This window comes from Emys orbicularis, chromosome 5, assembly GCF_028017835.1.
Source record: "Emys orbicularis isolate rEmyOrb1 chromosome 5, rEmyOrb1.hap1, whole genome shotgun sequence".
Classification (NCBI taxonomy): Eukaryota; Metazoa; Chordata; order Testudines; family Emydidae; genus Emys; species Emys orbicularis.
In genome coordinates, this window is record NC_088687.1 from 102104825 (window position 1) to 102176913 (window position 72089).

The 72089-nt window shown below is 41.7% G+C and overlaps 1 protein-coding gene across 7 annotated transcripts; it reads right to left on the reverse strand.

Annotated features, from left to right (window-relative positions):
• Positions 1 to 12569: 12569 nt before the first annotated feature.
• Positions 12570 to 43047, reverse strand: KLF3 (KLF transcription factor 3). Of its 7 annotated transcripts, none has more exons than XM_065404933.1 (9): positions 42919 to 43047; positions 38037 to 38090; positions 32348 to 32406; positions 32110 to 32242; positions 28837 to 28932; positions 20167 to 20662; positions 19276 to 19426; positions 15183 to 15343; positions 12570 to 13080 (listed from the first exon to the last, which is right to left on the reverse strand). In XM_065404933.1, the coding sequence occupies exons 5-9, from the start codon at positions 28891 to 28893 to the stop codon at positions 12899 to 12901; spliced, it is 1047 nt and encodes a 348-aa protein (XP_065261005.1). In that variant the 5' UTR covers positions 28894 to 28932; positions 32110 to 32242; positions 32348 to 32406; positions 38037 to 38090; positions 42919 to 43047; the 3' UTR covers positions 12570 to 12898. The 7 variants fall into 7 exon arrangements, with proteins under 7 accessions (XP_065261005.1, XP_065261004.1, XP_065261009.1 ...); XM_065404932.1 differs by lacking the exon at positions 42919 to 43047 and adding an exon at positions 38709 to 38864; XM_065404937.1 differs by lacking the exons at positions 32110 to 32242; positions 42919 to 43047 and adding an exon at positions 38709 to 38865.
• Positions 43048 to 72089: the final 29042 nt, after the last annotated feature.

Here is a 72089-nt window from a genome sequence, read left to right on the forward strand (position 1 = left end):
CAAAACCCTGGAGCCGGCCCTGCTTCAGAGAACTATCCACGATGACTCCAAGATCTTTTTCCTGATTTGTTGTATCTAAATTAGCTATTAGATATATTAATAGTTATTAATAACATAGGCCAGCCATCTGCCTCTACCTATATTGGACTTTTACGAGTACTAAATTATACAGCAAAGAAAACTATTAATATGTCAAAAAATACATATTCTTCTGTACCTTAAAACACATTTACCTTTTCCCAAAGACCTAAAACAAAGTGAAAACATTTAAACAAATGATTATCATTAATTTTATTGAAAATATTGAGGTTACATTTACCAGCACTTATTCTGTCCTATTTACAAGATGTGAAAAGAAGAAGTAAAACATCATAACTTAGATTTCCTGACCTATGCAAAGCAGTGAAATCAACAAGCCATTTCTTCCTGTTAGCTAATTTCTGGTATTCTGATTGGTTGAAACTCTCAAACTTAGTTTTGTTGTGAATCATGATTTTTTATTTTTTTCTAATTTGCAGGTAGCTGGGAAAGAGATAATTTGATTCCTGAAGTTCTCTAAATATGATTATTAACCAGTAACATTCTCCTGTACTTTTCCTTTCCTCCCACAAAAGTCCAACTCACAGGCAAAGTGTTAATTTCATTGTTTACATATCATACTCTGCTCTACTGTCATTTATAATACAGTGCAGAGTCCCTCTCAAGGAGCAAACTTTTTTTTAATTTGTTTTTGGAAATGTTTCTTGTAACTTCTTTGTTGTAAATGTAATTTGTTTTTCTGAAATTGAATAGGACAGTGTGCGTCAGGCCAGGGGATACACAAAACGTGGATTCCTCTTGGCTTTGGCTAAATGCCACAAGAATTTTCTTTTCCTCATAGGTTAAGTGAGAAAATATGCTATGGCCAAGAGCTTTAAAAAATAGATGCCTAAAGTTAGGCTCCTAGGGAGAGACTTTTAAAGGCACAAAGGGAGATTTAGGCACCCAGCTCTCATTGACTTTTCAATAGAAGTTGGATGTCTAAATGCCCTTCATACCATTGAAATTCTCTCCTTAAGTCATAAGAGGCCTGATTTTTTTCAAGTGTTGAGCACCAAGCAGCTCCTACTAAGTCATAGGCAGTGGCACGCCATGACATTTTTAGTCAGCCATACAATTCTACACTTGCATGCAAAATGGTATCCTCCATGCTGTGACCTTGCTCATACAGTGTGTGCGAGGTCACACTGTGTGGCAGATACTATTTTGTTCTACAAAATGGTGTCCTCTATGTCATATGGAGTCTGGATGGAATTGCCCTGCTGTCTCAGCTGGTCATGGGGCATGCAATGCATACACAGGCAGCACACCACTGGTCGTAGATATTAAGTGGTACATGATATTTTAGTGGTGCCTCACCTTTGTGCTTTCCCCTCCATGGGGGTGAATTTCAACACCAGAGAACAGGGTAAGTGTATTTTATAAACAAAAAATAAATATTTAACAAAGATTAGGAGTACAATCTTGAAAACATTAGGAGATCTGGATGTACAAAGACTGCATGATCAGACTCTCTGGGGAACGCTAGATGTACTAGCTGATTAATTTTTTAAATGTCTGATGAAATTTTTTAATTGTAATTAATTCACTTATTTCTTAATAAGTTTGTCGTTTTCCATGTTCATCTGTATTCATATGGAGTAAGGGCGACATCCAGTGGCCAGCTGTTTAATCGTTGTTGAGTATTTCCTGTGTTTCTCTTAAAGGATAGCTTACATTAGAATAGATAAAGCACACTCTTCCTTTGAATAAAATGTCACAATAGAAAGGTAATGAATTGCTTATCCAGTTCAACACATTCAGGAACATCTCCTATGTGCAGGTTCATGTACAGCAAACAACATAACATGCTGCTTAGAGCATGGGACTCCAGATGCAAAGATTTGAGTGCTATATCTACCAGTGATTCGGGGCTTGCCTTTTGGAAAGTCAATTACCGCTTGGTGCCTCAGTTTCCCATTTTGTAAAACGCACATATCTACTCATTTTTGCTACATGCTGTGAGATCTGCCAATGCACAGCATTGTATAAGCACTAAATAATATCATGTATGCCCCTAACAGGTGGTTCCATTGGAACCATTAGGAACTGGTGCTAAACAGATGCTTTTATTCTCATTTATTTCAATTGTTGTTTGTAGGGACTTATTTTAGTGCATTTGTTTCTTCTGTATAGTTACCCAATACCATATTACTTTTGACAATTTTTGAAAATAAAGTAAGTGCTCATGATTTTGATTTGCTGGGCCTGTCTCCTCTCCCAGTTACTTCAGGGGGTTTTCTGAGTATTTTGTGTGTGTATGTGTATGAAGGGAGAACACACAGAAGCTCAGAACAGACAAAGGGGGTAGAGGGGACAGGCAGAGGCAAAAAGCAAGAAAGCTGAGCAGTAGATTGTGAGCACAGTTTGACCCTGGAAAAAACTAGAGAGGCAGCTTTTGGGTCTGGTGTTGGCTAAAGAGGGTTGGTGCTGTAAGTTAAGAATCTGCTCCTTTTTGTTCTTGGTTCCTCCTATGTTTGGAGGAGCAGGACTGTGATGCAATCTTGATTGTTTACACTGAATATAGGAAGAAAACACCAGACTCCATCAATTTCTACTTCCAAATGGAAGAGGGCTTCACAATTTGACTAACCATTCAGCTTGAAAAGGGGAACATCTGAACATCTGAATATGACTAAGAAAATCCCTGATCCTGCAATGAACTTACCTGACATCACTTTCTCACTGCTCTTTTTCTCCACTGCCTGGTAGCTCATACTGGGTCAGAAATGTGAGCAACAACCTTCCTAATTGCAGCTGGTCTGTAGCTTGAAGCTGATACTGTAATGAATTGTCTAGCAGAGTTTCTCAACCTATTTACCATTATGGGCCACATATGCAGCTCTCTATGTGTTATGTGGGCCACATCCACAAAATATATATACTACCTGTATGGCCCTGAGGATGTAACATGGGCCACATCTTGGTGCTGATTGGGCTGCAAGTGGCCTGTGGGCCGTAAGTTGAGAACCACTGGTTGTGTAGGCAGATCATGGCTCAGTTGTGTATCTTAAGCCCAATACTTATAAAGGCTAAAGGAGATTCTCCTTTAGCTCAAAAAATAGGTACCTGTGCATCTGAGTTCTCTCCCTTCTGTTACAGTGAATGGCCCTGTTGTACAGCACAGTGATGATGGCTAAGTCCTAGCTTGCCACAGATTTGTTACAATAACTTAGATTTTTACTAACTTAAACTCTCAGTGGGCCTTGCTGTCAGGGCAGGATTCAGGCCCCACTGTGTTTGTTAAAATCAGGTCTAGTTACTGGTTTGACATTCACGTATTTTGGTTTTCCCAACCAGGAGATAGTTGAAAGTATTTTGTAAAGGATTTTAATAAGTAAGTAACTTGTGTACAACGTCAATCATTAGTTGCCTCTGTTAATATTGATTCAGAACACGAAAGAGTCTGTTTCTGTTTTCAGAGTGCCGTGCATGAAAGGCTTTGTATGAGTTTCTGGTCCTTGCTCTGGCTTCTTCACACTGCTCCAGTGACGCAAAACTGCCAGAAAGCCAGTTTAACCAGCTACCTCATGATACCCCCAGTGTAGGGGCATCCCAAAGTGAGATTGGGACAACACAGCAAATCTTACACCACTCCCCTCACCCCACCCTATAGGATCAGGCTGCCCAGAACATCCTGTGTTGAATGTGCATCAGCTGGAACATAATAAGCAGGGTTAATGAGGCCACAAGGAGGAAACATTTCCTAGTCCTTTGTCTTTAAGAAAGCTGCTCTGAAGCAGCCTCTTGCTGTGGTAACTATGTATTTCTTTCTGTAAAGAACAGTAAATGGACAGATGACATGCATAACTGAGCAACATGTAGGCTACAGTAAAATCCACACCCACTTCTTAAAATTACTTGAATCTCTGGATTTAATGGTCAAATGCTTATTCCACCCTCCTTGTGGCCTTATATAACCCTTACGTGTAGCACAATTGCATTCTTCAGCAGGGCCGGTGCTACCATTAAGGCAAACTAGGCGGTTGCCTAGGGTGCCAAGATTTGGGGGTGCCAAAAAGCGGTGCCCCCAATTATTTTTTTTACAGCGTTCCTGGGCTGGGCTGCCGGCAGCGCGCTGACACGTGTGGCTCAGACTCCCTCTCCCAGCGCAGCGGCTGCTCCACTTCTCCCGCCTCCCAGGCTTGCGGCGCCAATCAGCTGTTGGCGCTGCAAGCCTAGGAGGGGAGGAGAATTAGAGCGGGGGCAGCGTGCTTGGGGAGGAGGTGGAGCAGAGGTGAGCTGGGGTGGGGAGCTGCCACACGGCTCCCCGGGGGGGGAGCTGCCATGGGGGGGGGGCGCCTCAGGGCGGGGGGGGGGGGGGCGGGGAGCTGCCGCAGGGCTGGGGGGGGGGGGGGCAAGGTGGAAGTTTTGCCTAGGGTGCGAAACTTCCTTGCACCGGCCCTGTTCTTCAGAATTAAAAGGCTTTGGTAAATAGTGTAGCACTGAAATCTGTATGACTTTGTTTCTTCAGTTTCTGTAATGCTGATGCTTTAGAGTTAGCAGAAAACTTCTGCAGGGTCTACATCAGTGGTGGGCAACCTGTGGCCCACGGGCCGCACACAGCCTGTCAGGGTAATCTGCTGGCGTGCCGCCAGCCAGTTTGTTTACATTTGCACGTCCGCCTGCAGTTCCCAGTGACTGCGGTTTGCCGTTCCCGGCCAATGGGAGCTGTGGGAAGCAGCGCGGGCCACAGGGACATGCTGGCTGCCGCTTCCCGCAGCTCCTATTGGCCGGGAACGGTGAACTGCGGCCACTGGGAACTGCAGGTGGCCGTGCAAATGTAAACAAACTGGCTGGCTGCCCGTCAGCCGCAGTTGGGCCGCAGGTTGCCCCCCACTGGTCTATATGCTTCTGTGCTGACCGCTGTGCACAGCAATTATTGACAATCCAGATCTGCAGATTATACAGTAAGTCTACATAAAGCAGTGGTTCTCAATGTATTTTGCAGCCCACAATTTGTTACCTGGGATGCAGGTTGAGAACCAGAGTGCCCCCCCCTGCCCCAACCTCCCCAAAGACCCCTATGCTCAGCGCCCCAGCCCCTGCCCAGCGACTTCTCCACAGAGTGGGTCCAGGAGCAGACCCTGCTGCGGAGCTGGGCGGCAGGGCAGCCCCAGACCCCACCGTGCAGCAAGGCAGAGCAGCTCTGGCGGCCCCGGACCCTGCTGCGTGGGGCAGGGCAGCTCGGCAACCCGACTCTGCCGTCTGGGGCAGGGCACCTCAGCAGCCCTGGACCCCCCACGTGGGGCAGGGCAGGACAGCCCCAGACCTCACTGCACAGGCAGAGCAGCTCCGGACCCCACTGCACGGGGCAGGGCAACCCTGGTGGCCCCAGACCCTGCTGCACCAGGTAGTAGGGCAGCTTGGCCCCTGGGCCCCGCCGGGATGGGCGGCAGGGCAGCCGGGACCCCAGACCCTGCCGTGCCGGTGTAGCAGCCAGGTAGCCCAGACCCCACCATATGGGCCCTTGCGCCTTTAGCACACAGCTGGGCTTCATCTGTGTGCTAATTGGGCCGCATGCGGCCTGTGGGTTGCGAACCACTGACATAAAGGGTCTTAGTGCAGAAAACGCCATGGGGAGTCAAGAGAGGGCCTAAGAAACTCAGGCCTTGTCTACACTACACAGTTTTGTTGGCAAAAGGTAGTGTTTGTTGACAAAACAGAGGTGTACACACTAGAAAACTACTTTTGGTGACAAAACTCTCCTCTTTTGCTGACAAAATAAAAAACACCTTGATGAGTCACATAGAGCTTTTTGCAGCAAAGTTAGAGCAACAAAGTGTCAGTGTAGACACTGCATTTCTTACATCACATAACTGGCCTCCAGGAGGTATCCCACATTGACCGCTCTGCTCACTGTTTTGAACTCAGCTGCCCTGCATCCAGCTATACAGGTATGTGCCCCCCCGCCCCTTTCAAAGCCCCTCAAAGTTTGGAAACTGCTCAGCATGGAGAGCTCACATAGCTCCTGCCAGCTGAGCATGCCGGTTCCAGCAGCAAACACACTCCTGCCTGGACTACAGGGGAGGGGATGGATCTTCTTGGGCTGTGGGGAGAGGAGGCTGTGAGAGACCTCTGAGGGAATCACAGAATCATTAATGTGGAATCCTGCTCTCCCACAGCAGAAGCAGGAAGGCAGGGCAGGCTACTGCTGGAGGAGGGCAAGAGACTCATGCTCTGCTATGCAGAGGCAGGGGCTGATGTGTGTGTGTGGGGTGCCCCTCCCCCTTCCTCAGGACTGGTTGCATTAGGGTGACCAGATGTCCTGATTTTATAGGGACAGTCCTGATTTTTGGGTCTTTCACTTATATAGGCTCTTATTACCCCCCACCCCGTCCCGATTTTTCACACTTGCTGTCTGGTCACCCTAGGTTTCATCCAGCTTCTGTGTGAACTTAAAAAGACGGCATGCCTGACGTACTCACTCTCCACCAACACACACACTTCCCCCTCCCCCACTTCAGTTGAAAAGCAGCTGGCAATCTAATAGGATGCCCATGGAATGATGGGATTGAGAAACCTGCATCATGTGATGCTGTACCTGCCCCATGAGGCATTGCAAGCCCTTCCCAAAGCACCCTGTGGCCAGTTGCACAGTGGGATAGCTACCCATGCTGCTCTCTGTGTCACTGCAAGAGCTGCTATTGTGACTGAGCTCTGCCAACACAAAGAACACAGTGTGGATATGCAACAGCAGTTTAATTAAAGTGGTGGCTGTGTGTCGGCATACGTTGCGTTGACAAAACTCTGTAGTATAGACCAGGCCTCAGTGAAGTAGCCTGTACTTTGCAGGCTGCCCTCAGAGGAAAAGAGGTTGGGGGTTTTCAAGGGAAACAGGTGTGGGCTTTCAAAACCATGGACCCCATTGATCTGTGGGGGAACTCTGCCTCTAGCCCCACAGAATTCAAAGCACTTGTGTTGCTCCTCAGCTCCCCCATGCTACTCCCTTGCAGAAAGACTTCTTCAGAATCTATACCATTATTGGCTGCTTTCCCCCCCTCCATGGCTGAGTAGTAGCAGTTGGAGAAAAGCTGCTGGTTTAATTAGGGTCAGCATCATTGCTTTGAGGCTAGCTAAAGAATTTGGAAGGGAGTGTATTGCAAAGTATATTAGGGGATGGGTTTACTTCCTTTCCCTCCCTAAACTCTGATATCAAACATATTCAATTTACCTTTCAATGCAATTACTAGTTGCTTTATTATACTCCTGCATATAGATCTGCTGATTGTAGGCTCCTTTGGACAGGGACTATATTTTTGTTGTGTGTTTATACGTCTAGCACAATGAGCCTGGGGCTTCTAGGTGCTACTATAATACAAATAAAATATACAGTATTGTAAGAAATCTGTTGCCACCTCTGCTGCTCCATTTGTCATTATGTTGCAAACTGTAGCCACTCAGAACTTCACAGAAATGGGTAGGGATCCTACGCTTCCAGAGCACACATTCCCATCAGTTGAGTCAACAGCAAGATTTTTGGGGAGAAAAACAAATATAGGCCAGACCATGAAATGAGAGCAGGATTAGAATGGGAAAGGAACTAAAGGAAGAAAAGCTGCTTGCTTTTGCCATTTGACATTGGGGCCACAAAAAAAAAAAAAAAACAAACAAAAAAATGGGCGGCTATAAAGACCGAATTGGCTTGAATATTATAACTATGCCATATGAGAAAGGGATATCTGCTTTATGAGCTGTGCAAAATCTTTCATCAAAACTCGGTTGTGAAACTAGAATTTGTTAATTGTTTTTACCAATTTATTTGAGCTTGGATTTCTCACAAACAGTTCAGAGCAATTATTGAGTCAGTGATTCAATGTTTGGAATTCATACGTACCAACGTCATACAGTCTTGTTTCTGTTCCGTGATTGGATGGCCTATATCTTATAATAAACAACATCTGCCTCAAACATTATTTATTCATTCATTAAACTAATCTTGACTGTGAACCTGAAATTCACTTTTTGAAAAACATTAGTATAAAAAAGTTTGGTTGCTAGGGAATAGCAAATAATAAAGAGGGGATGGAATCAAAATCCAGTGACCTGTTTGCACTAAGTTTTTTGTTTTGCTTTACCCTCTTCATTCAGATGTATCCATGAGATATGTGGTGCATGGACTGTAGTGAATCTAACCATAATCTATATGATTGATAGATCAGCATACTCTTTAATGGATATAGAAAATGCATGAAAATATGTATGGTGCTTTAGATATTCCAGCAATCTGACTTCTGAAGGGTTTTTTAGGATTCAGAAATGGGAAATTGTGCTTCTGGATTTTTTTGTTTTGCATTTCAACAAGTGCTAATTTTACATATTTCTAAAGCTTCTTTTCTGAACATCCTGGTTCATATGTAAGTATATTCTGTTGTATGGTATATAACTTCATGATCACATTTAATATTCTGATAGTTTTATTAACAAGTATAATACATATTGTATACTGTATATAGTATGAGGACTGTACAGTACAAATTTATGTTCACAGTTTGACATGACAAAATGTCATTACTGAATTCCCATTGGACTACCAAAGTAGAAACAGTGAAAGTACATTAAACATTCACATCTTTAGTAAGAAAGATTACCAAAATGTTTCAGTATTTGCAAGTTATAGTAATGCATGCTAGAAACCTTTAATTACCCACTCAGTCTTATTAGCTTATAAAATATATTACATTTTATTAAAAAATTTCTGTATAGTTTATACAAGTATTAAAGTAAATGTAATATCCCTGCTATATTTGCAGGTAATGTTTTAAGAAATGCTAAGCAGAAAGATTATTTTGACCCTCTAACATTTAAGGTACATAAATAGCAGAAAAGTGCTAATATCTGTAAAACAATGAAAATTTTTGTAACCCTCTTAATACATGTAAAATGTTTTTTGTTTTAAGAAAGGATTTGCATTCATTTACAGTTTGCTAACCTTGACAGAGACAAAACACAGACAACATATTCAGACAAGTTTGTGGCATTAGACAGATCACTACAGAACTACAGTGTATATTTAAATAAAACCACATTACCTGTCATACCTGTTTAACTCCGAAGGATTGTCTCGGAAATATGTAATCCATTATAATGTCGAATGGTACATACAGGTACAATATTAGTATAATGGTATTCCAAGTTACATACTATACAGTGCAATATTGCTAGTGCACAGGTTTTTCTTTTAAATACACAAAGCAAATCCCGCAGCAGAGTTGTGTGCGTGTCTTTAGACCCAGTCCTGCTTCCATTCAGGTCAACAAGAGGAGGAGTGAGCTCTTTAGATTGGAGCTAATGTTTGTTTAGTATTTCCTTAGTTAATTTTTTTTTTGATGCACTCCCCAAACCAAAGTTAGAGTTAATGCCCCATTTAAAATGCAGATTCACATTTTAAACTAAAAAGATAAAATTTATTTTGTAATTGCTTTTCTGACTTCCCAGAAGATATGACACCACATATATAAAGTGAAAAATCCTATTACAAGGCATTTACATGAAACTATCTTATTTGGTTACAAATAATTAAGATTCTATTTAATGTTTAAATTTAAACCTGCTGTCAGTGTCCTATATCATAAAACATATGGCCAAGGGCATTTTATAATTATATTGTATCTTAACAGTATTTCTCCCTACAACTCATTATAAATATCTTTAAACAGAGGCAAACAGGTTAACAGCTGATTTAATAGCCTACATCTCAGGGATTTAATGCTCTGCTGGAGTAACTTCATTAACTTCAGTGGAGTTATGCCAGAAGAGCATGTAGCCCCAGATTATAGTGAGCAAAAGATGCAAACACTTAACAAAACTGTTTTATGAAAGACCAAAAAAAATAAAAATAAAAAAAAAATTAGCAGCATGGGAAATTTAATGTCACAAAAAATACCAAATTTGATGCGAATACATTAGTTAAAAATAGAAATGGAATTAGAACGTCTGACACCTGCCTTTCTTTATAGGATCCTATCTGCTTGTTTCCAGGTTATAACTGAGCTGTTTTCATCCACAGCATGCCAAACATCTATCCTCCTGTGATATATTTCAAAGTTCAAATTCAGGAATTGATCCTGTGCAGCTCATTGTGTGGAGCCCCTATTAAAGTCAATGAGTTCTTCATGTATGGAATAGCTAGCTGTAAATAACTAGAGTTTAATTTTGATATCAATTTTGATTCTGTGATGTTACTGGAACTTAAAAAAAAAAATTGGTGCTAGTCTATGCTAGTTCTCTTTCCAGGAAGTTTTTTCATGTTAGTGACAGAGCCATGTATCAACAGAAGGCTGAGAAAATTTACCTGGTAATTACATTTCTATCCAGTTACACAACTATAAATCTGGCATAGCTTCAACTGATTCCAGGGAAGTTACTCCAGACTTATAGTGGTGTAGGAGAGCAGAATGTGGCTCAGATCCCTTACACAAAACTTCCAAGTGCTGGGAGATATGGTATGAAAATTCTCATTCCTCACTGTATGTTTTGACTGTGTAACACCACAGCATTGCAAAAGGGTAAGAGATTCCTTAGACCAGGGGCTCTCAACTTCTTTCTTTCTGAGTCCCCACCAACATGCTATAAAAACTCCACAGCCCACCTGTGGCACACCTGGTTTTCTGCATATAAAAGCCAGGGCCTGCGTTAGGGGGTAGCAAGCAGGGCAATTGCCTGGGACCCCCGTGAAGCTGGCTTTGGCTTCAGCCCCAGGTGGTGGGGATTAAGGTGTCGGGCTTCAGCCCCATGCAGTGGGGCTTCAGCTTTCTGACCTGGGCCCCAGCAAGTCTAATGCCCTGCTTGGGGGAATCCCTGAAACCTGCTCATGGACCCCCAGGGGGCCCCAGGCCCCTGGTTGAGAACCGCTGCCTTAGATAAATGGATGTCCAGTTCCATACGTTAGTATATGAATGTTAATTTTAGAGCAGGGAAAATACTTAATATTTTATGTCAGAAGCACCCTTTGCACTTTTCTGTACAATAAGTGAAAATATCCCCAATTACTCTGACACTTGGCATTAAAGTTCAGACAGCTGTAAGGTATAAATTTATTCTTTACCCTCCCAAATGTCTATACATTGGCTTATATTTATACTACTAGAGACGCTCCCCTTCCTGCCAGTTTTGCTGACAGATGGGAGCAGCTGTGGATGTCAGGTAGATGTAACCACACTGCCAAGAGAGTAAACTGGCACAGCAACTCTTGGATATGCAGGATTTTCCAGGTGTCCAGTGTTTAAGGTTATGAACACTTCCTGCGTCACAGGGTCTCAAATTCCTTTCCATAGAGGGCAGCATGCAGATATTTTCCTTTCCAGTGGGTTTTTCCATGAGGTGAAAATTTGACTATGACATTTTCATATTGCATGAACTATACCTGATTGCATAATGAACTGAACAAAAAACGTTGTGGGACATAACAGTCTAGACAAATACATCTTGTTTCCTTGTGGTGTCACAAAAGCAGCCAACTAATAAATGCAGGAACCTCTCTTTTAATGCAGTTAACACCTCCAAAGTTCTGGAACAGATTTAGCACCAAACTTGAGGTTGTTTTACTTGGGTATTTATTTTATTTTGTTAACTGAAACTGGGAGTTGAACCTTTCTGACTCAATTTGTTAATACAACAAGCACATCCATGGGATCTCTTGGTCCACCTAGCATCAAGAAACCAACAGAGCCACAAATCAAATCACAGAGCCATTAAATGGCTTATCAAACCTACTCTCTTCATTTGAGACATTTACACAACTCAATTTCTCACAGGAAGTGCTTCCTATTGGATGCCATTTAGCCTTTTGCCATCAAAAAAATCTTGTGAACTAAAATTTAAATACTGTAGTGTATCAAATTGGCACTCGCTTCCACCAATGGTACAGTTTTGAGCATTTTGATATGACAACTGCTGCTTTTGAGGTATGATGAAGTTTTTAAAGAACAGGAAACACAGGGGAGTGATTATCGAGGGATACATCTTTACCCCTGAAATGAGGTATGATAGGTCTCTGTGAAAATCATTTCATGTCATGTCATAGGAGTACCATGTGTTCCACCTATACGGCTGCACACAAAACAGAGATAGTGTCACACAGGAATCACACACTTAAGGAATCTACCGAGGCATCATGCAATAAACACAAGCTCATGTACTACAGTATAATACAAAAGATAGGTGATGTTGGTTTAGAGGCACAATCATGTGTATACACCAATTTCTGCTGATGCTTCTTCAAATATTATTATTCATTTAGTCCAAATCAGCTATCACTTAATCTTTCATGATGTAAAGAGAGTACTTTGCTTAGTTAGTTATTACAGTGTCATTCACTGTCTTGGCAGAGGGGATTTCTACAGTGAGAAGGTGTCTTTCTAAAAGTGTTGCTTTAAACATGCTGCTGTAACCAGCAATGTTGGAAAGTCCATTCATTGCACTGTTGAGCATAAAAGGAGAGTGTATCCTTTGCAGGGCTCGTAAATAAAGTCTCTGGCAAGGACTGGATATTCAATAACATTTACTAGTTGATCAATTTATGCTGGCTGATTATATGGCAAAACCAACAAAGTTGCTAGTTTACAAATTCCCTTATTCACAAAGGAATACATTACACATACTGTCTGCAGGAAGGGTTTGCTTAGCATCCCTAGAAAAAAAAATGTTCACATTCTTTAGGTCTGACCCGTGGCAAGGACATAGCAGGGTTAGATAACATCTATTACTGACCATATGGAAGCTTTTAATTGTGTAAGCGCAGAGATTCAGACCAGCTGAATCCAAATTAAAATGCACATGTAAAAAAGAAAGTGATGGGCAGCTGAGGGACAAGAGACATTCAGACTAGCATATGGCGTTTCCTGTGGAGAGCAAGATGGTCCGAGCGTGAGAAACTACGGTCACAGTCCGGGCACTGGAAGGGTTTGATTCCGGTATGTTTACGGAAATGTCGTGTTAGTTCATCAGAACGAGCAAACTTCCACGTGCATCCCTCCCAGGTGCACTTGTATGGCTTTTCACCTGGGAAAGGGAACAGAGAACGAGGGATTTAAAGTGGGAAAAAAGGATGTGGCTTCTCCAGGGTGTTTCTGAATGTTAACACACAAATATGTGAACTGCTTTATACCATATGATTCATCCTCTCTCTCCCATTCAGACTCCAACTAATTCTTTTCCACTCATCCAAACTGACCTACCTAGCTAGCATAGTTTGTGAAGTTCTTGGTTTGCTTATGAATTTTTAAATGTGCATGAAGTGACTAGGTCAAGAAGGTTTTTGTGTTACATTTTGTTTGTATTACTCTGTCAACCCATCCCTCCCTTTCTTACCCCTGCCATTGGTTTGTTACACGTGCACTTGTTGTGTCTGGTCTTAATCTTCAGTCTCTGATCCTGCAAAGACTTAGACTTCAATAAAGTTAAGCACAAGCTTATGATACTATTCATGTGCTTAAAGCAAACCTTGAGTTTAAGCATTTGCAGGATTGAGTCCTTATGTTGTAGGGTCTTTGGGGTGATGATTGTCTCTTACTACACGTTTGTACAGCATCTAACACCACAGGGTCCCAATCTGGTCGCAGTCTCTACAAGTTACTGTAATGTAAATAATGATGTTGTCATAAAAGGTATAGTTAAAGGTGGATCTGCTTAACTAATTTCCTTTCTATGTGCCTCATTCTCATTTACACTAAGCTCCATTATGTTGCTGGGGTGTAAATGGCCATAGTGTAAATGGGAATCAGGCCCTGTATCTTCTCTGAACGTGTCTTATTGTCACAAACTTCCAGTGTATGTCCAAACATGTCCGGGCATACCTGGAACACGGTGATTAAGAATAGGTATGGGGACATCTTTATTTGAAAGGAGCTCTTAGAAAAGAGCATTCAGAAGGAATCTGACCAGTGTTTAAGAGTGGCTGGATGCACTGCCCAAATCTTAAGATGCTTTACATTTGGCACCCAGTTGAGGCCTGTGTAAATGAGTGCTACTCCTATGGAAGTCTCAAAGCCAAATGTAGCAGTGATGTAGGTTGTGAGGTAGTGCAACTTGCATTGACTTGGCATTTGGTGCGTATGCAAATGAGTACCTTACATGCCATGTGGGCAGAAGTGGGTATAGTGGAAAAAAAGCAACTAACACAAGCATATAAGAGATACTAGGAGGAGCCTGCTTTGACTTACAACTTCCTGTTAGCTGCTTTTCCTGCTCCATCCCCCTTCTACTCCATGGCCTGTAAGGGCATATCTATGCTTGGAGTGAGGGGTGTTATTCCCAGCTCAAGGAGACATATACACTAGTTCTGACTGACCTAGAGTGCTAAAAATAGATTGTTGCCAGAGCAGCACAGCGGGCAGGATGGGATGCCTAGAGTATGTACCCATCTGAGACCACGGGCATGGGTGGCTAGCCCATCCCACTGCTCATGTGGTTGTGGCTGCACTCTGTTTGCAGTGTGCTAGTTCAATCAGAGCTAGTGTGAGTATTTCTCCTTGAGCTTTCACACCCCTAGCTCCAATTGTAGACATACCCTATGTTACACACATTTTAACATAAGAATATAAGAACGGCCATACCGGGTCAGACCAAAGGTCCATCTAGCCTAGTATCCTGTCTTCCAACAGTGGTCAATGCCAGGTGCCCCAGAGGGAATGAACAGAACAGGTAATCATCAAGTGATCCATTCCCTGTCACTCATTTTGCAAACCCAAATGAATGTCAAACCTGTCTAACCTGCATGACTTCACCATTTATACCTGACATGTAACCTACCATTACCACTGAATTTTAATCTTGGGTTTCTGTAGCCAACCTGGACTAAAGGGAAGATTTTATCACTACATGATGGGACTTCCTGGGACATGTGACTAGGACTCAGTGAGTTGGCAGAAGGAGATACATTTAGATCGCTTTACCTGTCCTTTCTTTAGAATGTTGTCTTGGTGGTCTTTACTTTAAACAGAACAATTTGGATAAATTTATGCTAGCCCATATATTTCCTTTTGTTTGAAAAAGCCTGAAGCACCTGTTATATATCTAGAACTGGTCTTCTGCAGAAACTAGAAGTCTGGCCTAGACTGATCCAGACCAATATGGATGAAAGGAAAGTGTATCAAGACTCATACCTGTATGCGTTCTTCTGTGAGCTTTTAGGTGGGAGCTTTTAGTATAGACCTTGTTGCAACCTTCGTAATCACACCTGTGTATTCTGCGTTTCCTTTGTGTGTCTGGAGATTCCACAGGTAAAGGTCTCTTTCCCGGCTGAACTATAACTGAAGGGTGATTCCTATGAAGTGAAGTTATAGGTTATGACTGATGAAAAGTATTTGACAAAGTAAACCTCATTGCAATGATCCACAATAGAGCCCCTTTATTCACTACCACTCTGTCTCTTGGCAATGTGAACTACATTATGTGCATGTAAAAGAATTTAAGAAGACTTAGCAAATTTCATAGATTTTAGCAGTAATATTTTGATTCTTTCCTCTTTTGAGTTTATTCACTTTGTGGCATGAGCAAAACCAAAGATATTCTTCTCAGCATGCTTGGATTTTAATTTATTTTTACTTATAAAGGAATGAAAGTCAGACTCTTGTTTCTCAGGCAAGTACGCACAGGATTTCCAAACTCTCTCACTGAGTTTCCAGTTAACTTTCATTGCTTTTATTTACATTTTTTATTCTTCCTTAGAAGGCAGCTAATTTGTTTTTAATTTAAAACAGCTTTTCCATATTATTAAAGACATCATATCTTTAGTCTTAAAGCAGAACTCAGAGTCTTTATTGTTCCAGCCACTCCTTTAGAGAGTAATTAAGAATTTCCTGTTTGGTGCTGGCAGAAGGGTGCGGCCTCCCTTTACGACTGACGTCAATTCCTAAAAGTAGAGTTTAGACTGCATGTCACACCCACAGGATGTCTGAAATTGGCACGCCACCTTCATAAACATGATTTTTTCGCCTTTAACCCCACAGGTACTATTCAGGTAAGACATATATATTTTGCATGTACAATTTTTTATATATATATAAACAATTATGTGTATATGTGAATAAACACACCTTTCTAAGGATATTATCAGCTGCATATAAAAATCACTGGGATCAGCCACGAACCTGCCTTCTATGCCAATGTTAGAGGAAGGAAAAGAGCAAAATATATTTTTTTAAACAGATAGGCCTTTTAAATCACACAGCTTCACTGGACACATTTTCCAACTCATTAATGAATACATATTACACATTCTTAAATATTTTCTAGCTTTTAAGTGAAACTTAATGTGCCACTTCCCACAGCTCACATTGGCCAGGAACAGTGAACCACGGCCATTGGGAGTACGGGCGGCCATGTCTGCGGACAGTCAACGTAAACAAACTGCCTCGCAGCCCGCCAGCGGATTACCCTGATGGGCCGCATGCAGCCCACAGGTTGCCCACCACTGCTCTGAGTCCTGTATATACTTGGTGACTTCTCTGTGAGCCTAAGGTGCCATGAGTAACTCAAAAAAGCATGCCCAGCGATGGAAAGATTTGTTGTTCAACATCATATTAAATGTATTTAAAATATTATGATGGGGTCACCAGATGATGCTGTTACACAGTCCTACATGTTCCTAGAATGTGAGCAAGTTTTTAGTCTTAGAAAAAATGTTCTATTATTGTTAGTTTTGTTATTCAGTAGTCCTTTGACAGATGTTGTGGCAGACAGAAGAGAGTAAATTCTCTGCTTTATTCTCTGGATTTGGAGGCAATTCTTGAGACAACAGCTTCTTGAGAAGTAGGCATTGGTGTGCAAGCTGACACTGGTGAAAAAGGAGGTTGCCTGCATGCAGTTTGTGATGGCCTTTGTTCCAGACTGGTATAGGTTTGTAAATAAAGCAAGTTACACTTAGGCTAGGTCCACACTACCCGCCTGATTCGGCGGGTATCGATCGATCTTCTGGGATCGATTTATCGCGTCTCATCTGGACGCGATAAATCGATCCCAGAAGCGCTCCCCCGTCGACTGCGGAACTCCTGCTTGCCGAGAGGAGGAAGCGCTGTCGACGGGGGAGCTTGCCTGCGCCGCGTGGACCCGCAGTAAGTAAACTTAGTTTGATCTAGGAAACGTCGACTTCAGCTACGCTATTCTCGTAGCTGAAGTTGCGTTTCCTAGATCGATCCCCCGCCCCAGTGTGGACCAAGCCTTAGAGTACATGCAGACTCTCTCTCTTATTCCTCTTCCATTGGGAAGCCAAGCTGCAAGACTACAGAATTCTGCAAGTGATTTCCAGAGGGGGACACTGGTTTAAGAAATGAGACAATGGTGTCGGAAGAAGGGCCAACATTATTAAGTAACTGCTGAAATAAAAGATCATCTGTAATTCCACAAGGTCTTGTCTCTGCTTACACAAGCATATCTGAATTTATTTGAGCCTTGCACATGTGGGTGTTTTTCCTCAAACAACTAAGAATGTCTTCCAAAAATCATGTTATGACAGTTTATTTAAGCACGGCCTTGTCCCCACACCCACAGCCCACGTGATGATGGTAGCATGAGTCAAACTTTGATTTCATACAAACAAGAAAACACAAAATTAAGGCTTCATATTACGTTTCAACCATGTCTGTGTATGGCAATAGTCTGAGAACAATACATGAACTTTGATTTAAAGGGAGAACTCTGATATTTCTTTAATTCCCATACAAAAGACGTTGACGTGGGTTAAGATAGCTAGATTGTACAACCCACCAATGCTCATTGTAAGACGTCAATGGCTTTTATGTATTTTACATACAGCCCCCCCTCCAATATTCCAATAGCAAATTCAAGCACTCAAGAGTTAGAAAATGCCAGATTTATGGTTGCTTGTGCCACCTTCATTCAGTCCCCTTATATGTACATCCCATGCACTGAATAAGGCAAGGGTCCTGTGGAAAAATAGTATGTTATTATATAAATATAATAATGCATGTTTAGAAGGGGACCAAATTAAGGTTGCATGGGAAACTCAAAATCTGACTTTCCTAACTTTCAAGTGCTTGATTTTGCAACTAAAAGAATGTTAGTTTAATGCAATATTTTGTATATGATATCCTAGGTTTTTTTGAAAGGACAAAGTTAAAAACTATTCTGTACAAATGACCTCCCTATCATGCATCAATAGTAGGATCTGAACCATGAGCCTTCAGCGCTACAGCAGGACTAAAAACACTACATGGCAGTAGGAGAAGGCTGATATGCCAGAGTGGAGGAAGGGCTGCTGGTGCCCAATGCTGGGTCCAGGGGGTGATCAAGGGGAGTCCAGCCCAGCTCATTCTCTCTGGTTCACCCTAGGCTACTAGATCCAGGGGTTTATTGCTTGGCTCTCTCTCCCCCCACCCTTGGGAGGTGGGGGACTCCTGTCCCATATTATGCTTCTGATGGAGATGCTTCATGTGCCAGGCTGTCGAGGATGGAGGGATTATTGGAGGGAAGCCCAGCCCAGCTCTCCCCCAACTACTGCTATAACTGTTCTGGCATTCCCAGCATAGAGTCTGCTGCTTTGGCAGAAGCATGGACCAGGCTCACTAGAATGTTCAGTGGCTGTGGCGGCTGCCAGAATTTTCCTGAGGAAATGGTGATTTTTTTAACACTACAACTGAGGTAGATCTGAATGGAGTTACATGGGACAAAAAAGGCATTTCTGTAACCCGAGGGGTTTCTCCCTAGCAAATATCAAAGGCCTGCTACCACCAGGAGGTGTTGCTCCTTCTCTAAGAAAAGGTCACAAAAATTCACCCCATCCCCAGAGTAATATTTTTCCAGGTTACCAGAGTTTAATACCTGTTTAAATATGGGCCCAGTTCTGCGAGACTATTACAGGAAGAACTACTATTGACTGCACTAGAAGCTCCATTTGTAATGGTTTGCAGGACTGGGCCCCATATTACTTTAGGAACACATTATACAAATATAGAAGATCTATGTAGTTCACATGTAGATAGAATGCATACTAACCATTACACTGCTGAAACAAAGTTGAGGCTGAAGGGTAGAGGAGGAAAAAACTAAGCACAAAACCCAATTCATTTACAATCTGCAACCCTTATTTATGATTTTTTACCACATGTTTCAAAGTACAGTAGCTTTCCCCTCAAAGAACCTATATTTTGTAGCTTCCGTATATGGAACCCAATGTACAGCAAGGCAGTATGTTTCATTGTTCAACTGAAGAGAGATACTTTAGGACTAATTACTTACTCTTGCAACATTATTTGCTGAGGAGACAAGGAAGTCATCATTGGAGGAGACATTTGTTCAGGATAGAACTCGGTCCTTGGTGATTCAATTCCCGGTTCTACTTTGATTGTTTTCTTTAATGTGGGCTTCTCATAAGATTCAATTACAGGCACTAGAGGGGGAAAAAATCAAATATATAAAGAGTTATGTGAGTTAAAGGAAATTCAAAATCTGTACAAAACCTCCCAAACTAACAACATGATATCTTGCATCAAGACTCGTATTAGAATACAAGACTTTTCAATTTTCAGTCTACCTCGTGAGGAATTAGAATGCAACACAAGGCTATTCTTATGTATACCAGTTCAAATCTAGATTACTTCTATTTATATCAATAGATTTATATGGGTATCAATGAGAGCAGAATTTGATCCAGTAAGACTAGGGGAAAATATTCACACAGTAAACTCTAGGCATTGTGTGTTTTAGAAGAAGACAAAAGAATATTTGTCTCCCTTTTTCATTTCCCTTCAAAATATTTTGACTTATCCTAAAAAAACTCATGGATACACAGTTATTTTTCTAGATCTGACTAATAAAAAAGGAGTAGTTGCCCTAATTGTTTTGCTGGAAGAAAATATGTCATGCCCCCTCTTTCTCCCCAGCAACTGAGCAAAACAAAAAAACCAAACCACACCACACCAAAGCAAACTAAAAAGACAAAACAACTTCTCCCCCTATAGCCAGCTGAATGGAGTGGAGGAACACCTCCCCTCCCCCCAAAAACAACCCCGAACCACTGAATGGCACAGCAGTACAGCAAGCCCCCGGAAGTTGGCGCCCAGGGCAACTGCGCTGCATAAAAGAGCACCGGTCCCGCATAAAGGAGAAACATAGCACAACAGCACCCACCTTGCATGCTACTTGGATTTTCCAACTCTTCTGGAAGAACAGTAGACACCATTATAGGTTGCTGGAGATGTGGAGCATACATAAAAGGAACAGGTTGGACCACAAGTGGCTGTATAATTGGAAGTATCCCAGGGCTCCTAAGTCCAGGGCGTGAAAGAGCAGCCATTACTGGAGGGATTGTTAATGGCATGGAAAAAGGTTGAACTCCTGGGGGAGGTGGTGGAGTGAATTTTTTCATAGGTGGGCTGGGTGAGGACAAAGTTAATCCAGGTGAGGCTCTTCTATGTACAGTCTGAAATTTCAGAGGAGAAGGAGAACTTCCAGCTGAATGTGGTGAGCTTCGTTTATTCACTGTAAGGTCAACTGGCTCCATTTGGATTCCATTAGATAGTCCTTCTGGGGTTTGATAGAATTTATTGTGCAACATATTTGGGGTAGGATAAATGACACTGTATTTGTTTGGCTTCATTTGGTCCATGTAATTGGACTGGTATGACTGTGAGAGGGGAAAAAAAAAAAGGATGAGAATTGATACAGAAGCCATAACATAGGGAAAAAAATAAAAATCTAGCGCTAAGTTACTAATGGCTGATCAAGTGAAGGAAAATAAAAAAGATGAAGACATGGCATTTTCATGTACTCCTTTCTCTGAGAGAATGTACAAGATTTCTCACAAGGGAAATGATTCAATTTCTGATTCACTAATCATTTGGGAAGCAGTACACAATACATGATGAAACAGGGAATAAAACCAGACACCTCAAGACTTATTCAAAGTGCTTTACAAACATTTATTAAGCTTCATATCCATCCTGCATGGTAGGTACATTACGTACTATCCCCATTTAGAGATGGATAAACTCAGGCACTATGGAGACTAAGCAAGACAGTGGTGAAGCTGGAAATAGAACCTCAGGCATCCTAAATCCCCCGTGATTGTTCTAATAACTGGAAAACACTGCGCCTCAATCTTCACTAAAACAGAAATCTATTCTACACATAAAGCCCCCCAAACCAAAACGTATGCAACTGAGCTCCACAAACAGTATCAGAGACAGTAAATGTGAAAAAGCAAAGAGGGAAATGAGTACATTCTAAACCATTTTTTCAGTGTTTTTTCTTGGAGAGGGGTTGGGGAGAATGCAGCTAACTTGCTGTTTTAAACTTGGAAAACAGCTATCCAGAAGAGGGGGCAAAGGGTCTGATTATCTGAGGTGCTGAGTGAGTATTTCCTGTAAATCAAGGGGAGCGAGTTGATGATTCTCTTTCAAGATTAGGCCCATAACTGACCCTTTCATACCTAAGCAATAACATTTTCCAGTAAAACACTGAGAATCACCATAGCATTGCATAATTTGTATCACCTCTGAGATACTCTACTGAACAGTTTCTCGTATTAAAAATGTGTAAAACCATGTTATTTTTAATGAAGATAACTAGTTATATGAACTGATGAGATGTGCCAAAATATGAACTATACAAAGTCTACTAATTCTACTAATTTTTGATATCGGCAGTTTTATTAACTGAATTTCCACTAGTGGTTCTTGGACAAGTCAATCCTCGCTCTGTAGCTATGTTGTTTCCTGACAGTAATAAAACACAGTTTAGATTTTTGGAAGCACATTGGACCGGAAAGGGGGTGTGGGGAAAATTTTTAAAAATGATAAGGATAGAGATAATTTATGAGCATAAAGCTAATGAATTCTAGTATACAATCACTCCCATGATATTTTTAAATGCATTTTGTTAGGACTAAAAATTCTAGCTAGATCTTGCCTTGCTCTTACATCTGTATTCCCCTCCTCCTCCCAGGTATATTTTAACTGCTATTCATTTGAAGCTTAGCCAAAAATGTTGTTGTAAAGTGTTTTGGAGTTATTGCCTTTGTTTTGATTATTGCAAGAAACAATTCTATGACACTTTAGAAAATGGGAAGCTCTTCTGTAGAATTCCTACAGCAACAAAGCGGAGTAATTTATTCTGTACTCCATGCATACATCTAACTAGCATTAATTTAAAAAAAAAGTTACACACACATAGGGAAATTAAAAGAGAACTGCCAGCTATGTGGTTGGTAATAACATTTTTCATTTCTAGAATTTACTTAAAATTATATAATGGATTAAACATAAGAATCTTTGTAGCAATTATATTCAGTTGATTTTAAGGGATTATTTTTCATATAAAACAGAACTTATGCTTATACCTATAGTAAATTAATAATTTACCTATCATAGCAGTATTTGTTCTTGATAATAAAGTTCACAGGAATTCATGTTTTAGATCTTTTAACTATTTTAGCACGTGTGCATCTCAGAGCAAGATATACCCAGAACTCACAAGCACTCTTGGATAAGGAAATAATTATATTTATTAGAATTCTGAGTGATCAAGGCCACAGACTACTGATGGAGTTTAATATTTAACACTATTTAGCATCTACTGAATCTGATTAAGGCATGGATGTAGGTAGAAATTCAAACACTTAATATATAAGCTGTATTAAGTGCCTGTGTTAAAACTTATGTTATTGGCCTACAGTACAAAGTCCACTTGACTTGATTATGTAGAAACATTTAGTGGTACAGCTAGGCAACAGTGGAACCCTGGAAGAATTATCACAACATCACTATGTGTACATTAATTTTTTGAACTGCGTTCCAGCATCAGTGAACAATAGTAGAATTCCTAGAACATTTTTCATCCAAGTAAAGTAATCTTATATTCAGACAATATAAGGTCCTGAACCTACAGACATTTGCGTATCTGCCTGCCTTCATGCACAAGAGTAGGTCCACTGTGTCACAGTCTGCGAAAGTTTCTGCAGAACCGGGGCCTAACCAGTCTTTCTGTTTTTAAAACCATGCTATATTGAGAAGGCCTAAGAGGACTGTAACAGAGTAACGGAAAGGCAAAATGAAGAAAGACTATCCAATTAAAATCTTAGTTTAGAGGAGAGAATTTTTTCAGTAAAGTAGGAATCTGCAGAAGAATGAAACACCTTTGGGCTATAACCTAGTTCACGAAAGAAAGAAAAATGTTTTAAAGACTCCAAGTCAAATGAAACTCACATTGGAAAAATGCCAATCTATTAAAACAGTAGTGCAGAAAAATATTGTAATGTTTCTGAGCTGTTTGGGGAACTTCTTAGTATTAGTTTAGAAAAGTTAGAGATTAAATTCAAAGTAACAAAGACTTCAAAAATTAGGATGCTGACAATTATATTTTTAAAACAGTTGATTTTTGGGTGATTCAAACCTGCTCCCGACCTCTTGAATTGCTTTGAATGAAAGGTTTTCATTGTTGTAACTAAACTGGCACAGATTTGACTTAAGTCAGCTATTCTTTTGTGCCAGTCTGGAGAGGTTGTTTCATTTTTCTAAGCTTTCCTTCACTCTGAGATTTTGCTTGCCATGTTCCTATTTGAACTGCAGATAATGTTAGCGATAGGAAAAAAGTAGGAGACAAAGTTTTTCTTTACAAAACTAAGTAGGAAAAAATTCTGTAATTTTAAAAAGCAAAAGAAGAAATGCTAGGTAAAGAAAACCTTAAAAGTCAATAGAGGTATAAAGAAAACAGAAAAAAATATAACAAACTTCTCACTTCAGATTATACATATAAAAATCATCCAAAACATAGTCAACCATTTTCTACATTATATTGGCACATAAAAAACTGAAACAAAAGTGCAGGCTATGACATTATAGATCAATGTAAAGTAAGAGTATTCTGTCAATCAAACAGACACAAATAGTATATACAATACAACCTACTTATACTGCAACTCATATAGTGCTCAAGTGACGCTGCACTTCAAGTGAAGGGAAAGTCACTTTCAGCTGAATCTCACTCCTCTTATAGTGAAGCTTCATTTGTCTTCTAGAAGAGTGAAACTTCATTATGAATTAATTTTAATTCCTCTGGAATGCAACAATTACCATTGTCAGATTGATAAGAATTGATACTTTTCAAAAAGACTGTGACTGCCTCCTACTTCTCCAAGCTTGCCATCACGTAGGGGGAGCAGTAAAGAAGAATCTCTTACTACAAGATCTCCCAACAGTAACCAAGAGAAGTGGTTTGTGATCTTGCTCCCCACTAGGAGTGACTACTTGGCCTTCCAGAGCCTCCAGTCACAGCAGCCAGTGGCCCTGAAGCCTGCAGTTTCGGGGAGTGAAGAGAGGTCTCCCATTAGAGATCTTTTCCTACTGATAGATCCCATTCTGCTATGTAGGAACTCCGCTAACAGTGATGGTTTGTGTGAAAGATCTACCTAAAGATGGCTCCAAATCAGCAAACAACTTAATCACGTGAGCCTTCCACTGAAGCCAATGGCAATACTCATATGCTCGAAGTTAAGCATGAGATTAAGATCTGTACTGAACTGAAGGCTGTTAAAGAATCCCACCGTTGTCCTGTGACTGCAGAGGTGGTAATAGGCCACTATACCTTGATTGGTCCCTTACACTATCTGCTAACTACTTATGCTAAACAATGTGTTCTACCTTGCATTTAGCTGTGATGCTGGGAGTACCTTTCTTAGACCTGAAGAAGAGCTCTGTGTGGCTGAAATCCTGTCTCTTTCACCAACAGAAGTTGGTCCAACAAAATACATCACCTCACCCACCTTGTCTCTCTAATATCCTGGGACCGACATGGCTACAACAATACTGCATACCTATCAAACACACACCCCTTAACTTTACAGTGACAATATACAAATATTTTCTGTTTTGTAATGCTAAAAATAGAGGATCTCCTGCCACTATGCAAGAAACATTTTACAAGTAAGAGAGTAATGCAAAATACCTTAGAATATAATTAACCCCAATTTAGAGTCAATTGTAGATTGCCGAAATACTACAGGATACTATATCACCGCAGAAGATTATTATAAAAGTGCAGGACTGTATTTGAGCATATATTCCTAAACAGTTTCTTATCTAGGTACTTATATGGCCTACATCACTGTTCTACCTCTTTGGACCAACCAAAACTTTCTCTCCTTACTTAGTGTCTGTCCTGATTAAGGACAGCAGGATTTGACCCACAGATTCTCTCTATGAAGAACAAATGCAGGTAACTTGTAAGGTTTACTTTTTTGGCTGCAGCTATTTGAAGGTAGTCAGGTAATTCATCTAATTGCAATTCAAATAAGTCATTTGTTCAAAAAAATAAAAAAAGAAGCATTACTACACTTCTCCACTTGACAATCTGGCAAGATTAAAGGCTGACCAAGTGTGGCATATGCACACCTATTCCCACCCACAATTGGTTGCTCCCATAAAGAGACATTCTGAAGGACTACTCTAAATATTAATTGCTACATTCCATAAAAAAGTTTGTAATGAAACAACTCGATTACTTGACAGGCTTAGTTGTCCGGCTGAAGTCACATGAGAAGGGTGACCAGGATTTAACCTGAAATACTATATAATTTCCCCCAAAGCATTTTTATTATTCATGCTTACAAGATGAGATTTATTCACAAGTGCACTAGTTACAAAATACCTCAAGGTATCATGTAGCTAGGGCACTTGATCTTAAAAAGTTGCAAACCAAATAGTTTTGGAGACTGCTTTGGGACACAAAGGTTGTTCACTTCAATTCCAAAAGAAAGTAGGCACCACAGAAAAAAAAGCAACTTTGGCAAGTAAATTGTCACTGTCTTTCCCCAAGCATTTAACAAATGCTTGTGACAAATATTCACTTTATTTTAGGTGGAACTGAGATAACACTGTAACTAGATCTATTATATACCATCATTTAAATGTTTTCTTCATTTAATAAAATGTGCACAATAATTCAATGCCACAGAGTGTATGGGCCAATAGTAAGACGACAAAATACTTTGGGTGTGTGCTTTAACCATCTGAGAAGTGTAGCTAATCCTTTAAACCACATACCTTGAAACAAGCTTTGGTGTTAAAAGCTTTGTAATTTGTTTCCTTCCCCCACCCCAAACTTGTTAATGTCATAAGCTAGTGGTGTTTTTGAATAAATATTGCATATACAATACATGGTGCATTCTGACATATTTTAATCTGGTTTTGCTATTAAAATAACTAATGATTTTTAATAGTTTAATTTTGTTTGATTTCTTACAATGCTATCAAAGCAGCAGATACAACACGTTTAAGGCCTGATTTTAAAGGCTCTGAGCACTGTCAGCTCCCAGCGAAGTTAATGGAATGCTCATCTCCTCTGAGAATATGGACAATAGCTCTTCCGCTATCAATCCCATGGGAGATAGTTAAGAAAGTTAGCTTGCTTAGGCCTGGTCTACACTTAAAAATTAGATCAACCTAGCTACAGGGGTAGGCCCTGGTAGTTAAACTTGACCTAACCTCTGTTGTAGATGTGGCTAGGTCAATGGAAGAATTCTTCCATCAACTTAGCTACTGTCTCTTGGAGAGGTGGATTAACTACATAGATGGAAAGCCCTTCTTTTGTTGATGTAGGAAGCATCTACGCTATAGTGACACAGCTGGAGGATAGGCATCCACTTAGCAGCTATGCTATTTTTCTTGCCATGCTCTCTTCACACTGAGCTCCTCTCTCTCTTTAAAGGGGGCTACAGGCCAGCTGTCTGCTAAGGCTATATCTACACTTCAGCATAGTTATGGAACTGTAGCTATGCTGCTGTAGCCCCGCAGTATAGACGTAGACTACAGAGATGGAAGGGGTTTTTCCGTCACTGAGCAATGGTAGCATTATTCCATCAACCTAGCTATGTCTAGACTGGAGGCTGGGTTAGCATAGCGATGGTACTCAGGGATATGGATTTTTCACATCCCCAAGCACAGCAGCTATGTTGACCTATGTTTTAAGTGTAGGCCAGGCTTAAGCAGTTCCTGATGGCCTAGCTCCAAGGGAGCTGCACTACCAGGGACAGCTAGGAAGACCAGCATCTCAAGGGTTTGGGGGACTAAATGGCCAGTTTGCCCATAGAGGTAGACTCAAAACCTCTTACTCTCCTGAGGAAGAACTGAGGAATCTCTGAGAGGGGAACTTCATAGAATTTTCTTTTCTCCTTTGTACCTTCTTATGAGAGAACCCACAATCAGGCCCAACGTTATTTCCTTTTCCTAGCTACACTCATTTAATGCAGCAAGTAAAAGGACAACATGAATATTTAATAAAAGGGAATAGCCCTGTGATGGCTGGCCAGAGTGGTGGCAGAAAGTAATCTGCAAGACAGTGTTGAAGTCCCAGCACAGGGAAAGTACAATTTATCTTCAAATAGCACATGGAAGCGTAATATCCCACTCCTGGGCTGGATTACTTAACTAAAAAAACACTCAAAGGGTATGTCTACACTAGAAATGTATGTGGACCTATTAGGTCGACCTGCAGCCACTGCGGTGGTGCATGTCCACACTACCCTCATTGGGTCGGTGGTGCATGTCCTCATCAGGAGCACCTCCCACCAATCTAAGAAGGGCAGTGTGGGGAGATGAGAGCCCGGTCTCCCCTCTTCTCCCACCACCACCCCCACACTGGTAGCCAGGCAGCCGTGTCAATTTCATGGCTCACGCCGTCAGGGCTTCTCCCCTGGCTCCCAGCCTGGAGTGAGGGTTCATTCTTCCCCTGGAAGCGGGTGGCAGATGGGCTCTATCTGCCTGGCAGGGATGCAGTGTCTACACAGACACTATGTCGCTCTAACAACACTGACATAAGCCTTATGCCTCTTGTGGAGGTGGAATTATTATGTTGGTGTAGTATGGCACTTGCATCGGTGGGAGGAAGGCTGTAGTGTTGACAATGACATAATTAGGGCGACATATGCTGCCTTATGTTGATCTAACTGTGTAGTGTAGACCAGCCCATAGTATTTGTCGGTTGACTAAATCCCTATTCCTCATTGCTAGAACAGGCATTTCCCTGCCTCTGCTCAGAAGACTGCAATGTAAACAACACAGCAAAAAAGTAAATTGTGTTTCTAAAATTCAAGTAGTTTAAACAATCTGAAGGTATTTTAGCAACCAACATAGATAAATGTATTTAAAATTGGATTTAAATTGATAGTGCCCCTTTTACATTTTTTAATTGGTAAAGGCAGCAAACTTGTCACTGAAAGCTGCTTTTCAAAGGCTTTCTACCAAATATTACAAATAACAATATCCATGACAACTTTGTTTCTAGGGCCTCAAACTGACCCTTAAGTCTTGTATAACCACTGTTGGCAGGAATAGCAACAGCCAAAACAGAGATGATCTAATTTTATAAGTTTCTCATTACCAGCTTTCTGTCCAAATTTTTCCCTTTGCAACTATTTTCCAAGTACACGGAAGCAGAGAGGCCTATGGCACCAGACTCACCGTAGAACAGCCTAGGGCCCAGATGTCCCTGCAAGGTGTTTATTCTTTCCCCTCCCTCCCTCTGCATAGCTCTCATGGTAGGCCTCAAATATCACCATGAAAAGTAAACATGGGGCTGGCATCCTGACCAATGTAAGCAACACTAATGGCACTGTCTCCAGAAAGAGAAAATAATGCTACTAATGTGCAAATTTAGCTATTGCTGTTACTCAAGTATTCTGTTTCACAGCAGTTCTCCGAGGAGGCCAGGCCCTGTGAAGTTCACAGGAGTTCTGCTATTGATTTCATTGACAGCAGAAGCAATCCCTACATGGCAATCAGGGTGATAACATGTTTGAAGACTTACCACTGAAATAGGTTCCATGGCTTCTTGCTTGATAGGGACTGGATCAAACATTAGCATCTTTTCAGTGAAATCTTCTGATGTCTGTGTCGTCCTGGGCTACAGGGAGGGGAAATAAACAAGTTAAGTTGTAGGAATGGCTAGAATCAAGTTTCTGAAATTTTTTTTTAACTCATTATTCCATAATATTAAATTTATTTGATTTAATTCTTCCAAATCTAGAGATAAGCTTTATGTTTTCAAATATTCTATTATAATAAAACTGTTTGGTGGTAGGATATAAAAGTTACTTTGTAATTTCAGTAAAACCCTATGATCAAAATATATTTAGGCATAGTCCAGTGGATGATCGGTCAAAAAGTACCAAACAGGCATTCCATATACGTTTTTTCTGTAAAAATAACCTTAATGAATTTATAATGAATGGAAATTTGTCATTAATTCCACAATGCATAAGCTATGAAATATCCAACTATATATAATAGGTCTTCTCATCGAGTATTGGACCATGCTTTTTAAAATTCCTTAAAATGTTCCAGTGTTATCATTTGCACAGTACCTTCCTAAGGAGCCCAATCCAATTGCCATGAAAAGGCATCCATTGACTTCAACAGAAGCTGGGTTGGGCTCTTAAAGTGCAGATCAGCACACCTACAGCATGGAGTTACTAGCTTTAATTAGCTGCAAGTAGCTGAAGACAGTATGTCCCAGCTCAGATCATGCACTTTTTCTATCATTCCAAGTTGAGATTAATTTAGGGTTGCCAACTTTCTAATTGCACAAAACTGAAAACCCCTTCCCTGATCCTTCCCTGAGACCTCGCCCCCACTCACTCCATCCCCCTCCCTCTGTCGCTTGCTCTCCCCACCCTCACTCACTTTCATCGGGCTGGGGCAGAGGTGTGTGAGGGGGGTGAGGGCTCCGGTTAGGGGTGTGGGCTCTGGGGTGGGGCCAGGGATGAGGGTTTTGGGGTGTGGGAGTGGGCTCTGGGCTGGGGCAGAGCATTCGGGTGCATGGGGGAGTATGGGCTCTGGGCTGGGGGTGCAGGCTCCGGGTGGGGCCAGAAATGAGTGGTTCAGGCTGTGGGAGAGGGCTCCGGGCTGGGGCAGCAGTGAGGACTACGGTTGGGGGTGCAGGCTCTGGGGTGGGGCTGGGGATGAGGGATTTGGGGTGCAGGAGGGGGCTCTGGGGTGGGGCAAGGGGTTGGGGTGTTCAGGGTGGTGTGGGCTCCGGGAGGGAGTTTGGGTGTGGGAAGGGACTCTGGCCTGGAGCAGGGGTTTGGGTGTAAGAGGGGGTGAGGGGTCCCGGCGGCGCTTACCTTGGCTCCCGGGAAGAGGCCTCCAGTTCCTACAGTCCCTAGATGCATGGGTGGCCAGGGAGACTCTGTGCGCTGCCCTCATGCCCGCAGACACCGCTCCTGCAGCTCCCGTTGGTCGCAGTTCCCAGCCAATGGGAGCTGCGGAGCCGGCCCTCAGGGCAGGGGCAGTGCGCGGAACCTCCCTGGCCGTGCCCGCACCTAGGGGTTGCAGGAACTTGGTGGTCGCTTCCAGGAGCTACGCGGAGCTAGGGCAGGCAGGGACCCTGCCTTAGCTGCGGGCCCCTGCTGCACCGCTGACTGGACTTTTAACGGCCTGGTCGGCAGTGCCAACCAGAGCCACCAGGGTCCCTTTTTGACCGGACATTCTGGTCAAAAACCGGATGACTGGCAAACCTAGATTAATTTTTTGTTTAGCCGAAGAGACAGTGAACATGAAAAGATCTGAATCAGATTCAGGAAGAATGGCAGCCCAATACTTGCCAGTCTCCAGTCAGTATGCCTGATGGCAATGTTGATAACACTCTGGTTCTTTGACACCTACTTCCACGCTTGGAAGAAATTAAAAACAAAGCTAATTTGGAGAGGTACAATAGACAGCCTCCCAATCAGACATCACAACTGATAATTCAACTATTTCACCAAAAGGAACTATGACAACTCAACCACCATTTTGAAACAACATTTCCAAGAGTTTCCTTATTAAAAACAAGATTTCAGAATTTAGACTGTGTTCTGTGTAGCCAAAATTGCTTTAAAAAGGGAGCCATCTACTTTGTTAGCTTGTTCAAGCCTATTTTCAAGTCTATCTCATTTATAGTAACGTAACTATCCCAGGTAATAACCATATTTACACATTTACCAAGGGTGACAACTGTGGAGGAAGGATGGGAAGACGTTAGCGAGGACCAGGAGCCTTTGGAGTGGGACAGAGAAATACTAGAGAGGCTACACGGTAAAGCCAGATATTTTAGACAAGTGAAGGAAGTTAATACTCAAAGACATTAAAAATTTCCAGTTGACAAGTTTTTATAAAAACCATTTAATATCATTTATGAGGATGCAGATATCATATATGAGAAGGCAGAGCCACAAATAGAATCTTCCAGAGTACAGCCTGGAGGACTGGCAGAGTATTCCAGTTGACGAGGAGAGTATGGGATACAACTTCACCATCCCAGACAAATTGTATGTCCTGTACAGTATATGCAGTGTTGTAGCCGTGTTGGTCCCACAATATTAGAAAGACAGGATGGGTGAGGTAATATCTTTCATTGGACCAATGTCTGTTGGTGAGATAGACACTTTCGAGCTTACACCGAGCTCTTGAAGAGCTTGACAGCTTGTCTCTCACACCAAAAGAAGTTGGTCCAATAAAAGATATTACCTCACTCACCTTGTCTCTGTACAGTATATATAAAGACTGATGTTAAGTATTAACAAATTCAATTGCATCCAGTAGGTGGCACTAGAAATCCATAACAAATAAAATGCTACTGTACTCCATCAAGACAATTTCATTGGGTGTAAGCTTAAGACTCATTAATATATTAAAAGGTTTTAATTGTGTCTAAACTTTTTGATTCATAAGAAAAAAAGTCCAAATGGGACACAAGAAAATATATGCCCCAAATTAGACCAATTCCAATAGTCCTATATTAATGAGCAATCATGCAATAGTCAGTGTGTATGCATTTGAGAAAACAATTTGAGATATGTGAGAGAAAGAAAGAGAATTAATTGTTTCAAGCCTACCAGAGATTTACTTTATAAATCAAGGCCAAAGTTTAGTAATTTATGGAAAATACTACAACAGTATACTTTCTAAGTACACCTCTACCCCGGTATAACGCGACCCGATATAACACGAATTTGGATATAATGTGGTAAAACAGCACTCCGGGGAGGTGGGGCTGCGTGCTCCGGAGGATCAAAGCAAGTTAAATATAACGCGGTTTCACCTATAACACAGTAAGATTTTTTGGCTCCCGAGGACAGCGTTATATCGGGGTAGAGGTGTTCTTGAAATGAACAAAGCTTGATTTCGAAAGAACAACTAAAGCATCATTGAATATCAGCATGAATACCATCATCCTGAAAAAAGGGGAGGGCCTGATTAAACCAAGTTGAGAAAATGAGAAACAGATACAGTAGTTCAAAGAAACTGCCAGTTTTGTCTAAATTAAAAGTAAGTAATACCTTTGAAAGATAGAAAATTTTATAATTTGGATGTGTCTATGTTCATTTGTCAATAAGGCCTGTGAGAAAGTTGAAAAAACAATTATGCAATCTTTCCTGCAACTTCAGGGAATCATTTAAATTAGATATTTTTCTGAATTTAAGCATTTCATATAATTTTCTGACAAATTACATTTTCCTAGTCACTTTCATGTGAAGGAACTTTGTCTATACATGACTTCCCAAAGACACAGATATATGCATCTAACAATACATGAATGGATAAAGGATATCCCACAATGCAAAAACAACCCAAGCCTACACTGCACGCCAGTCTTCATATATATGAGAATCTGTAAATATTTGCTTTCAGAAGGTTTCCAGAAGCTTTCCATTTTTTAATTTAAATGTGTTTTGGTGAAGTGACACCATCAACTTGTAATCTAGTCACTTGAAGGGGAAAAAAAAAGTTTAGTAGTTTCAGATAATACCCCTTCCCTCATCCCCCAACCTATTCCCTCTGCCATTTGTTGTAGTTTTGAAAATCACATTTTTCTATTTTTAAGGTTTGTTTTTTCTCTCCTGCTGCTATGTGAGAGACCCACACAGAAAATCATAGAAAGTGACTAAGGCCCATATCCTGCAAACACTTAGCATATGCCTAACTTTACACACACATATTTGCAGAATTAGGGGCTAACTGACTGTACAGAGGTTAGAATGAAACTGACAACAGAAAGTGTCTTGCAGAGAGTAAAAGTGAAAAATTCTTTGTCTTTCGTAGTCATCTAAAATAGTAGATAAAATTTTTACTTTTATTGCTGTATCATAGTATACAAGTTGAGTTTCCCTTTAATGTGTTATACTGTTCTTTTACTGTACTATTTCTACCTAAATAGTAAGAGAGGCTGATTTTGGACAGAGGACAATACATTATGCATGATCTTTTGGTCCTGCCTATATTCTCAGCTGGTGTAATATGGTGTAGCTCCGCTGGAATCAGTTTACACCAGCTGAAGGTCTGACACTTATGAAATTGTTGTTCCGGGATAAACTCTAAGGGTGAAAATAAATGCATGGAACAATGATCTGTTTATTTAAAAGAACAATACTTGAATGGAAGAAAGACATACTGGTTGTGAAGTCTGAATTTATTTCAAGTAAGTAAACAAAAAAATTGTATTTTGTTATTTCTGATAATATTTTATAGTAAAGGTTCTGTAGGATACTTGTAAAAAATCATACATATGTAGGTATGCAAGATCACACTATACTCCCCTGCTATTAAATGTTTGAGAAGCAGGGGGAGATTGCCTTATTTGTTTCAAACGTAAGGTGTGAAGAATAGTAGGGATCTGCTACTATTTCGTAATATACTTGTTTCACAGCCCACAGGTTGTTTAGTAAATAAGATTAATTTATAGAAAACTAAAGTATCCTCTCAAGTACCTGTGGCACCCTCCTGACAGCAAAGCAAGGAGAAACCATACAAGTCACACAAACCATATTAAAAAAAATCAGAAGAGTCGTTTTTATCTTTCTCAAATTAGATGAGCTATTTTGCATTGAAGTGTTTTTATGTGGGTAAAAGAATGTATGCTGTATGTAATCTGAAACTAAATAATTAACTGCAATCCAGTAGGCAAACATTCCACCCTCTCTTTCTCTTTGCTAACAAGCCACCCAGTTTTACTTTCCTGCCTCCTCCCATTCACTCCACCCTATGGATCTTTGCCAAGGCAGTCCAACTTGTCCAAACAGGACATGGCTTTTGATAAGATTCTGCTCACACCCTATATTTCTAAAAGACAAGCCAAGCAATTCATTTTTGTATGCAAATAAGGACAGGTGCAAAGGTAAAGTCCAAGCAAAGTCACAGCTAAAGCCAAGCGAAAAGACAGCAGGTAAGAAAAAAACAACCCCCTGCCCTTTATTAAAGGAAAACGCTATGTTCAAATCCTATGGAATTTTTACCATCAAAATCGTTAATTTTCTTGTCAACATCAGAGACTTCTCAGTTTTAACTTCTTGACATGTATGGTTTGATGGGAGTAAGAGTACTTAACACGTGTTCCAACAATGAGGATTTGTACAGACTATTTACTCTGGATGAGATTCGCCCATGGGCATAGCAGCCACAGCACTGTACCACTAACACAGGTGGCGGGCAGCCACAAAGCACAGAGGGCTCTGCATACCCACACATTGGCCTACAAGCGCCATATAGCTTTCTGTGAAGGGAGGTGGTTTTGGGTTGGGGGCTGGTCTTAGCCACACAGATCCAGCAGTTACAAATCCTCAAGGGAGATGCAGAAGGGCTTTGGCCCACGTTGTAGTTAAATATCTGGAATAGTGGTGACCAATGATCTGATCCACACAATGGGTAAGGGTGGTGAGAACAGATTCTGCCCCTCCCATCCTCTGCACAGTACCCCACGCAAAACTTGTTTATTCAGTTTTTGTGTCAGGGGGAAACAGGAGATGGCACCCTATTGCTGTGTGAGGCTCAATCATTGTTTAGAAAATGCTCAGTATTATTGGTATAATTACAAAGTAACTTAATTATTGCCACTAAATCAGCACTACATTAGTGCCCACCATGTAGCTTTTACAGTAATGTATCCACGGGGCAACTTGAGTCAAGTGCCCAAGGTTTTGCAGTCATGGCTCTTTAGAACTAATTCTGATGATCTGAAACTACCTCTTCCTTCATGAGTCTCAAGCTAAACTCCCCACCCCCCTGATATTAAGGAGAAGTGATAATATTGGAAGAACTATACTGATGACATCCAAAGGCCAGGGAGGCTTTCTGAGACTGAATGAGAAATAATCTTCAATGGAGCCTAAAAAGATAGCAGAAACTGGTTCTCCTCTGTTGAACTAACAGGAGTCCCTGGAAGGGGTAAAGGAAATCCCCTCCACAGCTGGCAACAAGATTTCTTTGTATTCATAGTAGTAGTTGCTCCTCAAGGCCCTGGCTCAGCAAAATACACAAGAACATACTCTGACTTCCGTGGGAAGTAAGCATGTGCTTAAGTGCTTTCCTTCATCAAGCCCCAAAATAGCACCAGACACAGAAAATCTCAAATTTAGATTAGCAATTAGATTCAGTTAAAGGGAATAAGAGTGAGAAGAGTGAAAATCCAGGGCGTGTCTGCACTACAGAGACTATACTAGCATAGCTACATCGCCATAGCTATGCCAGTGTAAACCCATAGTGTAGAGACAGCCTACACAGATGGAAGAGGTTTTTCAGCCAGTGTGGGAACATAACCCTCAGCCCCCAACGATGTGGCTACATCAGTGGAAGCATTCTTCCATCAACACAGCTGTATCTACAATGGGGTTTAGGTCAGCATACCTATGTTGGTCATGGGTGTGGTTTTTTCACATCCCTGATGAATGTAGCTATGTCGACCGAACTTTTAAGTGGAGACTGAGTCCCAGAGACAGCACTGCTGGGGAAAGGATCAAAGCAGTTTGGCCTACAAAAAGCAGTACTGGAGAAAATTATAAGGAATTGGCTGTGCAACAAGAGACAATTTCTGCTAATGGGTAGCTTTTTTTCTTTTCTTTTCTTCAAATAAAAAACCCAGTGGATTTCCAATGGGAACTGGAATAACTCCTGAAACATGCTAGTACAGTACTGAGATACAGAAAATGCACATCACAACCTTCCCATTATTATAAATCACTTTGTTTGATCTAGAACTACTTTAACATATTAATTTGTCAGAAGCCATGTAGCAAACTAGTCTGTATTTTACTGAAATTTACAGCTATGCTGTTATGAACACTCCATAGCAGTATGGCTGAAAAACACATTTTTCCATATAAAAAAAAAAAGTCTTAGAAAACGGTTTCTAAGGGTATTCATAAAAGGTATTTGTTTTTTGAGTTTGAAGTTTCCACTGAGAAAAACTTTGCAGCCATACAACCTTATGCAATTCCTATTTTATATCTATTGGCCCTAAAGAAGAAAGAAAGAGAAAAAATCTTTAGCCACCTCCTTAGACAATACTGCATACAATACGCTCCCTTATCAGGGCAGACTGCTGTCTGGTTTCCTGTCTCAAGCTACTGCTTACAAGGAGAAATAGTTTAGTAAAGAGAACAGATCAGACCTCTGAAAACAAGTGAAGTATGCAGAATGGTATGACAATCTTTCCCTTCCAAACTGAACCTTTTTTTTTTTTAAATAAAAAAGTTAATTTTAAAGAGAATTTGAAAGGAAGAATAAAAGTAGCCTTTGTTCTATTCAGGAAGACTGGTTGGGAAATGACGAGACAGAAAGAGTGTGACAGACTTCAAAGCTAATTTTACACGCATAGAAATCAAAATCTGAAAATCAGGCTGAGTGTCTAAAAAAAAATGTCAACATCAGGATACAAAATATCATCCTCTAATATTAAGGTACAAGTCTGCTCTGTTACTTGCTCAAACATATTCCAGACAGACGTTTACACCTTTGACCACATGAGGCAGAGCTAAAAATCTCTAACTATTAAGTGACCAAAAATACATTAATGAATAATAGTTTACGCTTTTAATTTCAATGAAGCTTTGAAAATAGGAAAGAAATGTCCATGAGCGTGTGTTTGTGTGTGTGTATGTATCCAGGGAAATGAAGAGAGAGAAAGTGGATGGTGGCAATGGAAGAATGATTAAATAAACTTGGACTCTCTAAGGGTACGTCTACACTTACCGGAGGGTCCGGCGGCAGGCAATCGATGTTCTGGGATCGATTTATCGCGTCTGGTTTAGACGCGATAAATCGATCCTGGATCGATCCCGGAAGTGCTCGCCGTCGACGCCGGTACTCCAGCTCGGCGACAGGAGTACGCGGCATCGATGGGGGAGCCTGCCTGCCGCGTCTGGACCCGCGGTAAGTTCGGACTAAGGTACTTCGAATTCAGCTACGTTATTAACGTAGCTGAATTTGCGTACCTTAGTCCGAAGTGGGGGCTTAGTGGGGACCAGGCCTAAGAGTGGAGGTTTTGTCACTCTTTTCGTGTACCAAAGTGTGTTAGCAACCTCCCCAACTCTCCCATCTCTTTCCATTATGGCTTATTTTAGTATTTAAACTCTGTTAGAGCTTTATCTTTCTATTTAGCTAACACACACTTATACTAGTTTCCCTTGGGACAGATCAACAATGGCTATTAAATCCCTAAAAGGAAACCTTGGCATTAGATAAAACATTAAAAGTGAAGGGTTAAATCTGTTCCTAAACCAGCTCTGCCAAACTTCACATTTTGGATTGGAAGCAACTAGCCTTGGAATGAAAACACAAAGCTTCAATACTGGCTGCATAGAAGAGTTTTATTTTTGAAAGGACCTCCTTCTAGCTATGTCAGTTAATTAAAAAAAATTGTTCTACAAAATGCAGAATTTTGTTGCAATATGAATCTGAGTTTCCGATTTTATAGAAACTTGACTACAGAAAGTTGTGAATAGCAAAATTACTATACTTACACACTGGTTCCCAGTACTAAACTAAAGCTAGTTCAACACCTTTTGCTGATCCATGGAGAAAAGATGAAATATAACTGAGGCTCAAATCCTGTACAGTTTAACTAGTAGCTAAATTACGATATTTATTCACTGTGCAATGACAATATACTGTACATAATTTTCTAATAGCAGCAAAAGAACAAAAGTAAAAATCCCTAAAAGAGAGGAAATAAGGGTTCTTAAAAATACAACTTACCAAAATTATTAGCTTGTGTGTTCACTTGAAATAATTTTCTTACAATTTGTATTTCTGAAGAGACAACAAGCAAAATAATGTAAGTATCCATATATGTGCATTTCAGTGAGTTGCTACTTATATAGTTCAAATTTAGTTATCTGTGTTCACTACAAGTCTCTAAGTCCTATTATGCTTTTTGAAAAAAATATTGCAAGTGTGTCCAACATAAACCTCCTTTTTTAAAGTTTAACATCTAAAAGCCAGCAGTAGCAGAAGAAAAATTTCAAAAACAAATTAAATAAAAATGACATATTTAAAGATGGAAACATTTCTGTGTGCATGCAAGAAAATGTATTTTTTTCAAACATAAGTGAGAGAGAAAGACAGTCCATCTCCTATTTTCATATAATTTCTCATTCATTTAGGGCCTGATCCAAAGCCCTTTGAAGTCAATGGGAATCTTTCTATCAATTTCAATGAGCTTTGGCTCAGGTCCTTAGTTCTTCTACAGTTAAATGCAGAGTAACAGAAAGATTTCTTATGTCCTCTTTTTGAATTTCCTCTTGATTTTTCTCTCTCTTGGTCCACAGCAGACAAATGAAAAAAAAATCTGATATCAAAGTAGAAAAAACATGTACTTTACTCCTTCAAAAAGTGCTCAGAGTTTAGCAAAATATAGCACTGCCATACCCATTTAATCCAAGGAAAGTTGTTAGTGTCTCATTTTCCTGCATTAAATCTGGAAGAGTGCGGATCCTTGAATTCATGTAACAGTACGATATTTCCTCCCTTCAAAAAAAATGGTACAATTCTAATCTTGATCAAAACTGGAACAGAAAATGATCATGGTGGCATCTTCAGAACAGATATGGGGAGAAGCCAATAGGTTTTCACATAAATGAATATATAGGGCTGGATTCTCTTCTCACTTGCACTGGTATTACACCACTGCAACTCCATTGACTTTACTGGAATTATTCCAGACTTACATTGGCACAGGTGAGAGGAGAACTAAGACTCAATTTTTTTTTTAAGAGTCAAACAAGTTTTTAGAAAAGGGAATGAAACTCATTATTCACCCATGTAAATATATTGGAGTAGAGGGTGTGTGTTAAAAGGTTAACTCAGACTTCTCATGCTGACATAACACAGGCAACTTAAGCAATCATGAGTGTGTAGAGACATGATAACTCACTGGGTGGGGACTGGGAGTTGCAGGGCAGTGACAAGGGGCCTGGATTGGGCTACTGGTCTACTAAAAAAACAGCCTGAAACAGGAAAGAGCACACATATGCCACTTGGAATGTATGACGCAAACCCCAGCCTTGAAACAAAGAACAGGAAACAGCTCTGCTGGCTGTGCTGGAGAGAAAGCACAGAGAAACATTTAGGCGGCCCTCTCTGACCCTATATTCATGAGCAGCTGGAGTTTTTTAAACAACAGTGGGTGGAGGTGTTTGTTCGTTGGGTGTGAATAAAAACACTGTCTTTATACAGGAGACCTGCCCTATTTACAAACAAGCAAATATCTACACTTAACAGAAGAGGACATGTGATTTCAGACACCACAGATCATGATAATTAACCCCAACCTTCCCTTGGATTTCTTTTTGCCTCTAAGCTGCTAATATTTAACTACAGCCTGAATTTTATATAACACCGTACAGCTAACTCTTAGCGTAAAATTATCTTCTTCAAAGAGAAGAACGGAACGATCGGGTCATTACAAGAATTAATTTTAAAAGTACAGCCTATTTTAGAAATTGGCTATTTTCCCACTGCAAAAATTCAGTATGGTTTGACAGCTGAAGACTGACATAATTTAGTGCATACAGTGTTGGTGTATCTGTTGGTCCCAGGATATTAGAGAGACAAGGTGTGTGAGGTAATCTCTTTTATTGGACCAACTTCTGTTGGTAAGATAGACAAGCTTTCAAGCGTACACAGAGCTCTTCTCAGTATACGGATGACAGAACTTAAATTTCAAGAGTTATTAAAGACTCACTCTGCTAAAACACATACCAATAACAATCCACACTAATTTTCACTTTTCTGTACTTTTGCTTTGGTTGCACTTATAGAATGAGATTTTAACTGTAGAACCAGTTAACCACAAATATTTTTTTTATTTTTGACAAATCACTAATACACATCACACTAAAACCATCAAGCTGTTTAAAGAAGAAAACATACTGAGAATAAGGAGTTATGGGGGTGAGGAAGCACACCTCATCTACATGAAATGTATCAGAATAAGTTTATACTTAGTTTCATTCAGAACAACTACTTCACTATTCTTCCTTTTACAACATGCTTTGAACTAGTTCCGCACGGTGGGTCGGACAGCTGCTGTACCAGATATTATCAGACATGAGAATGTGTTACTGCAAGTTACGTGGATTAGCAGCCTAGTAATGACAGTAACCACCGTACATTTCATTTTAGTAACTGCAGTTTCAGAAGTACATGAGATTACAACTGGTTATGGAAGAATCTACACAACAGTGTATGGTTGTACGTTCTATAGTTATATTATTTTCTTCATACTTAACATTTGGAAAGGTAAGTATCAAAAGTATCTAGGTACTTGATTAGCCCCTCATCACTGTAGTATCTGAGCACTTTCAACTGAATTAATTCACTTTTACATCATTACTTACCTGAACACTTTTGTTTTTGTAGTGCTGTAGTCATGTTGGTCCCAGGGCATTAGAAAGGCAAGGTGGGTAATATGGTTCTCACCCACCTTGTCTCACTTGTGGTTTTGGCTGATACTATAGTTGTTGTGTAGGTGTAGTGTATTTTCATAATATTGTAGGGCACTCTCAAAACTGTTATACACTGACAACATTTCAGTTTCCTCAAAAAAGGAAAGGACCATTTTACGGCTTCTTTCTCCACCCACCTCCCAACCCCAGGCTTCACCTACTATTATACATTAACCAGTGTAGGCAAAACATATTTACCTGCTTGGATAAAAGGAAAGTATGCCACTCAACTAAACTCTGATGCAGACTCTTGTATTTGAAAATATTAGTGCTATCAAACTAAATCATATATTTTAAAGCACAAGGGATAAAGATAGTTTGAAGTAAGTGTCCCCAGGGTCAGACAGGATTATCAAATCCAGATGTGGTTCCTCTCATAAAAGAAGTTCCTTATACAACAACCAAGACAGCACATCTTAAAACTATTCTATGGAAAAAATACATGAGTGAGCAGCAATTGTATTCTTTGTTTTCAATACAGATTAAAGAACATTTATGGACATTAATTTCAATAAAATCAAAACCACAAAGTCCCTCCATCCACGACCCAAGCTTGGCTTTTCATAACAACACCACATTCAAAGTTGAGCCCTGTGAATAGTGACACTTCCTGAGTTTTCAAAGGGCCACTATGTAGAGGCAGAGCGCAAGCAAACAATGCAGGTACAGTAAAACTGAATCAGAATGGATAGAAAATCTTTGATGAAATCAATTTCTTTGAGTTAAAAAGAATGACAATTTGAACAATTCTAAACTAGGTATTACTCCTGATTTTTTGCTACTTTGTGTAGGATTTCAAGGTGGGGTCTTAAAGAACAACTTTCTCTAGTCCATCCCCTCGCCTTGCACCCCCCCAGCCAATTTCAGTGTAAGAACTTACATTGGACAAAGATCGAAGATAAATATTCCTATTCCCATTTAAGTGTAGAAAAACAACATTCATATAGGCAGGAAGTCAATTATGGATGTCATTTCCAATTCCTTATAAAAGTTACTTTATATTTTAAGTGTCAGAGCTAAATATCATAAATATTAGAGATTTGAACTTTTTCCTAGAAGAGTGTTAAATAAGACTAGGTATGTTAATATTTTATTTTAAAAACATTTTAGGACTAATTTTATCCCTGGTATAACTCCACCACATTCAGTCGAGTTATACCAGGGTTAAATTTGGCCATTAAACTATTCCACAGTGCTATGACCCTAACCATAATGTACTAGTGATAGCGTACTATTTAGAAAAACCAAACAACAAAAACAACCCTCTTCACTGTTTTTTCTCCCCACAGAAGACAAACATTTTTAATCCAACAGAAGTGAATGAACCCATTACACTGTGCAACTCAATTTTGTACTTTAATAGCATTAGCAAGCTCTGATGACATTTTAAATTGTAGACTTGTCTATTGTACTGCAGTCCCCCATCTGCCAAAAGATGCTCTGGGGGCTGAAACAACTGCTACTGAGTAGCAGGAGCCCAAGAGAACGTCTCATATTGTCCAAGTCCAGAGCCGGAAAGAAAGGGACTCCCTTTCATATTGAGACAATGGAGGTCTTGCGATCAGCACCAGAGAGCCGAGCCAAAGGCCACACCAGGTGTGTGATTTTTCTTACCCAATCTCTGTAAAAGCCAGTAAGACAGAGGAAACCACACACACCAGAGCAGACCCCTGTATTTTGTCCCACCCTCTCTTGCAACCTTTGCAGCAACCACAGAAGCTGGGGATAGAAACATCCGCAGAAACTCCCCCTACTCGGCCCCCTACACACACGTGACCTTCGGTCCCCTCTTCCCAGAAAGAGACAAAGTATCATCGGAGTTGGTAATCCCTCCTTCCGCCCTTACAAGCTGTACAGAAACAGATAATAAAGCACCACAGGAGTTGGAGATAGAAACATACATTCTCCCCCCACCCCCGAAAAACTTTCGCAGAAGTTGGAGCGTGTCAAGCCGCCAGGATGGTCCGCGGGCGCAGCCCTGGCCCCCAGAGCCTCAGCGGGCTCGCAGCTTTGCATGCACCCAGGTCACCCCAACGCTGACCCCCCACCCCCCGACTTCTTCCAGCAGCTGGAAACTTTGGCACGTTGCAGTCAGACGCGAGGAATAACCCCACTCCCCTCCCCGCGCTCACCCTCAGCAGGGCAAGGGGCCTCCGCCGCCGCCCGAAGCCCTGCGATGGGGGCTGTGAAACAGAGCAAAGCACCCGGCCCGAGTCCCGGCTCCCTGCGGCTGAGGCTGTGCGCTCCGCGGTGGCCGTGCGTCTCTGGGCGAGGGGAGGGCGCTCGCTCGGCTCCCCCAGGCTCCTGGCACTAGTCTCCGCTGTCACATGACGCCGGCGCCGCTCGCTCTGCCAGGCTCCCTTGGCCGGCGGGGTAAGGGGAGGGTCAGGGAGGGGAGCGCGGCCAGGGCGGCTCCCAGCCCGCTGTGTGGAGGCTGCGCTGGAGGGGCCGGGGCGAGTCACTGGCTCGCACACCCAGCCAGGCACGCACTGCTCCCCCCGCCCTGCCCCCCGGAGGCAGACAGACTCACAGACACTAATTATCCCCAGCACCGCGGCGGAGCCGCCGCCTGACCGGCCCTTCCAGCTGCTCCTCCGCCTCTCCCTCGCTGCGTGTCAGGCAGAGGCGTGCGCCTGGCACCCGGCGCCAACTACACCCCCCTGCCCGCCTGAGCAGCAAAGCTGCGGCAGCAGCCAAACAACCGCGCGGCGCAGCGCCCCCGGGGCAGCAGGAAGGGAGGCGCTCAGGGCGGGCTGCCGCGGAGCTGGCTTCACAAACACGGGCTGGGCAAGGGGACCGGCACCCAGCCGCCCACGGAGCCTGACTCTGCCGCCCTTTGCAAAGCGCCTGGCGGATCACGGGACCGCTCGGCTGGGGCACGGGCGGCGGAGCCGCAGCCGGCGTGGTGCAGGGCGGGCATGGCTCCTCTGGCCGGGCTGCTGCTGCCTGGGGGCGGACCCTTCCCTTAGTTACCATTGGCTTGGGGACTCATATTCCATGTGGGTGCACCCACAGGCCCTGTGTGGGGCTGTTTTTAGGACTGTGCTCCAGTGTGGCTCGGCGTTAGAGAACAGGGGCATCACAGACATGAAACAGACAAGAAGTGTAGACTCATTGCTATTAAATAAAAAGGGGAAACAAAGAAAACAAATCCTTCAAATACCATGAGGGGCTAAGTTCTGCTCTCTGATACACCCCAACTGAGCCAACTTCTTATAAGTAAGTGTCTAACTTTAGGTACTTAATGGGGTTGGCCAAAGTGACCAGGTCAAGGCAACACAAGAAATCCTGAATTATGCTCTTGGGCACACCAATGTAAATCTTAAAGTCAAAGGAGTGACTCTGGATTTAGACTGCTTTCAGAGTATAGTCTGACCCTTAAGTGGGAAACAGTGTGAGGACTAAAACTCACATCTCCTGACTTCTATTACCATCCTTTAACAACAAGACTGTTATTTATTTATGGCCAGGTTCTGAAGCCCTTACTCCACAAACAGTCCCATTAACTTCAGTGGAACAATGTGTGGCCTCACATGCTACCCAGCCTGAATAAGGGTGTCAGAATCTGGCCCTTAGTGACACTGGTGGGCTCAGGGCTGTTCAGACTATAGAAGAGGATACTGTCCTTGCCCCAAGGAGATTACAATCAAATACAATGCAGTACAAAAGTGATATACAAGTTGAAGGTTCAAGGCTATTCAAATTTTAGAGTGACACAAATAATGGGACAAATTTTGCTCTCTCACACACGCAATCACAGCGTGAAAGTGGTATTTGTCCCATGTCTCCAATTTATCTGCTTTTACTTAGGACAGGAGTCTCAGTGGAATCTGCTGAGTGCTCAGGACTTTTGAAAATCAGGTCACTTGTTTAGATGCCCAAATATGGATTTTAGAGCCTAATTTTAGGAGCCCATTTTTGAAAATATTGGCCTAAAGTTCCCAGCTTCATGGTTTAAACTATGATTCTGCGATTGGGTTGACACATTACGGTGTGTGAAATCAAGACACCTATAATATCTAAAAATAAGACCAGGCAAGGGACAAATCCTGCCTTCACTAAGGCTCTGATGCTGCAGTAAGAGCTGTGTGGACAGATGAAAGCCCATTGGAGCATTCTGTGAATGCAGTGTTCCTTCCTGTGTGTAGTTTTCTTATTGCAAGATCAGGGCCTTATTTTGTAAGTCAATGAGAGTTGCTGGGTACTCAGTACTTTTGAAAATCAGACCATATATTTCAGTACCTAAATAAGGACTTTAGGCATCTGTTTTTCAGACGATTGATTGTAATGTATTCCATTCCCTTTGATTTTTTATAATATTATAAAAGCAACACAAAGACTTAAAGGCAAAAAACCCTAGTTGTTTAAGCATTCTACTGTTTGCTTTGTTTACAGAAACATTACAATCCATGCTTTTTTAGTTCAAGTATATTTTAATGTATTCTTTGGCTCATCTTAGCACATTTTCTAGGCAAACATGGTGTTTTAAAAACTGAACTAAGCACCAGTCTGAAACCCTGAGGAATACTACACTGACACAACACAAAGAACCCTGGGATACCGGACCTTGGTAATGCTTAAAATGTGAAATTTTATGTTATAAGGTTATAACATATATCAAAAATAAACACACACTTATTGTGTCAGTGCACACCAAATAGTCACAGAGCATCTCAGTGTAATGAGGAGGAGCTGCTGCAATGCTCCTACATGCATATGCTCAAGTATAAGGTAAGATAAAAGTAATACTACTAATTATGTCCCAATTCTACCTTAATTTATTCAGGTGGAGTTACCATTGGCTGCACTGGTAATTAAATGTGTGAAATATAGAACAGAATTGACTTAATCACAGTGTCATATTGTTGGATATATAACATATATCCACTAGGTCCCTCTGCTGTCCCCTGCCCTGATATCAAAGGGAGTTTTGCCTGTTATAGCCTGATTCTGTTCCACCAGTGTAACTCTATTGATTTCAGTGGAACTAGTCTGGATTTACACCAACACAAGTGAGAGGCAAATCAGAACTCTGAGTCATTTTTGGCTGAGCGAAGTATGGCCCTACACTCAACTCGATGTCTATCTGTAATGCAATAACTTTTGAATGCTGCATCCTATCAATTTCAAAATTTCACGGAGTGTTCTAGGCATCCATGGGCACAATCTTATTGATTTGGGTGAAAATTGAAAAACTGGAAAGGGGAAATGAAGGACACGCAAAGCCCCAGGCACCTGGTTAGCACACACATTAGCTTCAACCAGATCTGAATCTGTCTCTAGATCAAAGACCTGGTCGATAGCAGTCATTAATACTCTCTATCTCTGTCCATCCTTCCAATAGAGTTTAAAATGTAGGGGAGAATGGGGGACCTTGGTGTGGGGGAGGGGAAATAGGTTCACACAGAGTCCCTGGCATGTGGCAGAGGAGGAAATGGGGGACACACACAACCTCTGGCATAGGAGAGGAGAACATATGGGACTCTGGCATAGGGGGAGGAGGAATGAGGGGGCATCACTGGGTGGAGGAAGGTGAGAGAGTTGCAAGAAACCACTGAAATAGAGAGGTGTGGGAGGGAGATAGTGACAGAAGAGGAGCATAGAAGGAGTCAAGGAACTTCTGTGGTGCGCAATGAGCTCAGACTACAGCAGCAATGAAGTGGACCCCCTAGTTAAAATGCTTAACGGGCCAGTCCAAATTCATGGTAGAGGACCAAATTCTCCCTGGTGAAATTTATCCCTGCTGAAGTCAGCTGAATTACAAGGATGAATTTGGCCCAAAGTACTTATAAAATTATGTGTATTAAAAGTAAGCCACTTTTTTATTTTGCTTTCTAAGACAAAATTAATTTAAATGAAATGTTGTAAAATCCAGAGCTGAGAACTCTGATGCCACAAGCTTTGGAGGCTGCTATAATATTTTTAATCATTTCACTAATTTTTTGGTGCCCTGCTGCCTACTGGAATTCACAGCCCCAAGTTAGGTTACCAGGCTCCCTATATAAGGCATGGGGAGAGTTAGACATCTAAAAAAGGAATTCACAAAATGCTGAGACAAGGGTGAGGCCTCAGCCCTGCTCCTTAAAGGCAGGGCCGGCTCCAGGCACTAGCTTGGCAAGCAGGTGCTTGGGGCGGCCTCTCCGGAGAGGGGCGGCAGGTCCAGCTATTCGGCGGACGGTCCCTCACTCCCGCGCGGAGCAAAGGACCTCCCGCCGAATTGCCGCCACAGATCGCGATCGCGGCTTTTTTTTTTTTTTTTTGGCTGCTTGGGGCGGCCAAAACCCTGGAGCCGGCCCTGCTTAAAGGGAGTTGGCTGTCTAACTCTGGGCCGGAAGGAAGCATCTGTCTCTACTGAGGATTCACAGCCATTGGAGTTAAGCTCTCAAATCAGATTAGTTGTCTTTCACAAAAACCCAAGAAGAAGCCAGTCATAACCTGGTGGTCAGAGCACTCAACCAGGAAGTAGGGGACTCAGGTTCAAAATTCCCCTTCTACCTCATATAAAGCAGGCCCTGGGGGTGACTGCCCTGTTTGACTCAGCTCTATTTTCCACAATCATTTCTCACTCAGTTCTGGATGCTGGCTAGGGATGGAATCAATTTGCTGCTTGCAGTGAAAGCCTCTTGTATGGCCTGTTGTAGAAGCTCCACAGTCAGGAAACACTTTATTAATAACAAATGGAAACTTCCCCTATGAAAAAAATCAAGCCCTGATACTTCAAACACACACATGAGTAACTTTTTATGCATGTGAGTGGTCCTGTTTAAGTCAACCCGCGTAAGTGTTTGCATAATTGGGCCCCTATTGTTTAGGTGGAGGAAGGGTGGAGGTGAGAAATAGCAAGGTAGAGCTCCAGTCTGTGTCTGTTGTGCAGGTGCAACGGGGAGGAAACAGTTAGAGACATTTAGGTAGGAGCAGATTTCAACCAACACAACATGGGGCTGTAACCACTGCAATTAGTCAGTATGGTGCTGGCTGGCTGCTCTTTGTCAGCCCAAGCCCTAAACCTGCTACCACCATGGTTACTTTCCTAGCACTTTATTAATTAATTTAATAATTATTTTTTATTCATCATTATTATTTATTATTATTATAAGAAATCTAACTCACAGCAGCAGCAATCAAAAATATATTGAAAAGGCTCAGGCCAGAGTTTAGCGTCTGTGTGTGCCTGTGTCTGTGAGCTTTTGGGAGCCAACATCTTTCTGCTGCATTTGTAATTGGTACTGGCTGCTGGGCTTGAATTTCATTACTGAAGGTCCACAGGGACCATTGTTATTATTTATAACATAGATTTGATCCAGGGAGACCTAAAATTTTCATATTCTAAAGTGCAGCACTAATCTCAATAGCAAATAGTAGAGATCCACATGTAACTACTCTAGACTCCAGGGACCTGATTCTGATCTCAATTACAATGGTGTAAATCCAGAGTAATTCCATCTATATTGACATAACTAAGATCTCCATCTGGCCATGTGTTCTTTTGAGAGCCAGTGTGCAGCTGCTCAATTTCTTACTTCTGCTGGCTGGGCTTGAATTTCATTACTTGAGGTCCACAGGAACTACTTTAGATTTTGGTACACAGTGATGCTGAAATTCCTACCCAGTGGGTAAAATGAGGCACAGAAAGATGATGTGATTTACATAAATAGGCATATGGAGTCAGAGTTGGGAAATAGAGTCCTGTTGACTACAGATACCTGATCTCTATCTACTATACCACTCCCAGAGAAGCTGACTGGAAGCAAAGTGGATAAGCAGTTCAGAAGAGGTGGAACACTCCTTTGAGCTCAGATATTTTGTAGCATAATTACGTAAACCAGTCTTCTGAAGTCTCCTTTATGTTGCTGATGACTCCTACTGAATAAATGCTGGGTCCTTCTTTGCCCTGCTCCTCGAAATGAGCCACAAAAGTCCTGAATGAATGATACTGTGCTCACTGATGTGACATATGCTGCATTCAAAGAAACCTCACTATCTCTGCTGCTACCCTCGCAAATTCTTCCTTCAAGATCCATTTCCACCAACTATGGCCTAAATGTCTTTCTGTGTTATGGTCCATTTGGACATAAAGGGCTAGAATCTCAGCGGTTGTAATTTGGCATAGCTACATTGACTTCAATGAAGCTATGCCAATTTACAACTGCTGAGGATCTGCTCCATCCCGTAGAGGCTGCTTTGATTTTGCTCAGTCAAGCAGTTCAATGCGTGCATTGCTGAGTTCCTTCTTGCAGGCAATGATATCCTGGATCTAGCTACTGGTAATTAGCCTAAACTACTGTATTTGCAGTGCTAACTGGTAGTTATTTGTCTTGACTTACTGCTAAAATACTTAGGTCAGGCTCAAAACAAGATTTTTGTTTCCTTTTAAGATCTGCTTTGGGTTGATTTTTTTTCCCATTTCCAGAGCTTTGGGCATTTTTATTGGCACACGGCTTCTGTTTATCATAATTTTCTTTTGAACTATATAGATGTGAGCACCACAGAAACCTTTGGGCTTGGGGCATCCACAAATTACAATCTGTTATATTTAGTATGTATCCTTGTACCAGAAGGGCATAGTATATTGGGGGCAGGGGGAGGGATTTGGGTTTTCTATTCTCGGGGGAGCATTTTTGGGTATAGTTTGGGGTGATTTTTTTTTCTGTTTCTAGTCTGTATTTTATAGGAGGAAATTACTTTTTGCACACAATTTACATTTTTATATATAGGGTGAGTTTATTTCTATATATAGATTAGAAGGGGTCATCAAAAATTCAGTCAAATTCAGGCCTGACATAACTCTATTGACTTTAGTGGAATTTCCACACTGACGAATGACTCATAATGCCCAATATTCAAAAACAGCATCTAAAGGCATGCAATTTGAAGTGACAATGTTTTGTTTATCCAAAATCTGGATTTTCATGAAAAACTGTAAATACAATTTGAAAAGCTGCAGCTATTATAAGACGGTACGTCTTTGATTCTATTTCATTTTAATATCATGGAATATTTATTAAAAATGAGCAAATTGCTCAGCTACTCTGTGAAGTCCTAAATAACAAATTTCATTTCAGACAGAATCAATTCTTCCATATCAGCAGGTGTTATGAACTCAGTGTGATAGAGGTCAATGTCTTCTTTCTGTTTGAAATAACCCTGCAGAATCTGTTTAAATTCTGACTGGAGTTAACCATTGGTACATTCAAACCACCATCTCATTCCAGTTCCTTCTGTGTTTCAGTAACTAATTTTCAGCAGAGGCTATGACATCTGAAAGCACATTGGCAAAATAATCTGATCCATAGCAGTACATTAAGAGCCAGTTTAATGAGGGAGATAAAGGTCCTAATGTATCAGGTTCAAAACAGGTCTGGCCTTGAAAGGCTCCATTTCTAATTTTAAATTAGTATAATTATCCAAGATGGAACATAAATAATAACAAATCCCAACACGAAACTCATATTTACAGTCACCTTAACTTCACATAATAATCAAAACAGTAAAGTAATAACCACTGGTTCTTTTTCTCTCTCTTACCATTATGTAGTATTGTATGCATTAGCAAGAGCTATTCAGTTCTACATTTTCACCAGCAGGTATTGCCAGCAATTTTTATTTCACTACAATACTGAACTATAAATGGAGTAGTCGGAGTTTATTGTAAGAGACGTGTTTTAGTTAGATTCAAACACATCTGATGTTTTAAATTCTTACCAGAAAAGTTTTCTGGATAAGACTTATTGCCTTTAGTTTTGTGAGGGTTTTACATGAAAGATTTTTATAAGCGATATAAAATCACAATTCAAATACCCATTTATTCCTAAACCCCTACCAGCCCTCTCTCCCCGCGACTTACCCTGAACACAGTTTTGACCCTGAAAAGGAAGATCCAGAGACTCCATGAAGTCTGCTACGGACTTTGCTATAACTAGTGCTTTTATCAAAAACAACCAGGGAGTCCTTGTGGGACCTAAGAGACTAACAAATTTATTTGGGCATAAGCTTTTGTGGGCTAAAACCCACTTCATCAGATGCATGAAGTGAAAAATACAGTAAGCAGTATATATATCACAGCACATGAAAAGATGTGAGTTGCCTTACCAAGTGGGGGGTCAGTGCTAACGAGGCCAATTCAGTTATGGTGGAAATGGCCTATTCTCAACACTTGACAAGAAGGGGTGAATATCAAGAGAGGGAAAATTACTTTTTGTAGTGACCCATCCACTCCCAGTCTTTATTCAGGCCTAATTGGATGGTGTCCAGTTTGCAAATTAATTCCAATTCTGCAGTTTCTCTTTGAAGTTTGAAGTTTTTTTGTTGAAGAATTGCCACTTTTAAGTCTGTTATTGAGTGTCCAGGGAGACTGAAGTGCTCTCCTACTGGTTTTTGAATGTTACAATTCTTGATGTCCGATTTATGTCCATTTATTCTTTTGAATAGAGACTGTCTGGTTTGGCCAATGTACATGGCAGAGGGGCATTGCCACACAATGGCATATATCACATTGGTAGATATGCAAGTGAACGAGCCCCTGATGGTATGGCTGATGTGGTTAGGTCCTATGATGGTGTCCCTTGAATAGATATGCGGACAGAGTTAGCAACGGGGTTTGTTTCAGGGATTGGTTCCTGGGTTAGTGTTTTTGTTGTGTGGTGTGTAGTTGCTGGTGAGTATTTGTTTCAGATTGGGAGGCTGTCTGTAAGCGGGACTGGCCTGTCTCCCAAGGTCTGTGAGAGTGAGGGGTCATCCTTCATAATAGGTTGTAGATCCTTGATGATGCGCTGGAGAGGTTTTAGTTGGGGGCTGAAGGTAATGGCTAGTGGCGTTCTTTCTTTGTTGGGCCAGTCCTGTAGTAGGTATCCTTCTGGCTCCGTCAATCTGTTTTTTCACTTCACCAGGTGGGTATTGTAGTTTTAAGAACGCTTGAAAGAGATCCTGTAGGTGTTTGTCTCTGTCTGAGGGATTGGAGCAAATGCGGTAGTATCTTAGAGCTTGGCTGTAGACAATGGATCGAGTGGTGTGGTCTGGATGAAAGCTGGAGGCATGTAGGTAAGTATAGTGGTCAGTAGGTTTCTGGTGCTTTTATGTGGATGGTCAGTGCTTTTATGTGGACGTTTCTCAGATATTAGAGTGATGGGCAGCAGTATAAAACCCTAAAATAGATTAATATGTTATAAACATGCCTTTATGAGTCTCTAGCTGTGTTGGGTACTTATAAGTCCCCCCCCCCCCATTATCCTAATATATGAGAATCTCACAATCTTTATTGTATTTATCCTCACAATACCCCTGTGTGGTAGTGCTATTAGTTGCACTATATAGATGGGGAACTGAGGCACAGAGAGACTAACTGACTTGCCCAAGGTCACAGAAAGGTCTGTGGCACAGCAGGGAACTGAATGAGCATCTCCCAAGTTCTATACCTTGTCTACATCAGCGGCAGTGTGTAGGATACAGACATTACACATGAAGCTGCATGCTGCAGTGAAAAGCAGGTTGCATCCACACTGTAGCTCCACGCATCAGTGAAAGGCTGTGGCGGTGGGGCTGACTCCCCCTGCCAGAGCCTTTCCCTGCTGCCAGAGTCTTTCGGGGACACGAGGAAAGGCTCCACCAGCGGGGAGGCAGTGGGACATTACAGTGCTAAAAATAGCAGTGTAGATGGGAGAGGTATTGCTTGGGCTTGTAGAGAGCTGTGTAAGAGAGCTCTAACATTTTGGCATGTCTTTACTCGCCTAAGCAGTGCCTCACCATAACACTGCTATTACCTGTGCTAGGGGAGTGTGCATTGTATGTACCCTATACACCACCATAAGGAGTGTGCAGTGTAGACATACCCTTGGTTAGCACCCTACCCACAGAACAATCCTTCTCTATGTAGAGTAGCCCTATTTATTTTTTAAAATACTTTCCCCCCCCATCTGGTAGAGTTCCTTATTAAATATTCAAAATTGTTTAATGTAAAAATACATTAGGGGAAATAGTTATAGCTGCACATTGTTTCATAAATATTTTTCTTATAAAAGATCAATGTTTCATTTCTGATTTTTTGTTTCCATTTTCATGTTTCCAGATAGTATTTTTAAAAATACTGTCTCTTATTTTATTTGAGCCTTGCAAGGTGTGAATACACAGGCTTGTTCCACTTGTGATATCAATCATCATGTAAAATGCAGTCTGCTTAGTTGATGTTTCTCTCTCCCACATGTGCACACACACAGTGACAGAAATATTGATGTTCTCTCATATGTATATATTTTAATGAAAACCTCACTAATTAAATAAAATAGTAGAATGAAATAATCATCAATAAAACCTGTTCAGAGGAGTACACATCTTTATGTCTGCATGTCTGGGTCACAGAATCACAGAATTCAGAGAGGGAATATACCTATTAGATTATCATTATCTTGAGTACCTCACCCTCACATTTGCAGCTGTAGTACAAAGCATATATATAATTTCACTATTAGAATATGAACAAATACTTAGAGACTCTACAGCCAGCAGAAACATGAGATGAGGATTATCTTGTAGGTCTGGTTTTTCATCTTAGACAGGGTGTGGTGTTACTTAAATAAATCAGCTAAATAATTACCTATTTACAGATTCAGCAAGCAGTAAGGTCACACTAGCATTTCTTTATATAGGTTATCTTGGTTAGGAACCATATTGAAGACATAAGATTAGTTAAACTGTCTTGACATTCTCCTGTGGGGTTGTTTCTAACAGACAGGGGACGTTGACCTGTATCACACCCAGGGTATGTCTACACTGCGGAATGTACCTGAGTCTGGGCTTCTGTTCATACAAATTCATGCTTGCCTAGCCTGCCTACAAGTGTCCACACAGTAGAATCACACATACCCCTTATCTGGTGCTGCATTGGCACATGTTTGACACTAGGATTTCTGGGGTTGTATTCATAGATTCCAAGGCCAGAAGGGACCATTGTGATCCTGTAGTTTAACCTCCTGTATAACACGGGCCATAGAACTTCCCTCAAATAATTCCAAGAGCATATCCAATCGATTTATAAATTGCCAGTGATGGACAATCCACCATGACCGTGGGTAAATTGTTCCAATGATTAATTACCCTCACTGTTAAAAATGTATGTTGTATTTCCAGTTGAATAGATCTTTGGAGCCACCAAGGTCCTGTATCCCAGGGTTCTTAGTATCTTGCTACCTGAAGCTACTCTAGGATTTGGTTCATGGTGTATTGTGGGAGAACTTATCTGTCATTCCCAAGCCCCTCTGTGGAAGTGTTCTTGGCCCACCAACACATCTAGCCATGGCATGTGCAGCTCTGCACATTACTTGCTTTTGTCCATTCCAGCCAGAGCTAAGCCCTGGATCCAGACCCGATGGAAGAGCTTTTCCTGCTCACAGCTGCACTGTTATTGCCAGACACAGATGAAGAGTCTGTGAGACAGTGGTGAGCATTTCAGCAGCAGTTTTTGCCCATTTGAAATGAGTGGTAGAGGCTCTCGGGGGAAGGGGGGGGTTACAGCCAAGGCCACCACCTGTGGCCTGCTCAGAAGCTCCTACTATCAATGATGCCAGTCCACAGACACAATTACATATTACATAAAAAACAAAATTGGGGCCTGGCTTGGGAGGAGTGGGAGGACATCCCAATAAGGTTCAGGGTACCCATGCTGGTTTTAACATTATTTCAGGTCAGGGAAGTCTTGGAAGATGTTAATCTCTTAGAAATACCAGAGTGAAAAGGAGGACTATGTTTCCAGGTCAGTAGAGGTATTCCATCTATCTATGTGAAAGAGGTTTTTTTTGCATCTGGTGAATGAACGGAGAGTAGAGTTTCTCCTGCATGAAAAATTTTCAAGCATCACCAGCCAGGAGTGGGGGAAAATTTAGGCACACATTAGCAAAATGTTAAGATGGAATGCAGAGGGTTGATAATCTTGGACACTGCTGCCATGCTAGCAGTGGTCTAACTCTCTAACAGCTTATCAGTGGAACAGAATTACAAAGAGAGGCGTATATGCCCATATATGCACTCATGCATGCTAAGCCTATAATCCGGATTCGTTTTTGAATTCTGCCAACAACAGAAGCTAAATCTAACCCCCTGCATGTAATTCCTCCATATCAACCCCTCCTACTTATGCAGCAATTTGCAATGTAATAAGGTGGCTGACACTACTTACCAGTCTCTGGCTCCAGGTCCTGCCCTGGTGCCACTTCTTCTTTTGACTCCTCCCCAGGCCCATCCCTGAAACAGATCTTTGGAATATGGCACCAAGATGTTCCCTAGCCCATCTTGCTGTGTAGCCTAATCCAGGGCCAGTTCCAGCACTGTGGTCTGTTCCAGGGTCTGCTCCTCTGACTCTGCCACCAGGTTCACCTGTAATGCTGTCCCTGACCCCTCTGCCTCTGATTAACCACAACTCTGGGGCACTCCTCTGGCCAGCTAGCAGCATGCTGAATGGGCATCTTCTGTCTGTCTGAACTAATGATATGAGGTGTTGATTCTGTGCCCTGTCTGAAATCCAAGTTGTTAACTTAGGATCCTCAGATTAGCTGAGAAATGTGCTAACTTTTAACAAATATTCAGTTATATTAAAATGAAATAGAAACAAAGATGTCTTCCGGTCTCACAATATCTGCATCTTTTCAAATTGTATTACCAGTTTTTTCAGTATTACATGAAATGTGTTTGTAAAGTACACTTCATACAAATATTACAGGGCATGTTACATAATAAAAAAAAATTAAAAGCATCAGATTAAATAGTTTTCTAGCTAAGCTTAAAAACATAAAAATGATTCAGTGATTTACTCCTTCTTGGTCTTGCCCCTCCATCCTACAACAGCTAGCCCTGGCCTAAATTTTCATAAATGACTAGCTTGAGACATCTTAAAAGGTCTCATTTTCAGTAGGTGGGTGATCAGTATGTTCTAGAAATCAGGCCCCTTCAACCTATCTCAAGTTGGGCACCCAAAAATTCACTAGTCACTTTTCAAAACCTCATTCCTAGTGACTGGAGGAGGAGTGGGAGGAAAAAAAGGATGATGGGTGTATGTGTAAATATCTATGCACTGCCAGCACTCCAGCCACCTCTCCACATAGTTGACCAATCAGTTTGGGTCATTTCTTTTTTATTTTAATTTTTAGTATGTAAGTTTAATTGGCTTGCTTCTGATCAGACTACATTGGTATAAATCAGGAGTAAATCCATTACCTTAAATGAAGTTACTGTGCACTGGGATAAAATCTGTTCAGTGAGATCAACTTTGGGCCCTGTTTCGATCCTGCATTTCAAGGACAGTACAGTACATGCTGATTACCAGTATGTGAATACTGAAAAATGTTTGAATATTGCACTGTTTGATGGATGAAACTGCACAGAGATGGATTAAACTCCCCTTGCAAATATATCAGTATAATTGATGTTTGAAGAAGTGTGATCAAATAAAATTGTCAGAGGAGGCACACAGTTAGGAAAAAACTGAGGTCAACAATCAGACAGTCTCTGTTTTGCGGAAAGGCTGTTCTGCTTGACTGCCAGGAAAAAGTTACTGAAAACTGTTCAGAAATGAGATTTTACCTCTCCTCTGCCATAGAGACAGGAAAGTCATGTCTGGTAGGACACTTTTGGACCATGGGTGAAGTCCTCACCCCTGTTCCATCCCCTTTACAATATGTAAAAAGGGCTAGAACAGCACAGAGGGGATACAAAAGTCCAGTTCTGGCTGGGGGAGGATTCTCCTATACAGGTAATGTGGAAGACAGCTGTAAAGCTGCCTTCTAAGGATCTCCTTGCAAGCCCTGGCAAAGGGTTTGCTGCAGGTGGGACTTGGAGAAAGAGGGGGCATGTTAAGGGCAGGGCTGCAATATGCACTGCTTTGGTGATTCTGAGAATTGCTGCCGCAATAGGGCAGCCCAGGTAGGTTGTCAGGGGTGTCTAAATTATGCTGGAGATCTTCCAGATACCAAGGCAGCCCAGGATCAGGATGGAGCAAAGGTGGCTTTAAGCCAGCATAGTCCCCTCAGCATGCACATTCTGTGCTGAATCTCAGAGGCACAGAACAGAATCTCACCCATAAATCACTCTGCAAACCCAGACAGCCCCAACTCAACCCCTGAAAATAGCATCTCCTGCTACAAGGAATTCTCATCTTATTTTACAGAGATGATCACCTGCATCTGTGGAAACCTCACAGGACACCAAGAATAGGAAGTCTAGAGCAGAGCTAGAAGCACACCACCATCCTCCCAAGGATTTGTCTTGTTCACCCATGAAGATGTTATAGAACTATTGATGGCAACCAGGGCCACTATCTGCAATTCTCACCTCTGTCCTTCCAGGGTGGTGAAAGAGAGCAGAGGATTCCTGGGACCCCTACCGCCAGAGATCATCAATACTTCCTTTGATGAAGGCAGTCTTCCACTCTCCCTAAAGCACCATCTGGTCACTACAAAATGAACACTTGCTTGAAGCTAAAGACCTCATAAACTACAGCCTAGTCTGTAAACTCTCCTTTCTAAACAAACTAATTGAGAAGTTGGGGAAAGAAATCTCCAGTACTACCTGTTGCTCACCAATATATTGAATTCTTCTAGGTCACATATGAGGCCAGGGTTTAATGCAGACAGTACCTGTTGCTCTTGTTGGTGACCTCTCTCTGTCTATAGAAAAAGGAAATGTATCCATACTCATTCTGCTGGACTTCTCTGTGGCATTTGATACTACAGATCCCCAAATTGTTTCTGTCCCATCTTGAAGAAGCTTCAGGGGTGACCAGAATTACCTTGAAATGGCCTGTGTTCCTTCCTCTCAGATGGGATGGGCAACTGATCTACCATGTCCAAAGTCCTCCTCTGCAGAGTCCCACAGGCTCTATCTTCACCACTATATTATTTAACTTCTACATGAAGCCATGAGGAGAACTGATGAGACAACACAGGCTGATGTCCCAGCAGTACACAAATGACACCCAACACTATATCTTCTTTACAGCATTACTCCTAGCTCACTCCTCTGCAGAGGATAAGCACATGGCCGACAAACCAACTGAATACTGCTTATGTCTTTCTTATTCATATTAAACCTGCTGCCTGTTCATTTTATTGGGTGACCCCTGATTTTTGTATTGTGTGAAAGGGTAAATAACACTGCTCTAGTCACTTTTTCCATACCATTCATGATTTTATGGAATGCTATCATATCCTCCCTTAGTTGTCCTTTTTCTAAGCTGAACAGCCCTAATCTTTTGTGTCTTTCCTCAGATGGAAGACATTCCATACCCTTGATCATCTTTTGTTGTCCCCTTCTCTGAACCTTTTTCAGTCCACTATATCCTTTGAGGTGGGGAGACTTAACTGGACACAGTATTCAAGGTATTGGTGCACCATAGATTTATATTGTGGCATTATGATATTTTCTGTCTTATTCTCTATCCCTTTTCCTAACAGTCCCTAACATGCTGTTAGCCATTTTGACCTGTGTTGCACATTGAGCAGAAGTTTTCATAGAACTATCCATGGTGAGTCTAAGATCTCTTTCTTGGGTGGTAACAGCTAATTTATAACTCATCATTGTATATGCATCGTTGGGATTATTTTTTCCAACGTGCATTACTTTGGACTTATCAACAGTGAATTTCTTCTGCCATTTTGTTGCTCAGTCACCCGGTTTTGTGAGATCCCTTTGTAACTCATCACAGTCTGCTTTGGACTTACCTATCTTGAGTAATTTTATATCGTTTGCAAACTTTGCCACTTTGCTGTCCACCCCCTTTTCCAGATCATTAATGAATATGTTGTAGCACAGGTCCCAATACCGATCCTTGGGGCACCTCTCTCCATTGTGAAAATGGACCATTTATTCCTACTCTTTGTTTCCTATCTCTCCACCAGGTACTGATCCATGAAGGCCCTTCTCTCTTATCCTATGGTTACTTAGTTTCCTTAAGAGCCTTTGGTGAGAGACCTTGTCAAAAGCTTTCCAAAAATCCGAGTGCACTATATTGACTGAATCACCCTTATCAGCATGCTTGTTGACTCCCTCAAAGAATTCTAATAGATTGGTGAGGCATGAATTCCTTTTACAAAAGTTATGTTGACTCTTCCTAACAAATTGTGTTTGTGTCTGATAATTCTGTTCTTGCCTATAGTTTCTACCAATTTGCCCATTACTGAAGTTAGGCTTACCGGGCTGAAATTGCCAGGCTCTCCTCTGGAGCCCTTTCAAAAGTCAGCATTGCATTAGCTACCTCCCAGTCATCTGGTACAAAGGTTGATTTCAGTCTATGCAACTATTGTGGAATTTGTATTGCTCCAGTGGTTTAATGGTGCTGCTATTCTGTAATAGTCACTCTTGGAGGACCCTTAATGTACTAAGTCTCTCTGGGGTGGATAGTTATAGATTTAATTTCTTTTTCAGTGTCAAACCATCTGTTTAGGTAATCACGTGACCTGAATCGCTGTAGTATCTATGCACTACACAAACATTAATGTTTTTATCCTCAGCACAGCCTTGTGAATTAGATTTTACAGATGAGGAACGGAGGAAAACTGTGGACCAGCCAAGGTCTGAGCCCAGAGCAGCCAAGTCTTAGTCCAGTGTCTTAACCAAAAGACCATCCTTCTCCGATGCTATACCTTACTCACAAAGCAGGTGGCAGATCAAATACTGCAGCTCACTAGGCTGTTGTCCAGTATCTAATATCTGATGGACTGCTCCTGTGGAAATCACCCCATACTAATAAAGATAATGGGTGCTTTGACCTTTGCATACTGGTTCAAGAGGCCTTTTAAATGGCTGACAAACTCCCTGCACACTCCTTGTGAGTGTATAAAGCAAGCCCTTACTACGAAATAATTGTTGGCTGAAATTTACAGTTCTTTACCTTTGGTGACCAACTGCTTGTCTCTTTTCTCTTTGGATATTGCAATCCAGCACGAGTGCAGGGAAGTGTGGCTGTTCTGCACTCACTTTCCCTGTTGCTTCCCTCTTTGGCCTCCCACTCCCTCCAGTTTCTTGTCCAGTATCAAAAATCAATCCCCATCCATTTTATTGTGCAGCTTTTGTTTTCCATTCAGTGCCTCCTTTCAAACACTATTGGTGGTAAATGCATATGTAATCTATGCATTTGCTTACGTGTTCAATAATAAATACTTTATCTCAATAGTCATAAATCCCTGTCAATATGCATATAAAATACATGTTCTTTATATTATTTTACACATGCCTTTATGAATGGCAAAGCTGTCCCCATTTTGCTCACCTACTGGAAGAACTCCCTTTTCAGAATCTCTGGGTGGGTGGGATTTTCAGTAGTGCTCAGCACTGGCCTAATTCTGCTACTACTGAAATCGGAGCAGAGTTGGGCCAGTAATGAGTATGTTTGAAAATCCCATCCTTTGTAAACAGTTTAGATACTCACATTGGAAATCCACTATGCAATTGCAAGACCCACTTTAGCATATTTGCAAATGTGCCGATATTCAGTCTTGAGTATCAAGGTGGGTCTTTTTTGCATTTCTTCATACTACACCTCATGCATGTACTTTAAAGGGGCATTTGTGCTACATTTTCATCTGTAGGCTTCCCATCTGCATTGTCATCTCATCAGTATATCGATACTGAAAATGTTCCAACATCCCTCACAATGACAGCATCACTGCCTGGCTCAAATATCTACAAGATAATGGACAACATTCAGATCCCCACTCCAAACCATCACCAAACTCATCCATTTCATCCTCACCCATATGAATTTTACATTCAACAACAAACACTTTGTCTAAACCATGGGAACAACAATGGGTTCTAGGATGGCTCCCCAATATGTCAACCTCTTCACAGGCAACCTTGAGGAAGAATTTCTAGACAAATACGCTGTGAAACCAATGGTATATCTGAGATAAATTGGGGGATGATATTTTCATCCTCTGGACAGATGACTTAAACTCCCTCATAAATTTCCACCACAACTTCAACAACCACCACCCAGCCATCAAACTCTCTCTAGAAAACTCTTGACCAGCATCAACTTTGTGGACATCATGATCAGCTTCAGCAATGGAACCCTACTGTCAACTGTCTAAAAGAAACACACAGTTCACCACATTTACCTTCACAGATCCCCAAACATACCAAGAAATCTGTTATCTATAGCCATGCTCTGAAGAGAAAGTCCAGAATGTACACCATAACACACTTAAAAGACACCTTCACCAAACAAGGACACTCCACCACAGAAATAGATCATATTATGGAGCAGGTCACCAGAATACCCTGAGAAAACCTACTTCATTACAGAAAAAAAAAATCTGACCACACCCCTAGTTATCACCTACCACCCCACACTGGAACCCATACAGGGTATCATTAAGCAATTACAACCCATACTCAGTGGGGACCACATCCTGAAATAAATCTTTCCCAAATCCCCTCTTCTGGCCTTCAGAACAAACCCACCCTCCCACCACACCAAGCTCATCATCAGAAGCAAGCTCTCCACAGACCAGGACCCACCAACTCAAAGCAGCACCAAACCCTGCCATAACAAGAGACAAAACCTGCAGCAATGATCTGCTGCAATGATCATTACCCCCCAAAACACACCTTTCAAGGTCTATGGGTTCTACGCATGCCTATTACAACATGTGGTGTACCTCATCCAGTGCATTAACTGTCCCAATAACAACTATGTGGGTGAAACCAGACAATTACTATGCTCTCAAATGAACTCACACAGAAAATTGATGAGACAAAAATACCAGATCACCTGTAGGTGAACACTTTTCACAAAACGATCACTCTGTATTTGACCTCTCAGCCCTGGTCCTCAGAGGAAACCTGCAAAACACCTTCAAAAGACCAGCCTATGAGCTTAAATTCATAGCTTTGTTACACACTAAAAATCATGGTTTTAATAAAGACATCGGATTTATGGTTTATTACAACAATCTGTAATCCATTAACCCCCCCTTTTTGTCCTATGACTGCAGAGATGTTAACAGGCCACTTCACCTTACAATATGAATATGTGTTAACTACTTATGCTAAACAATCTGTTCCACCTTGTATTGAGTACATTTCCCAGCCCTGAAGAAGAGCTCTGTGTAGTTCAAAAGCTTGTCTCTTTCACCAACAGAAGTTGGTCTAATAAACTATATTAACTTATCCACCCTGTTCCTCCGGCCATGGTCCATCTTGTGCCTAATACAATCTTTCCTTGTTATCAACAGCTCAACAAAGAAAATCAAGGAGGGACACAAATATTAGGTATACTTTTAACTAAATGACTATAATGGCAGCAATATACTGCATGGCAGTGAAAATGCAGAGTACTTGGGCTTTGAGCATGTCCAATCATTTTGTGGCATTTTTTTCTCTGATGATGCCTAACATGGAATATCTGCTGTAGCAAAGTTCACACCTTTGCTGAAAATTAATGATTAAAAATAAAAGAAGAGAGACAGTAGTTCATATTGGGATTTACCCCATTATTTTTTGCTCTGTTATATTTGGGTATTTGCTTTTGAAATCATGATTCAGTTGGAAGGTTGGGGTCTGGTTCAAAATTACTTGTCTCTTTTAAAATTTGATGGGCCTACAATATTCGAGGAGAGTAAATTCAAAGACGGGATAACCAATAATCAGATTTACTCATGGGATTTGACAGATTTATAATAAAAATGTATTTCAGCTATTTTTATTTAAGCTGCAAAATGCACAATAAAAGCTGGCTCAATGTAAGCAGAAAGCTTTAAGGAAATAGTCATTTAAAAAAACTACTGAGATTCAGGTTAAATAGTTTGTGTATTTAAAAACTATATGATTTTATCACTTTGGGGAAAATAGTGAAATTATTTAAAAATTAACAAGATTTTTCCTTACTACGGGCTGGGCATTTCCTATAGAATTTACCATTGAGCATAAAGTCTTTAAACACTGCAAATCTTCCCAAAGAATATCACACACTGGACTTTGATACACAACCCTTGTAAGCTGGAAGTTCTCAGAAGGAATTACTTTTGGTTTGGAAAGAGCTTGGTGTTATTGCACTCACAGGAGGACCAAATATTTATTATAATCAAGGACGCTAGAGTTACTTATATTTATACAGACACCCTCAACTTAGACATTTTCTCAGAGAAACATTTTATTTCCAGAACACTCCATGAAACAGGATTTAATCGGTTAACGAATCAGCTCTTAGAGGTAGAAGCAGTTAATAAAAATATCACCAATCTGTATTCATTTCTTCTTAGCAAGCATGGAGGGTTGCGTTGAAGAAAGTAAAGGCTAAATGGAAAAAGGATTTTAATGTAGAATATTCTGAGTACAAATGCAGCAAATTATGGTGACAAGTGCACAAAAGGCAAGATAAAGATTAGTGCTTTTGCCGTGTACTAATGGACTGCTAGGAAGTTCAAAAATTGGAAAAAGTGGAAAATTAACATACATATGGAAACCCATTGATTGAAATTCATCCCCATGCAAAGGGCCCACAAAAGGCCTGTGCTCCACTTAATTCCCACTAATTCCCAATAGTCATTATGTTGGCTCTCTTCAGAAGGCTGAATTTCACCTTTTGTGAATTAACAAGTATGGCCTCGATCCTGCAAAGACTTACCTACGTGCGAGAGTTCCATCAGAAGTACACCAAGACACCTTAGTCATTCAAATACTTTCAATGAAATCAAGGAGGGACTGCTTGATAGATTAAGGCCTTGTCTACACTACAAAGTTTTGTCCGCAAAAGTTATGCCGCTTTAATTAAAATTGCTGTTGCATGCTAGCAAATTGTGTCAGCAGAGTGCATCCACACTAACAGCTCTTGCAACAACACAGAGAGCAGTGCACTGTGGTAGCTATCCCACTGTGCAATTGGCTGCAGGGGTGCTTTGGGAAGGGTTTGCAATGCCTCATGGGGCAGGTAGAGTGTCACATGATACAGGTTTCTCAAACCCATTGTTCCAGGGGCACCCTAGTAGATTGTCAGTCACTTTTCAACTGAAGTGTATAGGGAAGGGAAAGGAGAGTGGTGTGTCTGGAGCAGGGGAGACAGCAGACTTACCGACCTATCCTGAGACAGAGGGAGGGGGACACCCCTCCCCCACCACGTCAGCCTGTAGCATAGCACAGCAGTCTCTCCTGAAGCAGCCGGCTCTGCCTGCCTGCCTATGGTTCTGTGATTCCCTCTGACCATAGGGTTGCCAACTTTCTACTCGCACAAAACTGAACACCCTTGCCCTGCCCCCCTGCCCCACCCCTCCTCTGAGGCCCTGTCCATGCCCCAACCCCACTCACTCCACCTCCCCCCCCCGTCGCTCGCTCGCTCTCCCCACCATCACTCACTCACTCATTTTCACTGGGCTGGCTCACGGAGCTGGGGTGCAGAAGGGGATGAGGGCTCCAGCTGGGGATGTGGGGTCTGGGGTGGGGCCAGGGATGAGGGGTTTGGGGTGCAGGAGGGGGCTCCGGGCTGGGGAGTAGAGTTGAGGGGTTTGGAGTATGGGAGGGGGCTCCAGGCTGAGACAGTGGGTTGGGGTATGGGAGGAGGTACGGGCTCTGGGCTGGGGGTACAGGTTCCAGGGTGGGGCCAGAAATGAGGGGCTCGGGGTGTGGGAGGGGATTAGGGTGCAGGGGGGGTTGTGGGCTCTGGCTGGGGGTGGAGGCTCTGATGTGGGGCTGGGGATGAGGGATTTGGTGTGCAGGAGGGGGCTCTGGGCTGGGGCTGAGGGGTTCAGAGTGCAGGGGATGGGAGGGCTCTGGCTGGGGGTGAAGACTCGGGGGTGGGGCTGGGGATGAGGGGTTTGGGGTGTAGGAGGGTGCTCTGGGCTGGGATTGAGGGATTTGGAGGGTGGGAGGGGATCAGGGCTGGAGCAGGGGGTTGGGGCACGGGGGGGGAGGAGTGAGGGCTCCGGCGGGGGGTGCAGGCTCTGGGGTGGGTCTGGGGACGAGGGGCTTGGGGTGCAGGAGAATGCTCTGGGCTGGGGTCGAGGGTTTCGGAGGGTGGGAGTGGTATTGGGGGTTGAGGCCCGGGAGGGAGTCAGAGGTGCAGGCTGCGTGTGGCACTTACCTCAAGCAGCTCCCGGAAGCAGCGGCATGTCCCCCCCTCCAGCTCCTATGCGGAGGTGCGGCCAGGCGGCTCTGCGTGCTTTCCCATCCACAGGCGCCGCTCCTGCAGCTCCCATTGGCCGGGAGGAGCCGGAGGGGGGACATGCTGGCTGCTTCCCAGGAGCCGCGCGGCACAGAGGCTAGCAGGGAGCCTGCCAGCCCCACTGCATGGTGCCACCAACCAGACAGTCAATGGCCCCATCAGCATTGCCTCCAGGACACCTGGTCACCCTACCTCCGAGTTCTCCCACAGCCTCCTCTGTTGCTGGGAGCAGTATCCTGAACAGCTCTGTGAGCTCTCTGTGCTGAGGAATGTCAAAGAAGCACGTCAGTTTCCCTTCCCTGTAGCAGCAGTCTGCCTGCCGCTGTGTTCCTAGTGCAGGGCAGAACAGGAGCATTCTATGCTAATGATTTGCTCTTTGTTCCCCAAAAAGGAACAGCAAGCTCAGCTGTCAGATACTCCCTGGAGCTTTGAAAGGGGAGGGGCACATGCCTGCAGGGCAGCAGAGATCAAAACAGGGAGCAGAGCGGTCACAGCAGGCATTGTGGGATACTGGTGGAAGCCAGTTATGTCGACAAAACAAACAGCAGTGCCTACACTTACGCTTTGTCGCTTTAACTTTGCCACAAAAAGCTTTACGCCTCTTGTGAAGGTGGTTTTATTTTGTCAGCAAAACAGCAGAGTTTTGCCGCCAAAAGTAGCGTTGTAGTTTGTACACTTCCCCTGTTTTGCTGGCAAAAGGCAGCTTTTGCTGACAAACCTTTGTAGTGTAGACAAGGCCTCAGTGTTATAGAATGAAGCTCATTCGTTAATTATTCCACATGACAGACTTGTTGTCAGAGACTGGAATGTGGGCGGTCACGCCCAGTGGTTGGAGCAGAAGCCAGGCCTAGTGGTTAGAGCAGGAGTTGGTAGCCAGGAATAGGAGCCCAGAGTCGGAGGCCAGATGCCAGAGTCAAAAGTCAGGAATCAGAGCCCTGGGCCAGAGTTGGGTAAGCTGGAGTGAGGCAAGGCAGGGACCAAAGCAGGAGTGGGGCTGGGTCTGAGGCAGGAGTGGAGCTAGGAACAAGTAGGCACAAGACCTGTTGCAGCCATGGGCAAATGCTTTGAGCGACCGCCAAACTGCAGCTGGCTTAAGCACTGGTCTGCTGACTCTTCCCACCAATCAGGCTGGCTAGCCAATCAGGCAGCCTACTACAGGCAGCTGCACTTGTTAGGTTGCCTGGAGACTGGCTTTGCTGCAGGCCCTTATTCCTACTACTTGTAAAGCAGGGATTATATAATTCTCATTTTACAGATGTGAAACTGAATGATGGGGGAAGTAAACCAAATGTTTTCTGCCTTTTTCTTTATAAAATGTGCATCATATTAGCTAAGTTAGAATACCAATACTAATACTAAGTTAGAATACCAAAAGAAAGAAACCAGTCAACGGAGAGCATGGCAACATACTAATATGATTATAAGGCAGTGTAGAAGTGCACTCTCTCATTTGAAACTCATACTAAACAATACCACTGAGTGCAACTTGCGGAAACTAACAAAAAGGAAAATGTCTATCAGTTTTTCTTTTGTTCTTTAAAGATCCTGTTCAAGGAAAGACTGAGCCAGCAGGTTCACCAAAAGGCTATTGAGTATTTACTGGAACATATTATGCAGGGTGGATTTTTTCTGGCCAGTTGCCATTTTTTTTTTTAATGTTGCTTCTGGTTGGCATTTTAGCCAAGCAAAGAACATTTGTTTTAAGGACACATTACATAGTTTTTGTATTTTCTTCATGACATTTCCCCCCCTCTAAAACATGAACTATCATTATTGCTACTTAGTACAGATTGGCAAAATTCAAAACCAAGATGTGAACTCCCTCTTCTCTGAACTTTGGTGAAGTTTGCATCCAGACTAGCATTCAGACTTTGCAGTTTGGTCTCATTTCTCCTTTTTTAGGAATATTTGTTCATATTATTTTGTTTCTTCTGTAATCTGATCAGTTACTTTAAATTCTGTCAATTTTACAGGTTAGACAAGCTACAGCTTCTGTTTCTATGTATGAACACATACGAGGATAGATGAAACCTATAAGGTAGGATGCATACCAAAATAGGATATCTTTTGACCTTAAGAACGTTAGGAAAGTCCTGGGATGGGGTTGGAGATGTGTAGGAATAAAAGGTATAGCAAACACATCGGAAAGGATTCAAATAACAGCACTATGCTTTGTGGTTTGAGTAAAAACTCCAGTTCTTAAGTCTAAAGTAAATTTTAAATGATAATTTTTATGTAAATGTCTTCCTAAAGGTTGAAATTATGAAACGCTAAAATGAATCAAAGTGGGATTTTTAAAATTAAAATATATGTTTGTTTTAAAATATTGGAATATCTATAGGCTTGCATATTTGGTGGCTTTTAAATCTAAGAATCCCAATTCTTATCTCCTGTACAGTAGAGAGTCTGCCTGAAGTTTCAATATTGATTTGAAAATCTTTATCACTGCTGATACAAGGCAGGATTCTGATCTTGGTTACACTGGTATAACCGAACAATGGAGTTACTCCTGTTTTACATCAGTGTAAGTCAGTGAACATGTATGTATTGTGAGCTAAACTCTCTGCTGCCTCCAATGGAGTTACATCAACAGAGAATTTAGCTTGTATATTTTAGAGGGAATATACTTTGGCCTGAAAAATGATAACTTTAATTATATAAAAAAGATAATGTGTCTTTATACCGCACCAGTAATTCTTTAGGCAAACTCACACTGGAGAATCTTGAAAACGTCTCTCACAGGGTATCTATGGAATTCCTGTCATTTATATTCAACTAATTCAGACTGCGGTCTTAAAATTGGCTTCCTTCAATTGAGTTTTGTTATGCACTTGGCATGCTCTGACACCCAAACCTCCCATCTGCAGCCTGCACCTGCATTGCACAATATTTAACTCAAATAACTCTGAACTTCCTGGACCACTAGGTGTCTTTAGGTTCACAGCTTGCAGTCTAGGCCATTCGTTACCATATGAAAGAGATTTATGTGCAGTAAATGGTGTAGATTTCCAGTTTCCGCAATTTTTCTTTTGTTCTTTGAAAAAGAGCATACAGCGTGGGATGTGAAGGGCAGTGCATACTATTTGCGGTTTGGACTAAAAATATCAGATTTTGGTCTGTATAGTGGCAAAATGTCAATGGGTTATATTTATTCCTTTACGCAAAGCACACACGTCAGTTGTATAGGCTATTGAGACTTTTTCCATTTTTGTTTACAAGATTGCTCACATAAATTAAATCCTACCCTCACTCCTGTGACTCTGGCATGGTTCTGCAGGGGAGCATGGTTCCAGGAAACCATGCACCCCCTGCACGCCAGAGAGTATATCCTCTCTTGCTGATGGGAAGGTTAGGAGCACAGTGGGCTAGAGGCAGAGCAGATGGGTGCCCAGAGACTCCAAAATGACATGGAACCAGTAGCTATTCACCCTGGCTCTCCCTCCCTGCCCTCGCTGATCTCGTTGGTGGATTGTCTGCTTACTCAGGCTGTGCACAGGAGACTGGATTTGACTCCATAAATCAGAAGATATCTAGGATCACAGGAATTTCCAGTGGACTATGTACAGTATTTCTAACTACAAGCATTCAAATATCATGAGTCAGGCACTAAAAATCATGAGAGTGGCCTTAAAAATCATGAGATTTAAAATAATTATATATATTGGGTTCCTTTGGTTTGCTTTCTTGCTTTGAGTCTTTGGGTACATTCTCGTCATATCTTCAATTTCCCCGTGCAACCATGAAGACTTTTATTTAAAAATGAAAGCTGAACTTCTCACTTAATCACTTGACTCCAGAAGGTGGGGCTTTGAGAAGAACATCAAATATTGCAAGACTTGGGATAAAATTGAGATAGTTGGGAACAGTGCATATAGTCTGGTATTCTGCCTTGGATAGTGGTCTACAGTCAATCTTTCAGAGGGAGGTGTACCCATACTCTAGAAAGCATCAGTACTGCAGTATTATACCACTGGAGCATATTTAAAAACAAACAAGCAAACAAACACTATTTCAAGCCGTCTTTGTGATTCGTAAAGAAACAAAAAAGGGCACAACTCCAATTTTCATCCCTTCAGCAAGTAACATTTAAATGTATAGTAGGTTGGAGAATTTCATAAGGAACTGAGTACTATGACATCACCAACTTTATTAATCAGTATAGCTGAGAGACTAATTGATTTTTCAGTTCAGTGGTGAAATAAAAAAATCTGAAAAAAAATTGGTTAATTTCATACCTAAACTGATTTTTGTTTTGTTTTGTTTTTCGTTTGGGTCCCAAAATGTTGTTTGGGTCAAACAAAATGTTTCAAATGGCATTTTGAAATGATATTTCAAAACAAAACATCATTTTGCTTTTTGGAAAACAAAATCCCTCATTTTTATTCAGCTGAAACTATTCTCTGAATTTGACCTGAATTCATGAATAGTTTTGGTCACCTCAAAACTACAACTTTCAGCAAATTTACTATTTGACCAAAAAAATTCACTCTGCTCTACTGCTCAGCCTACATGATGGGTCAAATCCTATTCCCTGATCTTCTAGGAGCACAGGAGATCCAATAGGTTTTAGAACGGGAGTAATACTGGAGCAAGTGGCTGGATGTGGGAGTTTACCATGAAGCTGTTCTCTCTGGGGGTTCCATTCATCCTGGCATGCAGGAAATTTTGGGGAAAAAGGAAATCTAACCAGTGGAATTGCAGATCCACTGGCCACATCTCAATGGGAGGAGAGAGGGTCGTGAAGCAGCTGTGAAAGCTTAGGCTTAGGATTGTAGTGGCTAGTTGCAGAGTGTCTGTGTAGCTCCACAGACTGGCTGGGAGAGGATTCTGTCTCCTCTCAGAACCACCGCATCCTGCACATAGCTCATTTCTTTGGCTTGTCTACATGGATAAGATTTGGCACAATGTCATCAGTTTGTTCACAGGTGTGGGTGCTCCAACTCCAAAGAACTCTCAAGATGCTGCCACTTTTTGATTGCTAGTAAAGGATAAAGCACTGCCATCAATTAATAAGAAGTATAAATGTGGTATAAAGATCTTTGCTGACAACAACAAAAAAAGATGTTTGGTGTGATCTAACAATCTGAGCACAGGTCTGGGAGCTAGAAACTCTTGAGTTCTTGGCCTGGCTTTGACATTGGTTCTCACTTTGTCCATGGGCAACTCGCATAACCTCTCTGTGCTTCCATTTACCTGCCCATAAAATGGGGCTAACAAAATTGCTTTACCTACCTTAGAGAAGTGAGGATTAATTAGTTATTGATTATAAAAGAGACCTAAAGCACTAAATGCTGAGTATCATTATCATTTGTTAACCTTTTAAAATTCAGGATCTTCCATACACTATAAAGGGAAAATAAAATTTAGGATTCACGTCTCTGGTCAATACTAAACAGACTGAAGCAAAGTAAGGGGTTTGGGTGAATGAGAGGGAAGAATTTTCACAAAGGAACTTTTAAATCCACACATTCTAATACACTTTAGAAACGCTTTCAATAAAATAATAATTTAGCAAATACATATCAACTCAAAGGAATCATAAATTGTGATAAATGAGTTACAGGGTCAACAGGAGACTTAGAAGTGTATTAAGATGCAGATGCTCAGTATTTCAGCAATTCCACTATCTGTCTAGAGACTGAAGACAGTAAGAAAAATATGAGAAGCATAGATATTAGCATAAACTTGCAGAAAAATCAACCCAATAGCATGACAGTAAATCCACTAAAGCACTGGGAAGCTCAATTTAAGGCAAGAATGTAAGGCCCTCACACCAAGCAGACCAAGCAAAGAGTCAGAGCTCAGAAGCGATCTCAGCTGCAGGAGGCAAAATGCCAGCCACATTACTAATACAGCCTCCTTAGCCAGCTGATCTCTTTGGCAGCACTGGTGTCAGCTATGTCAGAGAAAGCATAATGAGAGTAAAAAAGAAGGAATAGTAGGAAATTCCTTTAGGTAAGGCAAAGCTTCCCTTCAATATCCACAACTGTACAGACCATGCAAAGCTCAGAAGGTTGCAGATGGGTTAGAAAGTCACAGATCCTGGCTCTGTGGGACAGTGTTGCCAACTCTCATGATTTTGTCATGAGTCTCATAACTATTGTTTTCCTTAAAGCCCCAGCTACTGGAGTCAAGAGGCTATGTGATGATTTCAGCCTTCATTCTTAAAGAAAAAGTCAGTTTCTAGACCTTGTCGCTGTGGCAAAAGCTTCAGAATGTGACCCCAGTGCACCCTAAAGGCTCAAAAAGCAGAAGGCAAATACAAAGAACACCAAATCTATTATTTTAAAATAATCTCATGATTTGAAAGCCAATCTCATGATTTTTGAACGTTTGGGGTTGGCAATACAGGACTGCTCTTTTCCTCAGAAAAGATGGCCTCCTGTGGAAGCTTAGTGTAGAGTGAAAACAAAGAGCCATGCTTTGGAGAGCTGCAGGGTCCACAACAAAATAAAGAGCTTGTATAGAGACCCAGAGCATCCAAATCTTTTAAGTTTAAACCTGCACCACTGACCACAGGGCACTCCAGAGTTTTGTGGTACAACCAGCAAACAGGGCCAGGGCTTAGCAACACAGTACATTCTCTGGTCATTCTCCATTTAAAATTATAAAGTGAGTTTGGAGTGCTGAGGTAAGCTCCTGTCATCTATGGCAAGGTTTTGAACACTTGGTAACTATTTTTAGCAACTCAGAAGGATTTTAACGCTTGTCTCTGGATGACTGGCCTGCCATCTGGCAGATTACCAGAGAAATCCAAATATTCTATGTCAGCAATTTGCTTCTACTTCCCCATCAATAATAATAACCTGGAGGTAAATGTTTGGGGTATTTCAGTCCCCACTCTGACTTCAGTTACCGAGTTGTTAGCCAAGGAGAGGGAGAGGCCAACAACAACTTTGGGCTGTGGCTCCTTTAACAGTGCTTTGGCTGATTCCAATCTAGTCCCTACATCATCTGGGAGAGAAAATCCTACCCTCCAGTTAGGAGGCCTGTAGAGTCTCTGAACACTTATCAGAGGGGTAGCCATGTTAGTCTGTATCAGTAAAAACAACTAGGAGTTCTTGTGGCACCTGAGAGACTAACAAATTTATTTGGGCATAAGCTTTCGTGGGCTACAACCCACTTTATCAGATGCATGGTACTCCATGTAAAATGGCCTTAATAGGG

Excerpts from the sequence above, each read along its gene's own strand:
- KLF3 (XM_065404938.1), bottom strand. The coding sequence starts at position 28,893 with ATGCTAATGTTTGATCCAGTCCCTATCAAGCAAGAAGCCATGGAACCT. Across the intron at positions 19,427-20,166 it reads AAATCCAAGTAGCATGCAAG|TGCCTGTAATTGAATCTTAT; the intron begins GTGGGTGCTGTT and ends TTCCCCCTCTAG. Across the intron at positions 15,344-19,275 it reads CAGCAAATAATGTTGCAAGA|GAATCACCCTTCAGTTATAG; the intron begins GTAAGTAATTAG and ends TTCACTTCATAG.